The following is a 72089-nucleotide window of genomic DNA, read 5'->3' as shown; positions in this document are numbered from 1 at the left end:
AACGTGACACGTTACGTTACGTTTATGTAGGTGTCACGTTACGTTACTTTTATGTAAGTGTCACGTCACGTCACGTTACGTTACGTTACTGTTGGCTACATATTTTGTACAAGCCAGTTACAATTCAACGCGTGGCAAAGTAAGGGTAATATGGGGAGACCATTCAAGTCTTCAATCCTGATCGTACACGTGGCAGTTAATATTAGTTGTTATGAGATCTGAGTAGTAGTGGATCAACAAAGAGATGCAATGTGATGTGGTTTCAACGGTTACTCACATTCAAATTCAAATATAGGAGGGAAGCCTAACTGTAAGTGATGGCGTAGTGGAACTACTTATAAGGCAGCATGATCAGCGACCATGGAGGAGCAGTTCGATGGTTTGAAGTGCAATTCGATGGTCATCTTTGAGGAGTATAAATAGCAGGGAAGACCCCAGAAAATGCCCCCAGACTCAGATCCAAGAAACCGGTCTTACTTTACATATTTCGTTCCAGTTTTTATATTTCCTGTTCTTTACATTCTTGTACTTTAAATTCCTGCACTGCACTTCATTCATAGGAGTAGTTTCAAGTAAATTGTCGCTGTAAACCTCTACGAGGCTGAGTTTGGATCATTGTAAGTTTTTCATACTAATGAAATGCTTCAATTGCTCTTTATTTAACTGTTCTTGTGCTTAAATTCTCCTAAATCAAGCCACCAGTAGAAATCCTCTTCATTGAGGCTGAAAGAACTACAACACAATCGTCTGATAATTGGTTGGCAATCAAAATTCTGTAAGGACTGATTGATCCTTGTTGGCACGCTCATAATTACAAAAATAACCTTCGAAAGCCAAAAGGCCAACATATATTTTTGGCACGCCCAGTGGGACACATTTAAAATGGCTAGACGTAGGAGACAATGAGAAAATGAACGCTTGGAAGAAGACGTGGAATGAGAGGTAGAGATCCCTAATCCAGAGGATAATGTGATAACATATCTTGTGGAGACTCCTATTTTATCGGAACCTATGGTCAAACAGACCAGTACTTCAGAGCAAATACCATTTGTTCGTAATATTGGACGAGACCAAGGAATTGGACCATCCACTGTCCCATCTACTTAGCCAGTGAATCCATGCGGTGGCCTAGTAGATGCCATAGGACAGCAATTAATAAACACAATGGAAAGGTAGGCAACATCCTTTTTGGATCGAATGAATAACCACCAACCAACAAATGCAAGACACATGGATGAAGTAAATGTCCCTCAGCAAAGATTGGCTAGAGATAAACAGCCTATGCAAGTTAATGGACATTCTAATGGTCAAACTAGTAATTAGAGTCATGAAAGACCACCACCTCAGTCTTGGTACGAACCCATTTTGAGGCCTATAGCAGGTCAAAACGCCTCAATGTTCAACAGTGAAGCCATGCAAGTTGGTGGATCTGGCCCAGTACAAGAAAACGGCATAAGAATGGTTCCAAATCCCACGTTCGAAGCCATACCTGGCACTAGGCGGTACAATAATCCCTTATTCGAATTTATACCGGGGGGGTTGGAAGGTTTTCCCACAAATGGAAGGGATACAACACCTGTTCTAGCACCTTTCGTAGGTTCCTTCGCAGGACAGGCTCAAAGAAGTTACCCACACCCCCAACAGCAACCTGTACCACAGGGGCAACCAGTCCCAAATGTACCACCCTATGGACCAAGAGGACCACAAGCACAAGTTTGTCCACCAAATTCTGTGTTTGTTCCCCCAGTAGTGGTTTAGCAGACACAAAATATGGTCCCTAGGGACCAAATTACTGATATAGTTAGGAAGATGTGTGGACCAATGGCTCGGGGGGTCCAAACTCCTGTGTACAGAAAACCATACCCAGAATAGGTCGACAGGGTACATAAGTACCCAAGGGGTTTCAGGATACCAGATTTTGTCATTTTTTATGGGAACGGAAACCAATCAACAGTAGAGTATATTGCTAGGTTTGCTGCGCAATATGGTGAATTTACCAATCATGACTATATGAAGTTGAGACTATTCCCAAACTCTCTAATTGGAGGAGCATTTGTATGGCACATTAACCTTCCACCTGGCTCTATCCAGACTTGGCAACAAATGAAAGAGGCATTTCATGCCCAATTCTTCCAATCAGAGCCAGAAGTTTCCATGACAGACTTGGCAAGATTGAGTCAAAGGCTTGAAGAGAAGGCTACGCAGTTTATTGCCAGATTTAGAAGGGCTCGAAATAAATGTAGAATAATCTTGCCAGAGCCAGAATTTGTAAGATTGGCCCAAAATGGCTTAGAGTTCAGGTTCGAAAGAAGTTTGACTTAACAGAGTTCAGGGACTTAGTGGAACTGACTTACAAAGTATCTAGATATGAAGCATTACTAGAAGAGGAGCAAGATCGAAATAATGCATCATATAAGACATACTACAAAGATCCTAACTATGAGATTGATGCAGCAGAGATTGTAGGGAAAGAGCCTATGATCTGTGAAGCATTAATTCATAAGGATACAACAATTGACCAGCAGTTTAAAAAGAAAGATCTCCACAGGAAGTATTCTTTCGATTTAACTAAGGTAGATGACATTTTTGATCATTTGCTTGCGGCCAACTTCCTTAAGTTACCAAAAGGGGTTAAAATTCCATCTCTTGATGAACTTAAGGAAAAGTATATTGTAAATGGCATAATTCTTGGTCTCACTCGACTAAAAACTGTGTTGTTTTTCGAGACAGGATCCAAGAACAAATTCGGAAAAGAAGTTTAAAATTCCCAGCCAAAGCTGAAAAGGCCATGAGGATCGACAGTAATCCATTTCCAGAAATTGGAGAGGTGGCAGCCAATGTCATTATGCCAGATTTTTAGAACCTGTCTTTGAAAGAATTGGAAGAAGTCAATGTATAGATGCATGTGACCAACCAGACAGCAATCAAGAAAGACACTAGAAATCTACCAGCTATTGGACAAGATTTCTCGCACCAGAGGGAAGACTCTAATGAAGAAGCACTGGATGATGACTCCCTAGAGGCAGCCGTAATGCAGAGAATGTGTCCCAGGTGCAGACTGAGTCATAAGTGGTTGAAAGGCCTTCCAGTCGATGGGAAGCAATATTACAGGGATGTGCAGAGGCGTCCCAAACCAACCAATGCTTATAATAAAAGGTCGTATCCGGCTAAGGTTAGGCAGCAGCCATTAGTGGTTGAGCCTGCAGTTGATAGAATGCATGCTAAAAGCAAGAGGCCCTTATATGAGTCCAGGACACCTAGCTATTACAGAATGGAGAGTAGTCATTCTGAAAGAAGACTAGAGAAGAGTTCAAGTTTTAGGATCAAAGCCAGAGATTGGCCCCCTAGACCAGCCTCACGGAGGATAGAAAATGATCACCTTCATCGAAGGCCTGAATCAGGCTCAAAGCTTGGGGTCAGGGCCAAGCAATTGCCTTCACAGCCAACTTCGAAGGTGGCCTCGAAGGAAGAAAAGGGCAGCGCAACATCTGGGTCTGTAAATTCGTGGGTACCTGGAGTTCCAGATTGGTTTGTGATGCAGAACAAACCTAGGGAAGTGCCTACCCAAAGGAATGTTGGAAATCAAGATAGGATGGTTAAGCCTCCTTTGGTGGCCCCCAACAATTGGGTATTGCTGAAACACCCAAGAACGAAGGAACCAGATATGGTCCCCGTAATTTTCAGATCACAAAGGAGGAAAATTCAGCGTAGGTACACCCAGTACCAGCAAGACCTGAAAGAAAGTGGAGAGAGTTCTTCATTGATCCAGACCGAAGGAAAGAAGAATCCAAAGTTAGACCATACTCCAAAGCCAACTCTACAAAGCAAGGTGGGTTGTAGTAGAGAACAGTTGGCTAAGGTTCATTCTGAACTAAGAGTCAGAGAGAAGGCTAGCTTAGCAGGATTGGAGAAAGCTCTGATAGAGAGTGGTAGTGAGACAGAAGAAGAAATTGGCATGAGCCAAAAGAAAGAAATGGTGGAAGAAGAAATGTTCGAAGCACTCATGGCCGAGCAAACATTTTTGGTTGAAAAACCAATCGAGGAAAACCATTCGAAAGAACTTGTTAACAATGAAGTGCCAGAATGCAGCATACAGGATGCTTCTGAGGTAACTAACCAAGGTAGTCAAGAAGGGAAACAGGTACAGCCAGTCATCCAGTTTGGCTCGTTTCCTCCAGTATCAGTAAACATGGTACACATACTACCGCATGAATTCCAAGCTGGAGATGAGAATCAAGAGGGGCAAGAAATTGACCCAATTCCAATCTCTAGTGAAGACTCACAAGCGAGTATGGTACAAGATAATTTTGGAATGGTTACCCCAATGGAAACTGAGTATGAGAGTGAAGAAGTGGTAAGTATTAACCTCTCGTATCCTTTTGAATATCCCTCGAATTCTATGATACAGCATGTTAAGCCTTTGTATATTAAGGCTTTCTTCGATGGGATACAGTTAAACCGAGTCTTAGTGGATAATGGGGCAGCGGTGAACTTACTACCGAAATCTTCCTTGAAGAAATTAGGGAAAAAGAATCCCAGGTTGATCCCAACCAGTACAACCATTGCTGGTTTTGCTGGGGACAAACAGATGGGCCAGGGAATTCTACCCATCAACCTGAGTGTGGGAACCAGGGACTGCATGACGACGTTTTTCGTCATCGACAGCAATGCGAAGTACAATGCTTTACTTGGTAGAGATTGGATCCACACTAACAAATGTGTGCCTTCCTCTTTACATCAGAAAATGATAATGACTCTAGGCAATGGGGAGACGGAGGAAATTGATGCAGATCCTCAACCTTTCATAGCCTGCGCAGACTTCGCAGAAGCCAAACTGTATATTGAGGGAGTGACACCGCTCAGTATATTGATGAAATCTGATGGCTCGGCTGAAGTAACGGCTGATGAGGAAGTGATACACCTGAAGCACTTAGTCCAGGAGAGTGCTGATGAAGGGGTGGTCGTTAAAGATGACGATGATGCCTGGTTATAGGCAGCAAGATGAAGCATCAGAAGCCAGGTCTTTGGCTTTAATTAAGTTTTCAATATTAGATGTGAAGTCAATAGTCCAAAAAGTGCGGGAGCAAGAGAAAGAAGTCATGATAATTGGCTACAAGAAAGAGCAGCAACAAGCCAGAGTTTTGACCCTTGATAAATACTGTGCATTGGACATAGAAACAAAAGTCCAAGAAATACAGGAAGAAGAAGCCTTGTGGACAGACTTTGTCTATGAGGAGGAGGGTAAAGAGGTTGAATCAAAGAACCTGGGAATAGAACGCAGCAAGGAGATTGCTTCGAAGCCAGAGGTAATCAAAGAAAGAGTCCCAGTAAGTGCTCAAATACAAGATCCCTTAGAAGAAATAAATTTAGGGGAAGGTTCTATACAACAACCCATTTATATAAGTGTTTGGTTGAGTACTCTTGACAGGAACCAGTTGTTGGTTATTCTAAGGAAATATAAAGATTGTTTCGCATGGTCTTATAATGAACTACTAGGTTTGGATAGGTCATTAGTGGAACATAGGCTTCCTATGAAGCCTAACTTCAAGCCATACAAACAAAGACCAAGAAGAATGGGTCCAGAAGTGATCCAGAAAGTTAAGGAAGAAATTCTTAGACTACTCAAGGCAGGCTTCATCAGGACAACCAGGTATGTTGAATGGCTATCTAATATTATGCCTGTAGTTAAAAAGAATGGCAAAATGAGAGTATGCATCGATTTTAGAAACCTAAATCTAGCGACTCCAAAAGATGAATATCCCATGCGTATAGTAGATTTGCTGGTGGACAGTTCAGTAGGGCATCAAATTTTATCAATGATGGATGGGCACTCTGGTTACAACCAAATCTGTATTGCGGAAGAGGATGTTCACAAGACAGCATTCAGATGTCCTGGGAATATTGGGACCTTCGAATGGGTTAAAATGCCATTTGGCCTAAAGAATGCTGGGGCCACATATCAGAGGGCTATGAACACTATCTTTCATGACCTTATTGGAGGGTATTTAGAGTGTTATATTGATGACATTTTAGTTAAATCCCAATCCATGGAGGAGCATCTGTTTCACCTAGAAGCAGCCTTTGAAAGAATGAGAAAGTTCAAATTGAAGCTTAATCCTCTTAAGTGTGCTTTTGGCGTATCATCTGGAAACTTCTTGGACTATATAGTACACAAGAAAGTAATACAGATTGACCAGAATAAAGCCAAAGCCGTCATTGAAGCTAGACCTCCATCAAGTAAGAAAGAATTACAAAAGTTCCTTGGACAGGTTAATTTGCAGGGAAAACTAAAGTATTTTCTTCCTTATTAAGGCTGAAAGATGAAGAGGAATTTGTGTGAACAGCGGAGCATCAAATTGCTTTCGAAGGTATCAAAGCCTACTTGGCCAACCCTCCAGTGCTGATGCCACCAAAGGGTGATAAGCCCTTGAAGTTGTACATAGCTGCAGCAGATGATTCATTGGGAGCCTTTTTGGCCCAAGACAATGAAGAAGGCAAGGAGCAAGCTGTTTATTACCTTAGTAGGTTTTTAAATTCTAATGAATGTAAATATTCAGCTGTTGAAAAGCTGAGTCTTGCTTTGTATTTTGCTGCAATGAAATTAAGATATTATCTTTTGCCTACAACCGTCTTGGTAATTGCAACCACAGATTTGGTTAAGTACATGTTATCTAGACCCATGTTGAGGGGAAAAATTGGCAAGTGGATCCTAGCCTTATCAGAGTTTCATTTAGAATATGTCCCCAAAAAGCAGTAAAAGGCCAAGTTTTAGCCAATTTTTTGGCAGACTATCCATCTCAAACAAAAAGCCAAAAGATAATGGAACTCGGAACAGCTAGTGTGGAGCCATGGCAAATGTGGTTCGATGGATCAAAAGCCAATGGTTTAACTGGAATTGGTATTGGGATTAGGTCACCACAAGGGGTAGAAACCACACATGGTTTCAGAGTGGATGAAGCTACCTGTTCCAATAACCAAGCTGAGTATGAAGCCTTAATAGTGGGACTAGAAATTCTTATTGGATTACAAGTTCATGCAGTCGACATATTTGGAGACTCTCAATTGGTGGTTAATCAAGTGAAAGGGATTTTAAAGTGTCAAAGCATAAGCATTTTGTCATACTATGTTGTTGCATTTCATCTGCTTTCTCAATTTCAAATAGCAAATGTAACTCACGTCCCAAGGTTCTTGAATAATAGAGCTAATGATGTGGCTCAGAAAGCTTCGAATTTCAAGAGAATGGATAATGCCCAAAGGGACATAAGCCAAACAACATACCAGAAGTTAATACCACATTTGAATAAAAGGAATGTGCTCTTGGAAGTCAATAATAATGACTTACAAGAACAAGATTGGAGGGATCCAATTTTGCATTACTTGGCTGGTCCATCCTCGAAGGCCAACAGGAAAATTAAATTGCAGTCTATGCAATATATGATATATGGTAATGCCCTCTACAAGAGAGGGGGAGATGGTTTATTGTTGGAATGTTTAGGCCCAAAAGAAGCATTAACAGCTATGACTGAGGTTCATGAAGGCATCTGTGGTGCACATCAGCCTGGTGTGAAAATGAGATGGCTGCTTCGGAGATATTCCTATTATTGGCCAACTATCCTTAAAGACTGCATAGAATATGCAAAGGGTTGCCAGGCATGTCAAAAGCATGGCACAATAAGGCATGTGCCCATAACTGACCTGCATGTAGTAGTAAAGCCTTGGCCATTTAGAGGATGAGCCATGGATATGATGGGGAAAATACACCTACCCTCTTCGAAGCACTATTGTTTCATTCTAGTGGTTACCGATTATTTCACTAAGTGGGTCGAAGCTAAGCCATACAAAGTTGTAGACCAGATAGAGGTTATTGGGTTCATTAAGATTTGATCCATAGATTTGGCATCCCACAAACTATAACGGTTGATAATGGGACTGTTTTTGATGGGAAAATTGTGAAGGCTTTTGTGGCCGAGTTTGGAATTAGCCTTGTTAATTCCACTTCATATTATGCACAAGCCAATGGACAAGCTAAATCATCCAATAAGTCCTTGAAGAAAGGAATACAAAAGGTTATGGAAGATAATCCTAGGGATTGGCATAACTTATTGTTGGATGTATTGTGAGCTTACAGAACTTCCCCAAGGTCAAGCACAGGAGTCACTCCTTATGCCTTAGTTTATGAGCATGATGCAATATTACCTGTGGAGATCAATGTTAAGTCCCTGAGGGTAAGATGCCAAGACCAATTGGATCCTGAGCAGTACCATCAGAGTATGTGCTTGGAGTTAGAAAGCATAGATGAAGCTAGAATTCTGTCATTAAATAGCATTCTCTTGCAAAAAAAGAAAGCAGCAAAAATTATAATAAGAAAGTCAAATACATTGGCTTTGATGAAGGTGATTTGGTATGGAAGACAATACTTCCAATAGGAATTAAAAGCCATAAGTTTGGCAAATGGTCACCTAACTGGGAAGGACCATATCAAATTCATAGAGTTCTGCCTTTTGGAGCATACCATTTAAGAAATTTGAATAGTTATGTGCATCCCAAAAAGATTAATGGCAGATATTTGAAACCTTATTTTCCAACTATTTGGAAAACATAAGGAATAAAATAAACACTAAGTACAAGAACAGAAGATTACTCAGATGATAAACAAGAATTTATTTTTTCATAAAGAGTCAAGTACATCGTGCCACAAATTGACCCAAAAATCATTACAATGTTTTAATTATTTTTGTACAATAGATTTCCTATTGGTAAATGATGAAAATAGTTGAATAGCTGCAGCCATGTCTCCCTTTTGATCGGCCAGTCCTTGGTTGGTGATTTGCAGTTTGATGTCAGTTCGGACTAAGGCCTGGTTCACTACAGAAAGCTCATCTTCAAGTTGAGCTTTCCTCTCCAGTAGCTGAATTCGAAATTGAGAGGCAGATGAGTGTTGTTCCTTAAGCTTTGACACTTCAGTATGCACTTGGGAAACAAAACTCTGATCTCTAACCAATTTCTCATCCGCAGCCTTGGCAGCATGACAAATGTTGATGTAGAAGTCGATAGTAGCTGCTGCCTGGGATAGGTGACTTGAGACATTCATACCGGACTGCTCAGCAATTTTGCAGCGCTGAAGAAACCCATTTCTGATTATAGGCCTTTGTAGAGCCTCGAAGGGAGTCCTCGAAAAGGAATTTAACAGTTCCAGGCAGGTGTCTAAGTCTATCAAAGGTACAAAAGGCTTACTGCTGGAGGAAGAAAAGCTCTCAAAGATTTCCAGCAAAGAGTCAGCCAAAACTAATGGCTCAGCTTCCTCATCGAATGCTGGAGAAGTAGAGGGAATGTCGAAGAGACTAGCTAGTCTTGCTTCGAAGGCATCAACCTCATCATTAGACATAAGGGGCGTAGAAAGAGTTGTGGTGGAAGACACAGAAGACTGCATAGGGATAGGAGAAATGAGTGAGGCATCTTTAGCAGTCTCCATGGTCCTAGCCACCAATGAATCAAGTGAAGAAGGGCTGGAGCTAGGTAAAGGTGATAAACCACGGGTTGGAGAGCTGCCAGCACCCTCAATAGGGGAATCAACTGCCATCAGAGATGGGGTAGCAGTTGGAATTTCCTTGGAAGGAGGAGGAGGAGCAAGGCTCGATAGAGAAGTAAATTGAGGAAAGTCGAGGGTCAAGTAGGAAAGATGTGGAGTCAAACCAAGAGAAAGAAGTGCAGGAATGCTTGGCCTCAGGGAAAGTGCAGGAAGTGTAGACCTTGGAAGTGGAAGTATGATCTGAATAGCCCTTACATCTTGCATCTGATCAACCTCAAGTGAAACTGAGGGAGGCCTCACTGGAAAGATGAACTCAGTAGTTGCTGCTGCAAGAGGAAGAAATGTAAAGCAATGTTAAACTCCAATACCAAAGGTTGACAAGGGAAAAATAGCAGAAGTATGAAAGAAATTACCCACTCCAGAAGTGTCGGCAATGATGGGAGAACTACGAAGGGAGTAATGTCTGGCAGTTTGTTGCCTTCTTGTAATTTCCCTTTGTAATGCATCAGCAGCAGCAGCTTCATCTCTCAGAAATTGTTGCTGCCGTCTCTTCTCAGCTCTCTCAAAGACAATTATGGCCTTGGAATGCTCTTGTTCCACTGCCTTAGAAACTGTCTTATATATAGGGTCTCCAACAAAATCAGAAGAAGAGACGGTCATCTTCCTTCTCCTTTTTCTTTGTGCAGGCATTGAATGTTCTTCCTTAACTCCTTTCTCTCCAGTTTGGGATTCAGATTCTTCAGAAGTAAGTTCCTCCACTCTGACCATTGTCTCATGCATGGGATCTTGAACCAAACCAGAAGAAGGGACGGCCACTCTTTTCCTTCTTTTCAAGGGAGACTCTTGCTCTTGGGTTAACTCTTCTTCTTCTTCTTCTGCTTGCACCTCAAAAACTTCCTTCTCAAGCTCAAGTAAAAGTCTCCTTTCTTTTGTTGCTATTTGCTTTTGAGGAGATTTAGAGCTTGAAACTTCTGAGGAGAATCTCCCTGTGAGGTACCTACACCACCTTCACAAAAAGAAGAACTAAAGATAAGACTGAAAGCATTATAAAGAAGGTAAAAGAGAAGAGATGAGAGTATATACCTTTCTTCGAGGTGGCCCGAGTAACTCTAGGAATAGAGGCAGACACAGGAACTGGAGTGGTCAGAACAGTGGAAGAAGTAGCAACTCCAGGTCCTTTGGGCTTGGGTACGTCTAACACCATCAGCAGGTCTTGAGGGGGAATGGCCAGGTGCACTTCCATATTGGTCACCCACCAATTTTGGTATCTCTTCAAAATGTTACCTTAGGGAAGGAAGGGGATATACTCAAAATCGATCAAGTCCTGCATAAATTTGGAAGTTGCCTCTTCTAGTCTGGACCTTCGAACTTTCACATCTCTTGTGGTAAGACTTAGATTGGTGTTACTACAGAGAAATATTGGGACCCCCTGAGTGAAGCCAAATTGTCTAGCAAATTGTGCAGGGCAATAGGGCTCAGCAATGCATTTGTAAGCTCTGGGTTCATGGTCCCGATGAATAATTCTCTGGGAATTAAAATGGAGGCTCATATATCCTTGTGAACAGGTGAAGCACAGAGCCTATCACTTAGCAAATTCTTCAACCAAAGTGGGCCGATAGTAGTGGGTTCGAAGGGACGAAAGCAGTAGAAAAGAGGAGAGACTGAAAGTTGATGAAAGAAAGAGAAGTAAAAAGCAAAAGTAGAAGGATAAAGAGAAGCACTGGCTAGCCTCATGCCATGAGTAGAAGGGTCTGGTTCAAAAAATTTAAGGCATTTGGATTGTAACTCGGGGAAATAAGCAAAAAGCCAAAGTTGAAGAATCCAAATCGGTCCCCCTTGATTAACATCCAAGGGTTTCTCACAAAAAAGAGAGCAGACTCTGTATACGTGACCTAAAACGTATGGGGCTAAAGCCACCCTCTTCTGTAAAACAAGGGCTTTGGCAAGAGGGGCAAATTCAGGCATAATTCTTTGAGAAGAGGTACAGAAAAGGAACTTGCAAAGCCAATATAGTAAAAAAGAAAAGAATTCCCTATCGGTCACAAGACCCTCCCTTCTATTCTCAGCCTTGACAAAGTCACTATAGGATGAGTTAAGAGAGGGGAGCGAAAAATGGACTGCTAGGTCAGGATAATCTGGTCCAATAGGGGTTCCAATGGGAGATAATCCTAAAAGATGGCAAATGTCAAGCACAGTAGGGGCCATCATCCCACATCTGAATTGGAAGAAATTAAAAATAGAATTCCAAAAGCATAGAGCAGCAGGAACTAAAAAAGGGTCCTCTGAAATGGTTAACCTGGATAGCCGAAGGGCGTCGAGAAGACAAAGTTCTTGAAGGTCCAGGGTCCTACTAGGGACAACTCGATCATACCATTCTTCCCACTCCGGTCTCACAATGGGCCAGCATCAGTGGGGGCGATTCGTCTTCCAGTTACTCCAGTCGAGGCCACCTTCGTAAAGGAAACAATGGTCTTCCAGACGAGGGTATAGAGCTGGAAGCTCAATAGGAATCTCCTTGAATATGGGACCAAGCACATAGTCTTGTTGCACATGACGACGATGAATGAAGATGCGTCCGTCAATGGCACTTTTCTCCCAAACTTTGTACTTTTCACATTCTGCATCAATGAGCCTTTTTAGGGCTACAGATGGGCTCGCACGCTCTACAACTGGCACTTTCAATGAAGAGGAAGCCATTAATAAAACGCTTTCTCAAAGGACGAAGCTGGAAAAGGAAGTAGAAAGAAGTGGGAGACGAATAGAGGTGAAGGGTTTTGTATGTTGAGCGAGCAAGTGATTTCAGAATATGGAATAAAAGGATTTCAAAAGCCTTTATATCTGAAAAATACATCGTGTAAATTCGTTAAGTGCTAAAAGTACGAATACGAAGAATTTCCTTCAATATTGATACTCTTGGAGGGAAAAACATATCCCAGATGTTGATACCAGCTTCGAAGTAGAATGTTTGGTTTCGAAGCCAGATTTTGGTGCCAAAAGTCAAATAACAACGGCTTCAAAACTAAGAAGCCTGCTTCGAAGCACATTCCATGCTTAAGAATGTAAGAATACTTAAGTATTCATTCACTTAGAAGGGGATTAAAGACCTGTTTTGGGCTTCTTAATGAAAACAATGACCTTCGAAGTGAAACTTGTGACCCCGTGAGGATGGAAATTGGTGTTCAAAACATAACACACTAGATTTCGGCGCCAAAAGACCAATAACAACGGCTTCGAAACTAAGAAGCCGGCTTCGAAGCGCATTCCATACTCAATGGATACAAGAATGCTCAAGTATTCGTTTACTTCAAAAGGACTAAAGACCTGTTTTAGGTTTCTCAATGACAGTGATGTTCTTCGAAGTAAAGTTAGAAATTCTTTGGGAAGGGAAATTGGCATTCGAAACATCGAAACCCATAGTTGGTTTATATATATATTCAGAAAAGTTGACATTTTGAACTAAAACAATGCAGCCCTCAAAAGGAGCTTCCATATTTATGAAAATATGGACTGTTGTTCAAGACGAAAAGATCAATTTAGAACTAATTAATCTGCATTCCCTAAATTGGAAAAGTTTATGATCGTGTTGTTAGTATTCATTTTAAACGATCGAATCCAGGTTCGAAGGAAAAGATTGTTCAGTTCGAAGCTCTGTAATTGCTTTTAAAGACAAAATAGAGACAAGATCAAACCATATCAAACAAAAAGAAGTCTTGTATTAAAGCAAAAGCAGTTACATCGAATGGCCCTATTTGGGTACAAACTCAAGCTCATAAAAATAAGGAATGGAATAAATAACAAGATCATGAAATTTAGTCCAACAATGATCAATGAATTTTTGTTCTTTCTTTATTCTATCTTCTATGTCTTCTAACATTGGATGCATAAGTTGATGTGCTCTCACTTCGTAGTAAAGCTCTTCAGCCTTCATTTCGAAAGCCGCCTCTCTCAATACTTGTTCCAATTCGTCTATGTCCAAGTCATCCCAATACGCAGAATCTTTATTCTTGAAATCACCGAATTCTTCAATGAAGTTCTCTGCTTCGTACTGGGTGTGAACTCGAAGAGACGAAAGTTGGTCTAAAGATTGTGTAGTGGCCATAGAATTTCGATGCCAATAGAGGAGCAATGGAAGTTGGTCCAGGAACATATGAAGTTCTGCTTGGGCAAGGGGATTAAGGACATGGCCCCTAGTCAGAATATCACAAGCCCATCGAAGGTTTTTGAGAGGGATTTCGTCCTCAAGAACATTGAAGGGCAAGTGAGAGAAAGCTGCAAGCAGAAGTTGGACTTATTTCCGCTCAGCCGGAGTAGGGGAAGGTAGAGGTTTATAAGGTGGAAAGACGTTATCCATGGAAAGGGCAAGCTTCAGTCTCTCTGCCCAACAAAGAGTTGGTAGAGAAGTAGGTGTGAATGCTTCAATTTCAGGAGATGGAGAAGAAAGTGTGGATGCTTCTATTATGGGAGATGGCACGGGAGCAGAAGGAACAAAGGCATTAATATAATCGAGCCAGTCAGAAGAACAAATCTTCGCCTTCTGGGCTAAGAATGATGGGTTGTACCCTTGTGCTTCTTCTAGGCGTCGGGCAACATGCACTATCTTTGTAGGCATGGAGGACGTATACCATGCTACAAGCAGATTCTCCTTCAGACTACGTCGATGGTCAATGGGCACGTAGGGGTAAACCACTGAACTTCGAGCATAGGAAGGAAACTCTAAAGGGTCAGTGAACTCAACAAAATGATGGTTGATTCGCTCCCTCAAATCACAGGTCTCAGGTGTTGACCAGCTTGTCTAGTCAGAACCCCCAGAAGAGGGAGAAGTTGCAGCTTTGCCCCATACAGAGGATTGTGAAGAAGAATTTCCCATGTCCATATTTGCAACTCTCTGAATTAAAGGATTGAGAGCAATTTGTTTGTAGTCCAAGGGTGATACAGAAGAAGAACCTCCCATGTCCATATTTGTGAGTTTCTGGATCGAAGGATTAAGGGCAATATGTTCGAAGTCCAAGGGTTGATAATTGGCAAAGGCATCCATGACCTGAATATAGAAAGGTAGGTAAAAGTGGCTAATAAATGCATGGACATTCTTTCGAGGAGGAACAGCATCGACATATGACTCTTCGTGTGCTCGATCGCTGGAGGAAAAAAGTAATTCGGCCATGAAATGTATTAGTCTGTTCGAATGCTAAGACGGTGGAAGTATTCAAAGGATTAAACGAGAGTTTAATACAGATGGTGAGTGACAGTTGCTTTTTTGGGAAGATGAAAAACCCATGCACGTTCTGAGACGTGGGGAAAAGAACCCGATCCACTAATATCAACAAGTCTTGGGTATATTAGTGCGGGGGGTAATGTTGGCTACATATTTTGTGCAAGCCAGTTACAATTCAACGCGTGGCAAAGTAAGGGTAATATGTGGAGACCATTCAAGTCTTCGATCCTGATCGTACACGTGGCAGTTAGTATTGGTTATTATGAGATCTGAGTAGCAGTGGATCAACAAAGAGATGCAAGGTGACGTGGCTTCAATGGTTACTCACATTCAAATTCAAATATAGGAGGGAAGCCTAACTGCAAGTGATGGCGTAGTAGACTACTTATAAAGCAGCATGATCAGCGACCACGGAGGAGCAGTTCGATGGTTTGAAGTGCAATTCGATGGTCATCTTTGAGGAGTATAAATAGCAGGGAAGACCCCAGAAAATGCCTGTAACAACCCTCATACTGTTTACCGACTTATGACTGATTGATTACCGATAACCATCGATTACCGTTAAACTGAATTGATTATGACTGATAATTGAACTGATTAAAGTACTGAACTGACTGACTGAAATTGGAAACCGAATTGATTGAGTATATGTTAGTTAAATTGCATTTTATCTGTTTGACTGTATGATTATCTGTTCATGCTTATATGTTTAAACTGCTAATTGAAGGCCATATCGGCGGCCGAATTAGAAACCGATTGATGTTCCTTGACCCTCGTAATTAATGTGATTTTATGGTGTATTTACCTGAAAACTGATTAGGTATGATTAAATTAGATTAAATTAAGCTAATTAAAGAGTTGAACTTAATTACCGAACTGCCACCCTTAGTGGCCCACTCAATACACACACTTGAGCCTTATGTACACACTTGTAGAACATTTCATCAGCCATTTCTTCTTGTTCTAGCCGACCTTAGAGAGAGAGAGACTTGAGGAGTTGATTTCATCTCAATTTTGCTTGTGAATTGTTTGGAAATTGAAGAAATTGTTGAAGAGATTGCATGGTTGAGCTCCCTTCTTGAACTACAAGACTTAAGGTAGCTCCATTGTCTTCTTGTTCATGTTTTGAGTTGATTGTTGCATGGTCCATGTTAGATTGTAGAGCTAAGTCATGAATTGGGTCATTAATGGTGAATTGAAGCTCAATCTTTGCATGCATGTTAGTATTGATGAGTTTTGAGGTTGTAGTCCATGTTTCATCACATGCATGTCCATCTTTTGGTCATACTCCATGAGTTCATCTTATTTTTGAAGGTTTGAGCTCTTTTGAAACAGCATTAAAGCTTTGAAAATGATTTGAATCCATGCATGTTTGCATGTTCATATTGTTCTTGAAAAATGGTTTGAAATTGGGTTTGAATAAAACACCCTTGGGCTTTGATTTCTCAAATTGGGTTTTGAATCATGTCATTCTATATGTTTGCAAGAGTTTTCCAGAAAATGAGCCCAAGAGGATCGGTTTTGAGTTGTTAACAACTTGAGTTTGAGCTTGGAGGTGCAATCTGGGTTTTCCAGATTTCACACTTCCGCTCGAGCGGGGGAAGTTCCGCTCGAGCGTGGAATTCGAGCATCCAGCATCTCTCTGCACTGTTTTACAGTCCGCTCGAGCGGAGGATTGGGCGCTCGAGCGGAGTCTTGTCTCAAGCTCGAGCGGGCGTCGAGCAGAGATTTCACCCATCCAGTACTTTTACAGTACGCTCGAGCGGGTAAGTTTACGCTCGAGCGTGTACCTTTGTTGCATGACCGCTCGAGCGGGGAAACTTGCGCTCGAGCGAGACTCTGTTTTTCTGAAAATGCTTTTAATGTACATCTTTGCATCCTCATCCCATTCTAGGCATTCTTAGGCCTAGTTTAAGGCATCTTGTTGAGGATATAGATGTAGAACACACCGAGGCATTAGGAATTAAGTTATTACCGTTCCCAATTGGGTAGCTTAGTGTGTGTTCAATTTGTTAACTGTGTAGGGTTGGCGACTGGGGAGACACGCTCTAGCTTACTGTAGCCCGAACTCTGTGAGTAACAATTGTGTAAAGATATGTTCAACTGATATCTTTTGAATACTGACCTGAACTGTTTACTGAACTGGTATTACTGAATGAATGTATGTCCTTTATTTCTGAACTGTACTGTGGCATCCTTAGTACCTACTGTTTACTGTTACTGTTACTGTTACAGAGATCTCTGTCGGTTCCCTCGTGGAGCCACTACTGTTTACTGACTGATGGCCATCATTACTGTTCGGTCTTTCAAGACCTACTGTTACTGTTATGCTAATGGATGTACCACATATGACTGTTTACTGTACTGAACAACTGAAATACTGATTGAATTGAACTGTTTTCATTACTGTAAGGACATTCATTCTAAACCCCTTTACGCTTTATGTTATTCACTGGGCTTTAGCTCACTGCTCATATATATATGTAGGTGTACAGGCACCAGATCGGAGCTAGGAGCGTCAGGGTAACTCCAGTTTTGTCAAGCCAGCCTTTGTGCCTCACTGCGAGGTTCCGAGTTGCCATACTATGGCTTGGGGGTGTTTTGTTTGTTTTCCCCCGCCTGCCTTCATACTGTCTAACTGTTCTGTATAGACTGAATGTTTACCGTACTGTTATCAAGGGATTAGGTCCCTGTACTGTGTGATTGTAAATTCTGTATAGACTGTACTGTTTGTGTATGTATGATTGCATGAAAAATCTTTTTGGCATACAGACTGTCACAGCTCATTGGACATTGTTTAATTACTGTATTGGCTTCCGCCAGGCCCTGTACTCTGTTTTACTGTATTACTGTTAAGCAGGCCTTCGGTAATCTCGGATTACTGGCCGGTTACGGTGCTAAACCCATAGGGCTGGGTTTGGGTCGTGACAATGCCCCCAGACTCAGACCCAAGAAACCAGTCTTACTTTACATATTTCGTTCCAGTTTTTATATTTCCTGTTCTTTACATTCCTGTATTTTAAATTCCTGCATTGCACTTTATTCATAGGAGTAGTTTCAAGTAGATTGTCGCTGTAAACCTCTACAAGGCTGAGTTTGGATCATTGTAAGTTTTTCATACTAATGAAATGCTTCAATTACTCTTTATTTAACTGTTCTTGTGCTTAAATTCTCCTAAATCAAGCCACCAGTAGAAGTCCTCTTCATTGAGGCTGAAAGAACTACAACACAATCGTCTGATAATTTGTTGGCAATCAAAATTTTGTAAGGACTGATTGATCCTTGCTGGCACGTTCATAATTACAAAAATAACTTTCGAAAGCCAAAAAACCAACAGTTACATTACGTTACATTTATGTAGGTGTCATGTTACTTTCGCAAAGGAAATTGAATGTTACCATAGATCATATCTATGTGAATGTGAATTTCAAAATACACGAACAAGTAACATTTTCACATTCAAACGTTTCGCAAACTTAATCTATGGTAATGCATAGATCATATCTATGTGAATGTGAATTTCAAAATACACGAACAAGTAACATTTTCACATTCAATTTAAAAAATCAAAAACCTAGTAAGTTTGCGAAACGTAACGTGACACGTTACGTTACGTTTATGTAGGCGTCACGTTATGGTGTCACATTACGTTTATGTAATGTCCCATCTGATATGGCCACGTTACGTTACGTTTATGTAGGTGTCACATTACGTTTCGCAAACTTAATCTATGATAACATTCAATTTCCTATATATGATTTTACCATTATTTATGATATTAACAACTAATATTGAGGATAAATGTGTCAACAAACTTCACACAGGACTTATGGGAACATAAGATTTTTAGTAGGACCATATGTAGCATAAGTTTCCCTAATAAGACTTATAAATAATTTTCCCAAAGAAATAAGTTTTAAAACACTGAGGGGTCTATTACCAAATCCCTCATTTATGTATACCTACATTGAATTTAATAACTAAGGTATTATTTTTTTGTCGATTTCACTAAACAAAAATAGACAGATGGTATTGAAAATAAATCAAAAGATTAAAATTAAAATTAATAAAATTAAAAACTTATATAATTTATTTTATCATAAGAGTCAAACTCTCAATTTTTTTTCATAATTATAATTTTTAATTTTTTTAATGGTTTAAGACAAGAAATTAAAAAAAAAAAAAATTAAGATAAGGATCATTGCCAAGGACTGTTCTTGCTGCTGCGGTTAGCTCTCGTGCGGCTCGTCTCAAATTTTTTTAATAATTCAAATGGTTTATATTATAATTATTTTTAATAAATTATTAATATAAAAAATTAAGTTAATTGAGCACTTTTATTCTAATAACAAAAGTATATTTATTTTATAAAAAAAATTACATAATTTTAATAAATTTTAAGGAAAAATTATTTATAAGTCCTATTAGGGAGACTTATGCTACATATGGTCCTACGAAAAAACTTATGTTCGCATAAGTTCTGTGTAAAGTTTATTGACACATTTACCCTTAATATTAGTTGTTAATATCATAAATAATGGTAAAACCATATATATAGGAAATTGAATGTTACAATAGATTAAGTTTGCGAAACGTAATGTAATACCCCTGTTCCGTAATATGTTAATTAGTCCTTAACATGATGTGATTATGTATTTTGATATGATTTTGTGTTTCATTATGTGAAAATATGTGGTTTTGAAGTTCTATCTGTTCACCGTAGGAATATCTGTTGAATAATCTGCTTTGAGAATTAAATTGAGGGCCCTATCGGCCACAGAACCCAAAATTGACTACGCCTTGGTGATTGGCATAATTTTTAGAGCCTACGGTGGAATTTAATTGAAAATTGATTCGAGTCAGATTAAATTGATTTAATTAATGGTTTAGTGCCCAATTATTTGATATTTATATTTTTGGCTAGGGGGACTTATTTTAAATGGGCATTCTACACTCAATTCCCTTTTTATATTCATTTGGGCTGATTTCAACTCTAAGATAAGAGAGGGGAGGGTCGGCTATAGAAGGAAAAAGGGGAGAGTTGTACAATTTTGGTTCAAGACTTGAATCTCTTGAAGATCTAGCTCAAGATTTGGCTAGAGCTTGAGTGTTGAAGCTCTTAGATAAGTGAATTCATGGACTCTTGTTTGTAAATTGTAAGTTCAAAATTGAAAAATGTTAAAGAACATGAATTGAGTTGGTTTTGTTAAATTTGAAGTCTTAGAACACATGCATGTAGGAAATTGTTATGAATTTCCATATTTGAACACAATGTGTGTGTAATTGCTTTGAATGTTGCATGTTTGAGCTCAAAGGGGTATGGTCCATGTAAATTTGTAATTGAAGCTTATGTATAATCACCATTGGTATCATCTAAGTTGAGAATGTGAGCTAGACATCACATGCATGTACAATCTATGAAGATGAGAGCTTTGAATGCATGAAGGTGTATGCTAGAATTGAGTTTGGTGTCAATTTGAGCCATGCATGTGTTAAATCCTTGAAATTGAGCTCCATGAAGATGTGTTTTGGTGTTTATACCATGTTAGTACAAGTATATGTGAAATTGGAGCCATTAAAAAGCATGAAATGATGGTGTGAATGTTGAAGGGAGCTCAAGAACTCAATCTGGAAAACCCAGATTTTTTATGTCCGCTCGAGCGGGGTGATTGCCGCTCGAGCGGGAAAATTGTGCTCCCAGCACTTTTTGCAGAATTGGATTTCCGCTCGAGCGAGATATCTCACGCTCGAGCGGGGAGTTTTGTAGACAGGCCTTCCGCTCGAGCTCTCTACTCCACGCTCGAGCGTATTTTTCATGCAACCAGTACTTTTGCAGGCCTTAAGGGTCCGCTCGAGCGGGCAAGTTGACGCTCGAGCGGGGACCCTGTTCTTTGAAATTTTGTATGCTCGTTCTGTGTTTTGTTTTCCGTTCTCTTTCACTTGTAAGCACTCTTAGGCATATGTTAAGCATTGTAAATGAGTTAATGAGATAAGAATAAAGCCTAAAGAGGAATATGTGAATCAAAGAACGGATTGAACTGTTAATGACCCTTTTGTGTTTATGAAATGTGTAGGGTCAAGCTCCAGGGCAAATCCACAAGCCGATCACTGTGAGTAATATCGATATTTGAATGATTGTGAATGTCCAATTATTATTCCCTTATAAGCTTTATGAGTTGTTAATTGGGATTGTGGACAAAAGTCTGACAGGAATAAACATAAATGGACCAAAGGTCGTTTTGATAAACATAAATGGACCAAAGGTTGTTTCGATAAACATAAATGGACCAAAGGTCGTTTTGATAAACATAAATGGACCAAAGGTCGTTTCGATAAAAATGAACGGACCGAAGGTCATTTTGACCTATATGAATGGACCGAAGGTCGTTTTGACATATATGAACGGATCGAAGGTCGTTTTGACCTATACGAATGGACCGAAGGTCGTTTTGACATATATGAACGAACCGAAGGTCGTTTTAACAGAAATGAATGGACCGAAGGTCGTTTTGACATATATGAACGAACCGAAGGTCGTTTTAACAGAAATGAATGGACCGAAGGTCGTTTTGACAGAAATGAGTGGACCGAAGGTCGTTTTGACATATATGAATGGACCTAAAGTCGTTTTGGCGTGAATGAGTGGGCCGAAGGCCATTTTGACACGAATGTATGGGCCGAAGGCCGTTTTGACAGAAAGGAATGGGCCGAAGGCCGTTTTGGCAGAAATGAATGGGCCGAAGGCCGTTTTGACATGAATGGAAGTCTGAATGGGCCAAAGGCCAGAATGTTTGGTACTACAGTCACTTGATTTGAATTTTGTATAGTTATATATATATATCTGTTAAATAGAAATATGAATTGGGCCCAAGGCCGTTTGGAACATGTTGTTCTACATTGTTATGTAACTTCTGTATTTGATTTGGTATTATTCACTGGGCTTTCGCTTACGCTCATTCATGTGTTTGTAGGTGAGCCAAGAGAAGTCCAGACCTAGTCTCAGTGAAGTCTGTATGGAACAACCAAGGTTTTGTGAGAGTCAGCCCTTGTGTCTCACGCACGAGACCCGTCTTCGCCCTTTTGTTATGTATTTACATTTTGTCAGGTTGGCGAAGTTTTGAATACGTCTGTATGTAGTTTTGCTTGGCTGACTTAGATTTGAATGATCCTGTCTGTACAGTACTTATGTTACTATACTTTTTGGTTGTGAGTTATTAACACATGTATGTCTGGAATGTTATGATGTGCATATAAGTACGGCTCTATAGACAAAGTTTTAAAATTGCTTCTGTTTGGCCCCTTTTACTCTGATGAGTTTTGTCTTATTTGGTTTAAGGCCGTAGGTAATCTCGTGATTACTAGCCGGTTATGGCCTTAACCTAGAGGGGCGGGTTCGGGTTGTGACACGTAACGTGACACCTACATAAACGTAACGTAACGTGACCATATCAGGTGGGACATTACATAAACGTAACGTGACACCTGCATAAACGTAACGTAACGTTTCACGTTCCGTTTCGCAAACTTACTAGGTTTTTGATTTTTTAAATTGAATGTGAAAATGTTATTTGTTCGTGTATTTTGAAATTCACATTCACATAGATATGATCTATGGTAACATTCAATTTTCTATATAGGAAATTGAATGTTACCATAAATTAAGTTTGCGAAACGTAACGTGACACCTATATAAATGTAACATAATGTGACCATATCAGATGGGACATTACATAAACGAAACGTAACGTGACGTGACACCTACATAAACGTAACGTAACGTGTCACGTTACGTTTCGCAAATAGAATCTTGTGGAATACATTCTTATCAAAATAAGACTTGAGATTCTATAAGAAATTACACAAGACTTAACATAGTATAAGGCCAAGTTTGGCATGATTGAAAAAAGATAAAAAGTCAAAAAGTCACTATCCTATTTAAGTCACATCATCTTATTTAAGTCACATCACCTTTCTAACACATCACTTCAAACCCAACCCAAACTCAACCCATATTTCATAAAAAGTCAAAAAGTACACTTATTTAGTCTTCCCAAACTAGGCCTAAGTATCCGAAATAGGACTTATAAATAAGTCTCTCAAATTTTAAATTGATGTGTTTTGAAAAATAGGTTAAAAGTTAATTTTTTTTAATTTTTATAAAAAAATATTTAAAAAATAAAAAAATAATGTAACCTACAAAAAATTTAAAAACAACTTTTAATCCAAATATCAGAATAGACCTTAATTATAAACTTACGAATATTTAATTAACTCGACTATTTTACATATAGATTATATGTTACAAAACGATTTAAATTATTAAACCAAGTCGGATATAAAACCTTCATCAAAGGTCAGCATCTCCAAGCCCATCCGACCAACCCCATAGCTGTCCCAAAAACCACTATGTGGTTGGTGAAAACCACTCTCTCTCTCTCTTAAAAAAACCACTCCTAAACCCACCCACCCACTACCAAATCCTCAAAAAAAACTTTAAAACCCCATCATCCCATCACCCCTCTCCTCCGCTCTACCCTCCCGGATCCCCAAATCACCACCTAACCATGTCGACCGAACCGCCGCCGCAGACGGAGGCGCCACCGCCCAACTTCTGGGGAGACATGCCGGAAGGAGAATACTACACATCCCAAGGCGTCACCAACACCCAATCCTATTTCGAAACCCCCAACGGCAAAATCTTCAACCAATCGTTCCTACCCTTGGATCGACCCGTAAAAGGCACCGTATTCATGACCCACGGGTACGGATCTGATACGGGTTGGCTCTTCCAGAAGATCTGCATCAATTACGCCACGTGGGGCTACGCTGTCTTCGCCGCCGACCTCCTCGGACACGGCCGATCCGACGGAATCCGATGCTACCTCGGCGATCTCGAAAAGATCGCCGCCACGTCGCTGTCGTTTTTTGTGAGTGTTCGACGCAGCGAAGAGTATAAGGATCTGCCCGCGTTCTTGTTCGGCGAATCTATGGGCGGCGCCGCCACCATGTTGATGTACTTCCAATCGGAGCCTGACACGTGGACTGGCTTGATTTTTTCTGCTCCACTGTTCGTCATTCCCGAGAACATGAAACCATCCAAGGTACCATCCATGTTTTTTATTCTTGTTTTTCTAATTTGGGATGGGTCAAAATGGTAATCAAAACATATTTGGGGCAAATTACAAAAATAGAATTATCTTGAGAAAAATTTAAAAAAAGTCAACCAACCAAAATGATGTTGAAGTCACAATGATGAAATTATAAATCATAAATAAAATTCGGATAAAAGAGTATGAAAATTTTATATAGAGTATAATTTTTTATTTATATATCATTATCCTAAAATTAATATAGTTGACATAATTATATTGGTTTCTTGCTAAAGCTATTAGAATTAGGTCTCTTCTAGCAATCAGCTTATAAGCCAATTTAGGCCTCTCTTGAAAAATTAGTTAAAAGTCATCTTCTACTTTTTTTTAACTTATTTTTAATTATATTATCTCTCTATTTTTTTACATATTTTTTTAAAAAAAATCAAAGAAAAGTCAAAATTCTAAAAAATTTGCTTAGAAATAAATAAATGTCAAATATACCATGTAAATGATAGGTCAACATTATTTTTTTATTTGTATTATTAACAAATTACTGATAAAAATGAACAAAGTGTTAAATAAATTAAAATCTTAAACAAGCTTGGGGGATGTTTGGCAAGAGCTGTTTTTGGTTAAAATTGTCAATAAAGATAAAAAAATGTTAAAATAGTCAATAAGATAAAATGTCACATTTTACACATCAATCAATCAATTTTTCTTTTACAACCATATATTCAACTAAAAAAAAATTTGCAAATCATTCAAATCACAACCTTTTTTCATTTACTAAAATAATAAAAAAGTCAACTAAAATAATCAAGTTTCCAAAGAGGCTTTAGCATAATTATATCAAACTTGTGACTGAATGTATTTTGTAACAAAAAATGCTATGGTCTATATGTCTTGTGGAGATTGAATCAATAAGTGTCTGAACCATTAATGTAAAATTCTGGGTAATTTTTGAAGTTTTATATCTGAATCCGTGGGATTACTAATTTTGTAATTTATAGGACAACTTGAGAAATAATAATGCCTTTTAATTTTAATTTTAATGCATTAATTACTTTTGTTCTGTTAGGATTTTCAAAAAGGCAAGATTATTATGTGACAAAGAGAACGTATTTGTCTTACATGTTAAAAGTGAAACCGTTACATTTGTTCATCTAAAAGCTTAAATAGTTTAAATTAAATACCATTTAAAATGAATTGATTAATTTTTAATACACAGGTTCATCTGTTCATGTATGGACTACTATTCGGGCTGGCAGACTCATGGGCTTTAATGCCGGACAACAAGATGGTGGGAAAGGCAATCAAGGACCCAGAGAAACTAAAGATCATAGCAGGAAACCCTAGGCGATATACTGGGAAGCCGAGGGTTGGGACGATGAGGGAAATAGCCAGGGTGTGCGAGTACATACAGAGCAACTTCCACAAGGTGACGACTCCGTTCCTAACAGTGCACGGGACAGCTGACGGCGTAACGTGCCCGACAAGCTCCCAATTGTTGTATGAGAAGGCGGCGAGTGAAGACAAGACATTGAAGATGTATGAGGGAATGTACCACTCCTTGATACAAGGGGAGCCAGATGAGAATGCTAACATTGTGTTGGGGGATATGAGGGAGTGGATTGATGAGAGAGTGGAGAGGTATGGGTCCAAAATGTAATAATGGTAAAATATATAATAGATATGGTAATTAAGAGGATAAGATGGGTTGTTTGGTTCTGAATGAAGAATTTGGGTCAGATTTTGATGTCAATGTACTTTGTGTCAGATTCTGGTCAGTCTGGTATATTGGGGAAGATGAGCCCATGAATTGGTACCGATGACTGTTGTGTTGTGAAGTGCTAATTGATACTTGATTCTTCATTTGTAATAAGTTGGTAACTATAAGGGATCACTTTCCCACTTTTAATTTCTGTTTATTTATTTGTGTTATGCTATAAATTGCTCATTTGACTTCCCATTAATAATGTCAAAGTAAATAAAATTTTAAATTTATTTTTCATATAATTTTTATACATTTTTACATATTTTTGTATAAGGAATATTACACGGAAAATTACCTAAATCACGCCTAACCTCACTATTATGAAAAAATAACACCGACTAGTCGCTGACATTTGAGTCGTATTTAATTAAACTCATCTTTGTTAGGTGTTTGTTAAAAAATTAGACAAATTATATAATGCAAGTAATTTTTGCATTAAATTTCTTATTTTGTCCCTAATGTATTGGATAAAAAAGAATGAGTTAACTCGGTAAAATGTGACCTTTACATTTCCCTTATCTCCTTTCCCTTTATGTGTGTTTGATTGAGGGATTTAAGAAAAAATTTGAAAAGGTAAATGAAAAGGTAGGTAAAATATAAATAAAATATATCTACATTTTACCTAATTTCACACAAATTTTTCTTTTTTCATTTCCAAATCTTTCTAAATCCCCTAACCAAACACAACGTTAATCCTAAGTTATTTCCCCCTCTTAGACTTCTCTTCCCTAATCCCCGCCCCTCTCACCACCTTTTCTCCTATGCCGATATTGTTGCCCTTCCCCTTACGTTGTCGCCACATCCTCCACTGCCCTTCCTTCGTGCAGTTGCCGATGCCCCTCAAAAGATGTGACATTTCCATGGGAGGTCGGGATTGGAGATGAAAAGTCTATTTTATCCTCAATTTACAAAAATAACAATGCTCCCTATTATGTAATGAGAACTTTTATATAATTTCATAAACTTAATCCCAACCAACTGATACTTTCACAATATATAAATAATAACACTCCAACTTTATATCACCAAACTAATAATCGTATTACTCACTGTACTCATAATTATAGTCAACCTAATCCCAAAAAAAAAAAACCATGGCCAGCTGGCCATGGTGCTTGAGCTGACATGATAATCCCAACAATGACTCCAAACAGTCCAAGTGCATTGCTAAAAATCTCAATCACAAGGATCTTAAGTGAAGAGTTTTGTGCATCCTATAATGCACAGCTGTTTCCAATTATTTCTTTCTACACATTGACTGTTTCCAAAAAACAGGGGAAAGTAAGAGAAATGAAATCAAAGGGCAATTTATTAGCACTAATAATTCAAGCTCATTCTGATAGAAGAATGTGAATGAAGAATGTGATATTTTGAGAAGTTGGTAAAAAATTGACTTTTTAACTTTTTTTGGTGGCTTTTTTAGTAAAAAACTAGATTATTTTGGATAAAAAAACTGACTTTTTTAACTAAAAAAGCTAACAAATCAAAAAATTGACTTTTTAACATGGTTCCCAAAATGGCCCTCACCCACATACAAGGTTTGCAAAGCCCATGATTTGGTAAGGCAAAGATTGCATATCCAGCTCTAACGGCCTGTCATGTCATAAATCTTTGATGCAGGAACACTCTCAAGCTCTGTTTGATGTATGATGTCCACGACATCTGCATTATATAGCAACAGCCTCACAGAAAATAACACTTAAAAATAGAAACGTTCAGAAGTTAGAACCCACAGCTCTAATTGTACAGCAGGCTCCAACTCTTATTTGTAATAAAAAATAATAACTACGCTTCGTTTATTTTGGTAGAAAATATTTTTTATGGATTTTTTTTTGAAAAAATATTTTTCTATGTTTTGTAGTGGTGGTGGTGGCACGAAGGTAGACGTGGCGGGCAAGGATAGATCTAGGGGGTTGCGGATGGGGGTGACGGCACTCCAAAAAATTCAAAAAATATCATATATTATACTAAAAAACTTTAAATAATTAAAAATTATAAGAATTTGCACTTCCAAATATACTTTCGTATTTCTATAGTGATAATCCTAGATCCATCCCTGGTGATGGGGTGACGGTAGCAGTGACGGCATTGGTGATGGTGGCGGTGACCGGTGGTGATGATGGTGTGGTGATATTAATAAAATTTTAGTTCAAAAAACGTTTTTTGCCTTTTGAAAGGTAGAAAACATTTTCTGCCTAAATAGACTTATTTTTCATTGATCATGAAAAATATTTTCTGTTGACCTTCGTTTTTCATTGTACCAAATATTAGAAAATAGGGAACACATTTTTCAAAAAATATTTTCCGCCCAAGCAAACAAAGCGCAACTCTCCAAGATCTTTGACCTCCTCTGTTTTGTTTGTTTGTTTTTTTGTTTTGTTTTGTTTTTGTTTTTTTTTTCTCTCTAAATAACAAAGATCTTTAACCTCCTGGGACATGACATATTAACAAATTAAAGCAGACAGAGGTATCCAATGCTTCAAATCACTCACAAGAATCAAACATTGATATATCCTTTTATTAATAAAAGGAAGAGGAAGAGGGAGCTGCAGCAAACAGCTAAATGTTGCAAACTACCAATAAGATGAATTACAAAATGCTTCACAGTCCAGATAGTATAACATCAATTTATAGTTTATGTGATCCTATTGAATAATATGCAAAGTTTATAATTGTACAAGATAAATCAGATTACAAACACAAAATGAGGAAAATTCAACTTCATTCAAGATCTTGCAAGAATTTGGAATGACATAGACCCATAATCTGCATGGATTGAGGGCTTTTTTGTGATATACGTGTGAGTACTAGTGCTGGACAAACACAACATGACTTGAGGGCTTTTTTGTGATACGTGGAGAAGAAGGATTTATGTAACTGATCCTATTTGATGGGACTAAAAGCTTAGTTTGGTTTGGTGCCTGAAAAAACTGGAAGGAAAAAACTCATATTGGAGACCTTAGGCAAGCATATACTTTTACACACAAGTTTATTAGAAACTATGAAATTCAACCATGTAGTTCTATCACAAGAATCTGAGGGCTTGATGAATTTGGCATCCTGCATCTGCCTGGGTGCATCTGATCAGCCAATGAGGAATCGTTGAGAGACTCTTTGAACAAATTGCTAAAAAAAGCAACGAAGTCTTTCCGACATAGTTATAGTATTTGATTTTGAAGCCTCTAAAGATAAAAGTCAATAAATTAAGTCTTAGGAATCGCAGGAAAGTGAAAATACAGTTTTTAACTAAGAACGGTGAAATTTTTATTTTCTTAAGCTTGACGTAAGATAAAGTTTCTTAACATCAACCACCACCCTAGACACGGAAAAGAAAATCCAAGCAACAAAAAACTTAATTCAAAGAGTAATGATATACAAACAGAAAATTCATACATAATGACGTGGCTCAATAAGGACTTTTTATTTTAAAACAAAACATCCATGCAGATAACTTATATTTACGAAATTGACATTGTCACAACATTCTTGTGATTTTTTTGTATGACTTTAATGTAGAGTTTTCCTAATCCAAATATATGTGGCAATGACAAAACCAAGATGGTCCTTCCAAGTCTAAGGGTCTGTTGCTGATTTAGGATTTGACGGATGACTTTTATCAGTTGAACAAGGGTCATTGTGTAAAGATTGGTGGATGGTTGTAATTACACTCCACTTGGGAACTGATGTTATTCCTATGGTGTCTGTAGCTTAAGAGAGGCGTGTAATTGGCACCGGTGATGATCCTGGTTGAGGGATCAGATATTTCTCATCTTGTGGTCTAGGTTATAGCACTTTGAATTCAAATTGTAGTTGACAATTCTTTGATGTTAGGAAGTTAAAATGCAAACCAAAACCTTAAATTTCACTATTACTTGTCCAAAAGGACAGTATAATGCTCTGTGCACATAAAAAAATATCACAGAAATGTTTATTAAAAAATCTATTTGTCGCATAGATTCATTGTTGAGTGTGTTAACACACTAAATTTTCTCTGCACATTTCCTTGCTTTGGAACACATTAATTTTTCTCTGCACATTTCCTTGCTTTTTCCGTGCACGTAACATTATTGCTAAGAAGAAGCCAAAAAAAAAAAGAAGGTAAACTTGATTTTGCTTCAAACTTGCCATGTGAGGCCAAGTGCACTCTCTACGAAGGGAAATTCGAAGTGAATACAACTTTAAGAAAGCACTCCATCCGAACTGATACCTGAGCATATTCTATCACATTATTGATTTTAAATTGCCGCAGTTACGATCATGTCTTATGGATCGAATTTATTTATCAAAAAGTTCTATTTCAACGTTTAATGATAAATTTATCGCTGTAAATTTTTTTAAAAAAATGCAATTCAACTACTAACAGATATCATTTCTTTTTTGTTACACACTTCCCATACAATTATGGATGTACTTCCTTCTCCGGCAACCGCGGCAGTGAAGTTGGGCAGCAGTGATGGGAACGATATCGACGGGGACAGTGGATTTTCAAGCAGATTTGGCTTTCCAGACTACATCTTTGAGCAGATTGGTGATTTTCTCGGGATCATAGTTGTTTTTTTTGGCAGATTTGTTTTTTATTATTTGTTTTGTTGTTTAGTTAGAATGGCCCTTTGAGGTCTTGTTAATGTACTGTTGTTATTTTTTTAATATAATATTTCCTATGTTCTTAAAAAAAAAAAAAAAAGGGGGCATATAAGTAAAAAATAATTCATTCAAGCCTAAAGGTTGGCTTGGTGGTCGGGGATTGGGGCCGGGTGTGCTTAGTAAACCTATTAGGTGCAAACAAATTATTGAGGCCCAATTCATATGGGTTCTGCCCTGATTTCAATTGAGTCCCTTTAGTGGACAATAGAATTGATCCTCAATTAGTCAGTCTAGTGTGTCGGATACAGAGTTATCAAAATCTACGAGTAATTATTCATTCTAAAAATTTTCCAGCAAGTAATATATATAAATATACCAACTGGGAATACAAATCACAATAGTTACCTTCCCTAATGAGATTTGTAGAAGTAATGCAAATCAAACTGCTTCGAGTTAAGAAAAATTTCCCTGCAAAAGTTTGTAACACCACTCAAATTTCGAAGAATCAAAATTAATGACGACTGAGATTGGAAACCCTAGAAATGTAAATGCTTGAAACTAATAACAGTAAGGGAAGATGATGTCAAGCAGTGCCCAAGAAAGAAATAAACGCCAATTGCTTCGTAGGAAAGGTGTACAGAGCTGCTGTTTGGCAAGCGGGTTAGGTTTGGATTAGAACTATAAAATAAAAAAGCACAGAAAGATATAATTGATTAAATAAGTTAATAAAATAAAAGGTGACATCTATACCATAATTATTTCACTTTTTTTTTCATAAAAAATATAAAAAAAGTTCTTTCTTAACAGAGCTAATTTAGTAAGGTAGCGATTTCGTTTAGCAACTCAATATTTCAGCTTAAAAGTTAAAAAATCACTAAAAATTTCAAAAAATCAATAACTTATACAAAAAAAGTCAAAAATTATATTTTTTTCTCTATTTTTTGTAAAAAATCATTTCAAATATTTTTTATTTCATATTTTAATAAAAAAATTATTAAAATAACATATTCTTAAATAAAACGAACCACAGAGAAAGAATGTGGGTTGGGTACCTACCTGACCCACCCGGTTTCCTTTTTTTTGTCACCCGGTTTCATACGTTAGTACACCTACGTGGGCCTCACTGTGACGAATTGCTAAATGGGTTTGGCCTGGCCGTTGGATTAGATATTCAGCAATTGCCCCATATTTTTGAAGTCATCAAAAGTGAAGTTTAATCTCACACCAGAGACAACATACTCAAAAAAAAACAAAATAATAATAACAATAATAATAATAAGACAAATAACACTGACCTCGAGATCTAAAGATAACACATAATTTTTTACTATTTTGCTATAATTATATTCAAATTTATTGGTTATATGAATGAAAAGAATGATATCGTCATCTCTTTTATATAAAAATACATATATTATATTATTTTTATTTTTATATTTTTACATTATCTACACTAATTTTGGTCAATTTAATTTTATTAAAAAGAAACTCAATGTAATTATATTAAAATTGTAAAACTTATTATATTTTCTCTAAATATCATAAAAATTAATATAACGTACCCGTAATAACAATGACACCATAGTCAACTACATCAAGAAAATCAATAAATAAATGGACACTTGGGTTATAATTCTAATTTTGTGATATTTTTGGGTAATAGCTCAAAGTTGTAATCTTTGGAGGTTATAAGGATAATAATAATATGAAAGATAATATTATTCCGGATAAATTATAATTTACTTTTTTTATGTTTGGCCACTTTGTATTTTGGTTTTTAAAATTTATTTTTTTTCACTTTGACTTTTTATATTTCAAGATTTTCTCAATTTATTCATAAAACTAACTTATGTTCAATATTAGACCGAAAATACTACGATAATTGTCACGTAATACAAAAATATATTACGACATTAGGATTCGAGTTTGTGTCAAATGTATAAGTTATATAAAATAAAATATTTTTAGACTAGGTGACCATTAATGTATCATTTTTTGACAATTTTTAACACAAGTCAACTTTAGGAATAAACTAAAAAAAAAAACTTAAAATATAAAAAATCAAAGTGAGAAAAAAATAAATTTTAAAGGGGGTGTCATTTGGGAAAACCTCATTTGGGCTCTTTTGGCTCTTTGAGCCATAAAAGACAGAATAGGCAATTTGAGCCACAACAGACAAAACATCACATCCAACCCATAATCATTACACTCTTCTATCACAAAAAAAGTCAAAAAAGCCAAAAAGTCAAAAAGTCGTTCCCAAACCAGCCCAGGCTCAAATAGCCAAAAAATCAAAAAACCAACCCACTTCTTAAACGGAGGCTAAAATGTTTGAGGGCCCTAATTTTTGTGGCTCAAATGGCTCGAATTTGCCAAAACGACGTCGTTTTGGCAATTTTGATGTTGTTTTGTACTCAAAACGACGTCGTTTTGACAAATTCGAGCCATTTGAGCCACAAAAATTAGGGCCCTCTATCATTGTTGTAAAAATAAAAGGAACAACGTATCCAATTTTTATTTTTTATCTGCTCATTTGTCACTATTCAATCTATTTATTCAGTATCATTTATTTATCTGTCGGAGCTGCTGCAGAGCTCTAATTAGAGCTTCTGCAATATAGCTCTAATGAGCTGTCCAGTAATAAATAAATAAAAAAACAATAAAGTAAAAGACAAAAAAGAGAAAAAAAAAAACAAATTAAAACTCTATTACAATTTTTTTTTTAAAAGTCTAAATCATTTTTCATTTATCTGCTCACTTATGTCAGGTATGTATTTATGTCACCAACAATGATTCATCCCACTAAAAATATCACCACTAATAGCACTAATGCATTAAAAAAGTAAAAAAAAAATATATATATATATATATATATAACTCCAAGACCAAAACATCACATCATTAATGATAGGACCCACTGCCACCTAATTAGTGGGAGCACTAATTAGTGCTCCCAAGCATTTTTCTTATGTCACCGTGTCACGATTGCCACCAGCCGCCGACCATCTCGGACACTAGTAACTTTTTGAACAACCGGCGATCCAACCGCAATGGATAACAATGGAAATAATTATTCTTCACTAAAATAATTTATTTGTCATTAAATAATTTTATTAGTCATGACTTTACAACAAAAATTTAAAAATATTTGGACATAATGCCATTACATTCTCAAAAATGGATTTGCCAATAATTTTTTAACTTAGGCCTAGTTTGGGAAGACTAAATAAGTGTACTTTTTGATTTTTTATGAAATATGGATTGGGTTTGGGTTGGGTTTGAAGTGATGTGTTAGAGAGGTGATGTGACTTAAATAAGATAATGTGACTTAAATAGGATAGTGATTTTTTGACTTTTTGTCTTTTTTCAATCATGCCAAACTTGGCCTTAATACTCCTTTCATCTAAAAATATTAGTTTATTTCAAAAATTAATGACTAAATAACTAGCACTAAGTAAGGAATTCGTAAAATCCGTAATCCGATTCGATCCAATCTAATTCGATAGGTTTGGATTATTTTTTAAATCCATGGTTCGATTTCGGATTGAAAAATTAAAAATCTGCTGTCCACGAATCGGTTCTGGATTGAACTCCACAGTTTTGGATTGAAACAGATCCAAACCGCATACAAATAAATTTTATTTATATTATATACCCCCCACATAGTATATTTTCTTATTTCATATAAAACCTAAACCAAATAAACCTGCAAAGTATCTTCTTTTATTATTTTTTTTTGTTGACTTTTAGTTTTAATTTGTAATTGTCTAAACATTTATGGTGGAACCAAATTTTTTTTGATTGTTTAAATTCTAGAACAGTATGTCGCTATTATGTAAAGATATGTTGCTATCGTGGAAGTAATATGATGCTATATTTATATTTTTATGAAATTAAAATATTTTTTATTTTTTTTGTCATTTAATTATGTGAATTCGTAATCCTAAACCGATCCAATCCGTGTCTAAATAGATTAGTTCGGATTGGTTCCAATTTTTTAAGAACCGTAGATAACGAATTGGTCTTGATTTTACCCCAATCCGGACCATACTTACCTCTAAAAATAACATTAATTTCTTATTTCGTCATTCTTTTAAATTTATTAACATTATATTTTTAAAGTGTAATAATTATACTATAAAAGCATAGTTTTCAAAAATTAATATTTTTAAAGTATAATAATTATACTATCAAAAAAATCCTTGTTTGGTTTGCTATTGAGAGAGTAATTTTGGAAAAAAAAAATTAAAAGTTTGTTTGGTTTAGTGATTTTGGAAAAAAAATTAAAAAATCACTTTCTCTCTCTTACACATCAATCAATCACTTTTCTTCCTCTCCTCTTTTCTTTTTTAATCACCTTTTCTCTTATACACATCTACTCAATTACAACAAAATATTAAATCATCACAAACTCCCGTACTCCAAAACTATTTTTAAAATATACAACCAAACAAACCAAAAAAAATTTATAAATTCTCTTCTCAAATATATATTTTTTAAATTTATCTCTCTTTTTTTTAGGTACATCGGAAATTAAAAGAAACGGAAGGAGGCTAGGACCTCTCCCTCGAAACACCTAGCATATCAGCTATCAAAAGGCCCTGTATCTCCATCGGGGGTTCATTTACAACAAGTAGATCTTCCGGTTGCTCCGCTCTAAATTTCACAAGAGCATCTGCACATGTGTTTCTCTCTCTCAAGATGTGTTTGATTTCGCATGCACAACCTTGCATGATGATTTTTGCATCTTTTACTAATCCCCGGAATTGGAAATTGTCGCCCGAACTCTCTGTCAGAAGCTGGACCACTTGTTTCGCGTCCATTTCAACAACGACATGAGTAAGGCCCCTTTGGAGGATGATAGTGAGGCCTTTGTAAACAGCCCACAATTCCGCTTCTAGGCTTGTGCAGGTTTCCAAACACCCATAATAGCCACTGATCCATGTGCCTTGTTCATCCCGAAACAGTCACCAAAGCCCCCATGTCCAGTTCCATTTCCAGTGCAGCCGTCGGCATTAAGCTTGATGACACCTGAAGGGGGAGGAATCCATTTAATTAGTCTAGAAGCTAGTTTTGGAGCTGTTATGGATCTAGCAAAAGCATGATAATTTTCTAAAGAAGCTTCCAAAATGTATTTCACACTCTCAAACACAGTGGTAGATTTGTTTTCAAATATCTTTTTGTTTCTATTTTTCCAAATATGCCAAAGAGAGGTTATAAAAAATGTTGCCCAAGGAATTCCATTAGTAAAGCGATTTTTGTTGGTTGAGTTAGTGGTAATCCAGTTCTGGACAGTATTGCCCATGCCATCTACATACCACCTTCGACTAAAAATGGCAATCTACACTTCCATTGCTACGGGACAAACCCTTAGCACATGGTTTAAATCTTCCATGCCCCCACAGGAAGGGCAACTCGAATCCACAGCTAGGCCACGCTTAAGTCGCATGCAGTTAGTGAGGAGTTTTCCATGCAACACAATCCATAAGAACCCTTTTAATTTTTGAGGGATCTTAAGCTTCCACACCCACTTCCAATGAGTCGTATTATGGGAGTGAACTTGCAGGAGATCATAAGCAGCTGCGGAGGAAAATCCTCCGTCAGTGGAGCCCTGCCATCTAGGTTTATCTGTGAGAGTTACCCAACGAGGGAGGTGTATTCTGAGAACATCATGTACCAACTCTGGAGGAACAAGAGAATTGACAACATATGTATCCCATTGGCCCTCCGCATCCAATAATGTGTCCACGGTGTCTGAATTTGCAAGGCTGTGGTTGGGAACAGCTTCTACCCAAGGCCTATCTCCACACCACCAGTCATGCCAAATCCGTACTTTAGCACCATTACCAATAGTCCATTTCACACCTATGGGTGTGTTTGGTTTGGTTTGGTTTTGAGTGATAAATTTAAAAATTTTAAAAATCAATTTTTAAATTTATCTCTCAAAACCAAACCAAATACACCCATAAATTTTCTAAAAAGACTAATATATTGAAACGAAAACTAAATACTTTTTAAAATGAATTTTTCATCAATTTTTATCGAGTAAAAGCCCATTTGAGATGAAACTTTTTAGTTAAAATAATTAAAAATTTAAAACATTAAATCACATTACTTTTTGAAATTTTTATATATTTTTTTATAAAAAATTAAAACAATAGTGTTTGGTTTGAGTTTTCTGAATTAAGTTTTTTGAAAACTGAGTTTTTTGGTTTTCGTATTCTTTTGTTTTTAGTGAATATTTTTTAAATTTTAAATTTTAATTTTTTTTTTACTTTTTTAGATGCACCTTAGTTAGATGTATCTAAAAAGTAAAAAATTTGTGAAAAAATATTTTAAAAAATTAATAAATACATAAAATATAAAAAATGTACTGAATTCTTATATTTTTTTTTTTATATTTTTGGTATTTAGTAAATTTTTAAAAGATTTTTTTTACAATTTTTTTACTTTTTAGGTGTATTTATGTTAGGTGTGTCTAAAAAGTAAAAAAATTGCTTAAAATATTAAAAAAATTCAGTAAAACAAAAAAATACGGAAAATAAGAAAGTATAATTTTATGAAAAGTGTTTTCTGAAAAATAAAAACAAGCAAGCTGAAAATACTAAAAAATACTAAAAAATACTTTTCAAAAAATTATACTTTCTTATTTTTCATTTTTCAGAAAACACTTTTCAAAAATACGAAAAATAAGAAAGTATAATTTTTTGAAAAGTGTTTTCTGAAAAATGAAAAATAAGAAAGTATAATTTTCAGAAAATTATACTTTCTTAATTTCCTTATTTTTTTATTTTTACTAAATTTTTTTAATATTTTAAGCAATTTTTTACTTTTTAGAAACACCTAACATAAATATACCTAAAAAGTAAAAAAAATTGTAAAAAAAATCTTTTCAAAATTCACTAAATACCAAAAATATAAAAAAAAATACAAGAATTCAGTACATTTTTTTTTATATTTTTATGTATTTATTAATTTTTTAAAATATTTTTTCACAAATTTTTTACTTTTTAGATACATCTAACTAAGGTACATCTAAAAAAGTAAAAAAAATATTTAAAAATTAAAAAATATTTACTAAAAATAAAAGAATACAAAAACTGAAAAATTCAATTTTCAAAAAATTTAATTCAAAAAACTCAAATAAAACACACTGATTAATTTTCAAAAAAAGTTCAAATATGAAAAAAAAATAATATTGATTTATTTTGGTCCAAAACAAAATCTCAATGACGTGGCTTACGGGGGCTCGCGATTTTGCGACTTCCGAGATCGCGTGACGTGTTGCCACTCCTGCCTTTTTCTTTTGGTGCAAGTGGGATCAACCTCAACCTCAATCGTTCAATTTGTGGGGACCACTTCCCTTTCCTAAAAGAGAAATTATACATTATTCCAGAACAAATCTACACGGTAATGATTGAAATAATAAGTGCCCCTTTGTTTTCATTGTGGGTTAAAAAATCATAAAAGAATAAAAAAAAAATTAAAAGAGTTTAAAAGTCAAAAATTACAAAAGAATAAAAAAAAATTTGCCATTTAAAGCCAAAAAATCAAAAAAAATTTAAATAAATAAAAAAATTTCAGATTAAAAAAGTCAAAAAATATCTAAAAAAATCAATTAAAAAAGTCATTATCAAACGACTCTAAATGTCATTATTTATTTATTTCTCTTGAAAAGACAATTAGATATTTATTCAAATATAAATAATATAAAATAATATTTGTGAAACAATGATTAATTTCTCGTCCTAGGCGAATATTGTGCAAATTCACAAATTTTTGAACCCGCTCTCTTTCAGCTAGTGCACTTTTCTTATAGCACATGAGTATTTTTTTTTTTAGAGTAATTATGGTGATTTCAATATTTCTATAGTTATTTTATTAAGGGTTGGTTTGAGATGTAAGTTAATTTTTTAGTTTTTAAAATTTTTTAACTATTTTAGTTTAAGGCTAAAAAGTTTTATTTAAGATGAATTTTTTGATTTTTATACGAGAAAAAATAAAATAATTATATTTTAGATATAATATTTTATTTTATTAATTTTTTAATATATTTATTTCTCTTGAAAAGACAATTAGATATTTGTGAAACAATGATTAATTTCTCGTCCTAAGCGAATATTGTGTTAGAATATCAAGCATTCACAAATTTTTGGACCCACTCTCTTTCAGCTAGTGCACTTTTCTTATAGCACATGAGTATTTTTGTTTTATTAGGGTAATGAGCCTCCGTTTGGGAAGTGGGTTGGCTTTTTGACTTTTTGACTTTTTTGGCTATTTTAGCCTGGGCTAAAAAGCTTGGTTTGTGAAGAACTTTTTGGCTTTTGGGCTTTTTTGACTTTTTTTGTGAGAGAAGAGTGTAATGATTATGGGTTGGATGTGATGTTTTGTTTGTTGTGGCTAAAATAGCCTATTTTGTCTTTTGTGGCTATTTTAGCCCAATCTTGCTTGCCAAACGAACCCTGATACGGATTTCAACATTTCTATAGTTATTTTATTAAATGTTTTATTTGATGGGTCCTATATAAATATGAATATGAATATGAATATGAAATTTATATTTATGTGAGATATTTAATAAAATATTAGATAAAATATTAGAGTTTTTAATATTTTTTTTTCTTTTTAAGGATGGTGAATAAAAATTATTAGTACTTTATCTCTTTCAATTATTGTTTCATATCACTTTACCTTATCAACTAAAAATTATAAGGTAGTGTTTGTTTTAAGGGATTGAGGGGTGGGATTAGACTATTAGTCTTGTTTGGTTCAAAATTTTTACATCGGACTATTAATTCCAAATCTATTGGATTATTGTGTCCTATGGAGGGATGAGACACAGATGAAGGGATAAAGGGTTATGAAATTAGGTAATGAAATGACTATTTTGACCCTCTACTATTTAATTATGTATTATATTTAGTAAAATTTAATAAAATTTAAATGTCTCAATTTAAAAATAAAATAATTTTATTTAATTTTTATTTATGTTTTATTTATTTAAATTTTTAAAATAATTTTTTATAGATATTTTATTGATGTTTTATTTTAAAATTTTCTTTATATTTTATTTAATTTCATTATTTAAATTTTAATAGATGTTTTATTAATTTCATTATTTAATTATTATTATTTTTTAATATAAATTTATTTAAAATTTTAATTGAAAAACATATATTTTTATTGATATTTAATTTATTTAATTTTAAAAAAAATAAATTTATTTAATTTGGTAAAGAATAAAATAAAATAAATTTTTATTTAATCTAGAATTACAATATTAAAGATATGTTTAATATTGCTATTACTCAGTAAATAATTGAAAAAGGTAAAATAATTTGAACATTTATCCTTCTCCATAATATCCCAAACAAACATAGGATTCATATCTTATCCAACCAAAGAGTCCTTTTCTGACATCTAATCTTATGACTAAACAAACATGAGATACAAATCTAGTGCAACTAAATAGTTCAGGGACAATATATCTCAGGACTAATAGTCCGGTGGATTCCAATCCCCCATTATCTAATTCGTCCAAACAAGCACACCCTAAAGGTTAGGCTTGTATCTAGTCCATAAAGTGGATTGGATGGTGTTGTTGGGTTGTCACGCCCCCAAAATTTGGACAATTAAATATTAAATTAAGACTAAACCCCAATTAATATTCCATCATCCAAATCTTAGGGGTGAAACAAAATATAAGCATCTCGTCTCCATAAAGTTAAATAAATTTCTATGTTCAAAAGATTACAAGAGATTAAAAAAAAAAAAAAAAAAAATTCAACCAAATCATCCCCCATAATTTCATAACTATCCAATACCTCCAACATGAAAGTAACAACAACTAGTCAAAACAACTTAAATAATATAAAGTTAAAAAATAACCCACAATGTCAAATTTTCAAAATACTAAGGTCATAAAAAAAATAATAAATACAATAAACTAATATCAACCCTAAACTCAAGAAAACAAAAGAAATTCAAGAGACATGTTTAATACATATAGTTATTTCTCGTCGCTATCATAGCCCCAACTAATCCTGCGAAAGAAGTTTGGCTGCGCTCAAATAGAACGCACCCGAGATGCCAAGAGACAACAAGGAATAGTAAACAAGTATATTGATATGAGTACAAGATCTGACACCCATGTGTCCATCAGACACAAACAAAAGTACATTTAATTCTTGTTACGGAATAAGACAAGCAGTTCCACTTGTACCGAGACGATGGGGTAGTTTCCCAAGATACGGTGGCATTTAGTTTCTTGCCCGTACACAACTAAATATAAATTGAGTATAAAATAACAAAATAAACATAAAAAAAAAAATATGGTGGGTCAGCCCTACATAAAAAGTTAGTAAGACTGACCATTCTGTAAAAAAAAAAATAAATTTATAAACACGCACTATTTCATATTTAAATCATTCGAATTGACCAAAACTCAAAGAACAAAAGTTGTACAGAATCAAATTTCCTAAAAGGAAATACAAACAAATTTGATAAAAACTGAACAGGTTGAGAGAAAAACTTAATAGAAGAACCTAGACGAAATTCGATTAAAAAATCTGGAACTGAAAACGAAAAGAAACTGCCCTAAGATGATTTTTTTCCGAAAAAGTTCAAAACACGAAAAGTGTTCAGAATAATGTTTTACTTTAGTTTACATGAAATCAATAAAAATGAGCTCATTTCATGGGTTAAAACAGTATCTAAAATCTGCAACGTTAAAATGAATAAAAACTATTATAACCAAGATCATTCGATAACAAGTTATAATCGATCTTTTTAGTACAAAGTTAAAATACAAAAATTATCTAGAATTACATATACATACCTCTGTCCAAATTTCATAATTTAACGATGTCGTTTACTAATTTGCAATATGTACAAATCAATACAATTTAAACTATATCAATAAGTTCATATTTAATTGTTTGTACTTTAACTCTACCACTTCGGCCATTCACTTCTAACCTACACATATATCCTATGCGCCTCCCGTATACCTAACACTGCTCTGAAGCCAAACTTGCACGGGGATATTGTCCCGAGTTTGACCCACTCTTCCGAGATGGTTAGCATATACTTACGCGCATAAATCAAAGCACTCGTCTACTCTTGAGAACGAGACAACAATATATATACACAATCTCTCATCTACTCATGAGAACAAACATAATTAAATATCACATTAAATTCTCATGTATCCACACAATTAATAAATCCAAAAATAAAATAAAGTAATAATAATAATAATAATAATAATAATAATAATAATAAAATAATGGCTTAAGAAAAATTAGGGTCGCTATATGGGCCCGTGGGGCCCATCACAAGTTATGTTTCGATAATTCGAACCGTGCAATGTGTAGAGCTCGTCAAATATTTTTTTATTTAAAAAATTACATTGATCGAATATCGATAGCTACTTGATCGGATCAGATTTTTGTCAATAATTTATTTTGAAAAATTATATTTATCGTTGATAGAAATTATAATAACTAACGAGGGCTACTATTTACCCCTACCTTTTTTTTTGGACCCCCAACTTCTTTGAACCTGCCATTTCTTTGAACCCCCACGCAACAAAATCTGAAACCCTTTCCACCGCCTCTACCCACCAACGCCACCATCTCGCCATTGCAATCCACATCTCACATTCTTCCTCTTACCAAATCCACAACCACCGCCACCATTGTAAGCCCCTTTTTTCCTTTTATAATCTCGATCTTGATTTCGTCATCAACGCCTAACCATCATCTTCAGTTGTCGTGCCATCACCGTCCAATCGCCATCGCCGCAAGACCCTTCTCTCTTGATTCCACTTCGCCACTGCAAACCCTAGATCGCGCAAGCAGACCTTAGATTTATAGTTATTGACGTTTCTCCATCACAAGAATAAAGAAGAATAAGAAGAAGAAAAATGGGAAGGGGAAGAAGAAGAGAAAAATGAATTGTGGGGGTGGAAACGCAGAAGAAACGGTTGTAGAGGAGAGTTGGAGAGAAGCAGCAGTGATGGGTGGTTAAAGATGGGTTACGAAGGCAGCATATGGTTGAGAGATGGGTTGCAATGATGGAGTAGAGATTGGGGGTTCTTGTCGGTGGAGATAGTAGATGGTAGTTGCTTGCAACGGAAGGAGTAGTGGTTACGACAATAAGGGGTGGTCAAAGATGGTGGTGACTGCCGGAGGTGATTAGGGTTAGGGTTTGGAAAATTAGATTTAGAAGATTAGGGATGAGAGTAAAAGTGAAATTTTAGATTGGGACAAAATTAGAATTAAGAAAATGGAGGATATGGGGGTTCTAAGAAGAATGGTAGAGGTTAATAGCAATGCTCATAACTAACCCCCTTCATTTACTAATATATATATATATTTTTTAATTTAGACTTTTATGACTAAAATACCATTTTATCAATTGGATAAATTATAGTTTACTTCATTGACCTATCACCTCATATCATTTTATTATCTTGAACTATCCTCTATTATCATTTTCATTTTGGAATTTTTTTTGTTATTTATTTAAATTTTAACACTAAATTAACTTTTAATTTGTTAGAAAAAAGAATTTAAAAAGTGAAGACTAAATAACAAAAATATTTATGAACTATTCTCTAATATCATTTTTATGGGGGCATAATTTTTGGATTGTTCATATGGCCTAGGTTGTTGGCCAAGGTGCCACGTGGGTGGTCAAGGGTTGCCGAGGTATGATGCGATCATACCGGAATTCAAGATAATCGGATAAGGGACAAGAGTCGTAGATGACGATATGCTCTCTATTTGGATAAATGTAAGACTCTTAAGTTCATCCTAATCAGAATAAGAGGAATCCAAGATAACTGGTCCCATAAAGTAAGACTTCTAGGGAAAGTAGGGCACCGTTCATTATACAGGGAAGACACCCCATGGGTCTAAGGTATGTTCTCAACCCGTGGGTTATTTTGAGCAGATATCTTTGAAGGATAAGTTGACTAATTTGATTGTCGGAGTGTCCCCGGGTGAACGAGTCACTAGTCTTGTTATCTTCATGTATGTAGGTGTTGGGTTGCTCTATTTCTGCATATACTCTACGGCTTAGTTCCCAGAATCTCAGCAAAGCGATTCAATTTGGTTATGAGGTCAAAATCCAACATCCACAATTTTCAATTTGGACTTTCTTTTTATTTTTTTCATTTTAACACAAATTAATTTCTAATTTGTTAGAAAAAAAAATTAAAAATTGAAAACCAAATAACGAAAATATTTATGAAAAAACTAAAAAACAATTCACAACAGACAATAAATATAAAAATATACCAGTTTTTTTATTTTTTAATTTTCCATCTTTAGTGATTTTTTTGTTTATAAAAAATTCTTCACAAATATTTGAATTTTAGGTGCATCTAAAATTTTTTGATTGAAATATGAAAAAAATTACTAAACATAAAAAATATGAAAAATTATTTTAAAAACTTAAAAATTGTATCTTAAATTAAAATTAAACTTTTTTTTTTTTTGTGGGGATAGAGTAATATTGAGTGATAGTCTAAGGGGATAAAATATAATTTACTCCTATAGTTAAAAGGATATTTTCGTCATTAAAATCTGAATTTAAAAAAAATAATAAATGAGAGAGTTAAGTGTTACAATTTTTAATTTAAGTGAATATAAAATGATATGAGAAAATAGTTTAAGGGGATAAAATGTAACTTGTCCAAATTATTTTTTATACATATTTTTAAGAGGCATTTATTCATAAATCCTTATTCACCTACTTATATTCTACTTAATTCAAATTATTTTCTTATATTCTAATAAGTTATATGGTTGACATAGTTACCATAGGGTGAAGCGCTGATTAATGTTCACATTGACAGTGTGAAAATATTTATACTGTCAACATGAATATTTACACTGTTAAATTTATTTAATGTGAATGTTCATATCACCACAAAGGGTTTAAAAAATATTTGTAAAAATAAAATTATTCATAAAATATCTGAAATATGATAATTATGATTTAGATCAAATATCCAAAATAATAAAATTTTCTAATACATTTCCCCGTTTTTAATATTAACAGAAGTTTTAAGAGTAGGTTTTTTAACATTTCTTCAAAGCAACCATGGTGGTTTATATTAATAAGCGAATCCACAGTTGGTTGGCTATTATAATTTTAGGACAAAATTTGCTTAGCAAGGTGCACAATCACTCCTCCATCAGCCTAGCAAAATCAAAATTAAATTTGACATTGCTATAGTACATCGCTACATGTACTACCCTATATATATATATATATATATATTTTTAGAATGTGAAATACGGATTGCCGGATGATTGGCTGCTACATTATCATTATTATTATTATTTATTATTTATTTCTTTGAATATGAAATTGCAACAATAGATATAATAAGCTTTGGATGTTGGGCCGAACAACTTGGGTGCGCGTGCGTGCACACATATGTATATATATTTTTAGAGAATACTTTTAAATTGCATATGTATATATTAACAATACAAAATGAGCAATTTCTAACTATTTTTTTATAATACAAAATGAATATTTTATAAAATTAAATTTTAGAATAGAGAGTTTGATGAAGTGTGTGTATATATAAAAATGCTATTTAAAATAACAAAAGTAACTTTTTAGTTATAATTTGATTCAAAATTTATTAGACTAATATAGATGCTCTAGGAGCCAGTGAGTTTCGCATACATTAAAAAAGTCATATTTTTATTATTATTATTATTTATTTATAGTGATCTTTTTTTTTTTTTAAGTTATGCAAATTATTTTATTTTACTCTTATTTTTTAAGTGTCTAGTATAGATAGATCTAAAAAATTAAACAAAAGGAGAAAATCTTTTAAAAAATGTTTACTAAAGTAAAAAAAGTCAACTATTATGCTTCTTTTTTTTTTTTTGTTTTATTTTGTTTTGTTTTGTTTTTTTTTTTTGTTTTGGGGTTCCTTTCTAGACTGTTTTTCCAACTTTTTAATTTTTCAACCTGTTTAGTTGAGTGGAACCTAAACTGATGCCTCATTTTCGAACATGTTTTTTTAGTATTTGTTTTTATTTTTTAGTTAAAATATGATTATTAAAAAAAAAAAAAAAAGTATGTTTGGGATGATTTTTTAATTTTTATGAAAAGATATGCAAAAAGTAGATAGAAAATGAAATTTTTGACTTTTTGATATATGTTATTGGCTTTTTAATTTTTTTAATGACTTTTTGACTAAAAAAATCACTTGTCAAATGAGGCTTGAGTTTTTTAAAAAAAAATTAATACTAAGGGGTTGTTTGAGGTGTTTTAAATAAGTGCACTTTTTGATTTTTTGGATTAAAAAGTTGAGGAAAAAAAGATGGTTGTTTGTGATAACTTTTTGACTTTTTATAAAAAATGTGTATTAAAAAATTATATAAATTAGCGTATAGGAGAAGATTGAGATAAAATAGGCTGTACGGTGGGATGAATTAAGGGACAAGAACAGCGTGTGCAGAGTATAGGCTAAGAGACGGTTCCCTGCTTTTCGGGCATTGAATTGGACGGTGTTATTCGGCCGTGAGGACCCACCACGGGTCCCGTTTTGCTAATCAAAACCGTCAATGTGTAGAACTCGTCGAGTATTATATGCTTGTAAAAAGTCACGTTGATTGGATATCGATAGCTATCTGATTGAGTTAGTTTTTTTTTCAACCGTTAACTATTGCACCATCCATTTTTTATACAAAACTGATTTGATCATGTAGTTAGTGATATCTGATCAACATGATTTTTTACAACATATAGTACTCGACAAGTTCTACACATTGACAGTTTAGATTATCAAAACGGGACCCATGATGGGCCCCCACGAGCTGAACAACACCGTATTGTTTGTGCACCCCGCCTATGTAATTTTTTCAAAAAAGTTAGCTCCGTCTGTGGAGATGTCAGAGTTGTTTGTAATAATTTTGTATAAAATTAATTTTTTAATATTTTTTTTTGATAAATAGTAATAATTTTTAAAAAAAATAATAACTTTTTAACTTTTTGAATTTTTTTTGAATTTCTCAAACGAGGCCCGATGAAAAAAAGTCATTACCACGCCCCCCTAAACAAAAAAAAGTCAACTATTAATTTTTTTTAATATAAATAAGTCTACAAATAAATAAATGAGTTAAAATTAAAACAAATTATATTACCTATAAAACTTAAATTTCTTAATTTTGTGTATTGGTTAAAATAAATTATATTATTTGATAACCTTGATTTATTTGTATTGGTTAAAATGAATTTATTTATTTATTTGTTTAAAAAAATAATTTTTCTTATATAAATTATTTGATTCGTAATAACAATAAAATGACCTTTTAGATTATTAGATTTAAAAAGTCAAATAAATTCACTTATAAATGAGTGTGAGTAGTTTTTCGCATTGTGGTTCCTATGATTTCATGATCCTATTTTTTTGATCATTTTTGCAAATTTAGTTTTATAATCCAATTTTGGTAGTTTATTAGAATTGATGAAAACAAAAGAGTTGGAGGAAAAAGTTTGAATTTTTATGGCTTGGGTTAGTTTTTTATTCTAAAATTATGTAGAGTTAATTATGATATAAGAAACCCCTCCATGTGTTGTCAAACACATTTTGTTATTTTTGTTTTTAAAACCAATTTATTTACCAACAAATTTTCTAGTTTTATATGTTACCTAATTTCTATCAGCATTCTATTATCAAACACAACCTAAGTTAACATAATTTACTTTAGCACTATGACATGCTGGTAAAATAATTGTGACACTGGAAAGAAACATTTTACAAAAAAATTAAAATTTTATATGACTTGATGATTGTAGAAAATTTATTTTGAAATTGGATGATGCTTTGTAATACACCAAATTGTTGGTTTAGAGATAATTTTTTTTTAATGGAGTAACATTAGACATTGTTTATGTGGTGTACCAAATCAATCTATAGTTAAAAATTTTACCGACTAATTCCTTTGTTAGATATTTAGGACATAAAGGAAAACTCATTTAGTATATTGTAGGAAAATTAATATGCAGTAAAAATAATGGATTGATGCATATTTTTTTCATTTAAATCGAATCTAAGGATCATACAGGTGACTCATGTGTCTCTAATGATAAATCTTTCCCAGCAATGGAGATACTAAAATATGAGTATCACCTACTGGAATCATAGTACAAAAAACTTCTTATTTGTTCTTTAATGGAAGAAAATAGAGAGAAAGTATAGAAATACTCTGGCTAACCACATAAAACATATTTATGTGTTATTATATTACAGAAACTTAATCACCAACATCCCTATCTACTTATAAGAAGAAATAGTGAGCTTATTTCAAATAAAAGTGATTCAAAATTCAAATTAACTGTATTTCTAAATGAGTTTTGGTTCATGCCATCATGGATGTCTAAATCTAAGTTCGAAATTCAACCCAAATTTTCGACATATGTGTTTAATAGTTTTTTTTATTAATTAACAAAATCATATAAATAATATTACATAATATTTAATATTTTTTTTTCTCAGTGCGGTTGTCTAAATGTTTTGGGATGTCCAACGATTAGATGAGTAGGTGGGTGGGTAAATGGAAAGTTCAAAATTGAGAAGTAACTATCATAGGTTGTCATGAAAACTCCCACAAATGCTAGAATCTAGAGTTGGGCATCAGTATTTTGCTAACAAACATATCTGAGGGTAGCTAGGTCATTTAGCAATCAGGGCCATTGGGGATGGTGTTACTAGGAATGGCAACGGGTCGGGTCGGGCCGGGGCCGGAGATCGCACTTCCCGTTCCCGATCTTCGAAGGTGAAAAAATCCCCGTCCCCGCCCCCGATCCCCGGCGGGGAACCCATCACTCCCCCAGCTCCCGTCCCCGTCCCCGAAATATCCCCGACCATTTTTTTTTTTGGTTCAACACACAACACAAGAACAACAATTTAATCTGTTTTGCAACAACAATCATCAACAGTTTAATCTGTTTTCAACAACAATCATCATCAACAACTCTAAAAAAAAAAAAAAAAAAAATCAGAAATTGAAGAGGAGAACGCAGATCTGAAATTGCAGAGTAGAGGGCTGAAAACAAATCTGCAAAAAAAAAATAATAATAAAAACAAAATCACTTCATCATTCCATAAACTCAGATATGTAAATTTAGAGGGGAAAAAGAAAAAAAAAAGAAGAGAGAGGTTGAAACAGATATATATATACATATATATACACTAAGATATATATATATATATATATACATATACATATATGTATGTCAACCCTAGATCGAAATCCCTAGATCGATTAGTTTAATGTGAGAAAGAGAGAGAGATAGCCTTGAAATCCCTAGATCGAAATCCCTAGATCGATTAGCGGCAGTGAGGGAGGATCGACGGTGAGAGATGAGCGGCGGTGAGGGAGGATCAGCAGTGGTGAGGGATGAGCGGTGGCCGTCGTTGTGTGAGAGTGAGAGTGAGGGACAAGCAGTGGTCGTCGCTGTGTGAAAGAGAGAGAGAGAGAGCAGCGTTGTGTTGTGTGAGAGTGAGAGAGAGGGAGCAGTGTATATCAACCAAACCCTACACACACATATATATATAGGAGGGCATAAGAGTAATCTTACCTTGGGGCTAAACGGGGCGGGGGTCAGGAGCGGGGCGGGGCCGGGTCCGGGTTTGGGACATGTATCCCCGTCCCCGGCCCGAACATCATCGGGGATTTTTTTTTGAATACCATCACCGGCCCGTGGGGAATATTTTTCAGGGAATAACCGTTCAATTCGAGGTCGGGGGGTCGGGTCACCGTCAGCCCGGGTTCAGATTGCCATCCCTAGGTGTTACCTACTCATCGCATGATTCTCCGTTGTTTCTTTTTTTAATTTTTTTTAAGAGTGTCACTAAATAGCAGTTTTTTTATTTATTTATTCAGATTCACTTACTCAACACTTTTTGCTTTATTTTTAGGGAAAACTACAATACAATGGGATTAAAAAATTATAAAAATATATGAAGTACAAGTAATTTTGTAATGAGGTGCGACTGAAATATTGTAGGGATGCAATGTGATTTGCACCCCTGCACGTTTGTGTAAAAAAAAAAAATTTGTTCCACTAAGATATAATTCTTCCTTTTTTTTAAAAAAAAATATTTTTTTAACTTCACCTTAATTCCAATTATACCTTCCACTTCTTGGGACCCCACCTTTAACAACCCCCTCCAAGCTTCTCCATAAGTTCAGCATCCAACTGAACTTTTTAATTTTGATAGTTGAGAAATTGATATAGACCATATGCTATGGTTTAATTTTATTGATTTTGTCCATTTGATGTAAAAGAGAGATTTAGATAAGCTTTTAAAGAGTTTTATAAAAGGAATTTTTATTGATAAATCCATTTTGGAGTTGTTATAACCCGTTAGGTCCATAAAAAAATATTATAACTTGATTAGTCCCATAAACTTTTCTTTTTATTCCATAAGGTCCATTTTACTAATTTTATATTTATACCTGGACTATTATGCCCTTATATATATATATATATATATTGTGTTAATACACATAACACATTGCCTCTTTTTTCGTTGATTTAGTTTTGGTAGTTTCTATCTTCATCACCATTCTAATTCATATGGATACGTTTCTATTTTGCATGCTCGTTCGAAGGCTTTGATGTGCTAAGGTTTCATTGTTGTTGTTGTAGTATGGTTTGGTGATTTTCAAGTGAAGACGACGAATTGGACGGTGTTCTATTTTCACATTTTCTGGAGTATAACTAGTTCAAATCAGTTGTTTTTGAGTTACAGGACGATTGTAGGATTGCATGATTAAGGTTAGTATATTTTTGATTATGAATACATGTTCATTTTATGTTTTGATTTGTATGATGGATCAGATGCTCTGTTTTTTGATTGATATGGATCGAATGCTTTGTTATTTGATTGATATGGATCGGATGCTCTGTTTGTTCAATTATATGCATTTTACGTGGTCCTGTGGAGGGGAGGTCATTCAGATTATGTGAAGAATGTGGATGTTGTCATTTTACTTTGATGTTTGCGTAATGATACTCTGTATGGGTGATATAATTCAGAGTATATGTATCAATGTGAATGTGCACATCTTGTTAATATTATGTGAAGAATATGGATGTTCTCATTTTACTTTGATGTTTGCGTAATGAGGCTCTGTGTGGGTGATATAATTTAGAGTATATGCATCAATGTGAATGTGTACATCTTGTTAATATTATGTGAAGAATGTGGATGTTCTTATTTTACTTTGATGTTTGCTCAATGAGGCTCTGTGTGGGTGATATAATTCAGAGTATATGTATCAATGTGAATTTTCACATCTTGTTAATGTGAAGTTATGGAGGGTTGCTTGCATGTTGTGTACTGTCACCTTAATGTGGTGGTGTCATTTTCATATTGTTAAATGTTTTATGTTGTGTAAAGATGGTGGTGATAGTTTTCATTATGGATTTAACGCTTGCACTATACACATAGGCATCTAACTTTGCACAATGTGAATTTTCATATCGTTTTGGATTACTGTTGATTGTTGTATTGTTGTGGTTTTACAGGAGATGGATACATTTATGATGTTGGTGTGTACATATGGTAGCAGTACAACTGTAATAAATGTTGCCCGCGCATTGTGTTATTCGCGTTTGGTGGAGTGTTTGTGTGAAAAATGGGGTGAGTTGTTTGCTGGTTCTATTTCATTGTTCTGTCGGCTATCTGGGATTTGTGATTTAGACAATGAGGAAGAATTTCAGAACATGTTATTGCTTGCTAAATCAATGGGGTTACAACATGTAGAAGTGGGGTTACAATATGTAGAAGTTGTCGTTGAGTTGAAAAATGATATCGGTCTGTCGAGTAGCTCTAGGTCGCTGCGTATGGGGGTGAGGAAGAAATTGATGCACTACGGAGATTTTGCCACCATAAGGAGAATGTGTTGTTGTCAGCCCCTTGGGCAAATGGTATTACGCATGTGGGACAACGGTTTGTTGGAGGTGCACAAGAATTTCGTGATGTTTTATGTAAGTATGCCATCCAATGTGGGTTTCAGTTTACGTATGTCAAGAACGAGACAACAAGGGTTATTACTGTGTGTGCGATGCGTGAGGAGAGAGGCTGCTTGTGGGCTATACATTGTAGAGCACAACGAGCAAATGGTTTTTTCTACATCAAGAGTTTTAGTGATGTGCATAGTTATGGTATTGATGTCTGAACACCAAAGAATGCGCGAGTTAGTTCCGATTTGGTGCCGAGTACCATATCTGAAATTGTGAGGGACAAGCCGTTGGCTCGGCCGTGTGAGATGGTGACTATTTTGAAGAGAGATTATGGGCTAGATGTGAGTTACCACGTGGTATGGTTAGGCGTGGAGAAAGCAAAGGCTATTATTCATGGAGATCACCCATTATCCTTTGACCAGTTGTGGTGGCATTCGGATGCTGTGATGCGTTACAATCCGGGGAGTTATGTCAATATTGACTATGATGTGAGTAGTCAACAGTTTTGTCGTTTGTTTGTATCATTCGCTGCGTGTATGTCTGGGTTCAATTCTTGTCTGCCTTTATTAGTCCTAGATGGAACATTCCTCAAAGAAAAGTACAAAGGTTATCTACTTGCGGCAACGACGAAAGATGGAAACAATGGTTAGTATTTTTTTTAGCTGTCTATTCATGTAAATATTCACATTGAGCGGCATAGTGTGGACATATGATATACGGTTACACAATGTGTTCCACATTTACACTGGTGTCAATGTTTACATCAATATAAATTGATGTGAACAACAACATAATATGAGTGATTGAGAAATTAATAGTATTGTGAGCATTCACATTAGTATACACTGATGTGAATGTTCACATCAGTGTCTACTAATGTGAGTTTATCCATTAATGGACATTAATGTGAAACGTTCACATCATTAATGTTTACGAACCCAAATTCAAAAACAATAATAGTAACAGGGCAATGTAGATATAAACATCCACATGACCTGTTTCCTTTATATTGTTTTCTATTCACTTTGGAATATTGTGAACAGTTGTTTAATGGTGTTGTGTTTGTAGGTCTATTTCTTGTTGTATTTGCGATTGTTGATTCAGAGACCACGACCAATTGGTCGTGGTTCTTGCATGAACTTAGGAAGATTGTTGATGGTAAGCTCCAGATTACTTTTATTTTGGATTGTAGTCTTGGTCTGTTAGAAGCTATGCCAAAGGTGTTCCCATCGCCTCACTACGGTTATTGCTGACGACACTTGAAGAGCAATTTAAGAGACCGGATGAAAGGAATTGATAATGGATTTAGCGATCACCTAGTTAGTAGTTTGGGTGACTGTACTTACGAGCCAACTGTGGTAGAGTTCCATGAAAAACTTGCGAAATTAAAAGAGGAGGGTAAGCAACGAGCACATAATTTTTTCAAGGACTTGGCATCTGAGCACTGGGCAAATTCATACTTTAGGTAATAGTAGTTTCCTAATGTATTCCATTTGTCAAGTTTAGAATGGTAGCGATGTGAATTTTCAGTTATGTTTTGTAGCAATGTGAAATTTCATATTCAATTTCAAAGAAATTAAATTTCGTATTGTACAATATTTGTGATGTTGTGCAAGGGCATGGGGAGATGACATCCAATGCGGCGGAGTCATTTAATAATTGGATTAAAGAAGCACGCAATCTTCTTATTACTCAAATGGTGGACACAATTCGTACATAGTTGATGCGGCAAATATCTGCACGGCGTGACCAAGCAAACAAATGGAATGAGCTTATTTGTCCTACATTCGAAACAATGCTTATGGATTTGTTCAACGACAGCAGGTCTTGGCAAGTTGGCAAATCCAATGAGGATGTGTTTGAAGTTCATTCGATACCATTTGTTACAGTTAATATTACAAGGCGTACATGTTCTTGCTTTAAATGGCAAATCAATGGATTTCCATGTGACCATGCTGTGATTGCTATTCAGAAGAGCCGCTACAATCTCAATGATTGTGTGGAACATTACTTTCATGTAGAGACATATCGTGCAACCTATTCGGGTGCCATATTCCCTATACCATTAGTGGAAAAGCCGTATTTTGATCCCACGGACTTCACTATATACCCGCCAACTGTGAAAAGACCACCTGGAAGGCCGAAAAAGACTAGAATCCCATCAAGGGGTGAGAAACTGAAGCAAATAAGGTGCGGGAGATGTGATAAGTTGGGAAGCCATAATCGAAAATCATGCAAGGAGCCGATATAGGATGTACATTTTTCATTTCAACATTCTGTTTTACATTGGATTCTTATATTGATTTTTCAAATAAGATTGTGTTGTGTTGGCAAACATTGTATTGCGATAAGATTACGTTGTGTTGGCAAGCAGAATAATGGTTTGGCAAACTTAGTATTTGATTTGTGTTTTTTCTTTTTCTTTTTGGGCACGAAACTGATATTTCGTTAAAGTTTTAATGATGAATACATGATGTGGACATTCACACTTTCGTAAAAGAATCATATTATATAGCGATCCCGGATTTACCCTTGTTGTATAGTGATCCGGACATGTGTCCGTGGATGTTGGTAGTTGTTCATTATCTTGTTTACATCCTTTCTTACGTTGTATTTGAGTTATAGGATGTGTTGAGCGGGTTTGTTACAGGTTGGTTGAGTTTAGAAACCAAAACTAGTTGCCCAGATTTTTGGCCTGTACGCTCGAGCGGAGGTGTTGGCGCTCGAGCGTAGATTACGTCCATCCAGTATCTTGTTGTGCAGTGTTGTGAGCTCGAGCGTAGGGTTGGGAGCTCGAGCGGAGTCCTGGTTCTGCAAAAGTGCTGGGCGAGTGCATTCTGCGCTCGAGCGGGAGGTTGGCCGCTCGAGCGGACGTCTGTGAGTGGACGCTCGAGCGGGGTGTTTTACGCTCGAGCGGAAGACTGGGTTTAAGTCCCGAAATTGTGACTTTTCAAATCACTTTTTGCTTTCTCTTCTCTCTCTTACTTTTCCAAAATCACCATTGTTGAGCCTCTCACTCTAGATACTACCTTCTCTCTAGGTTTTGATCTAGTAGGAGTGATTTACTCACCTTTGGCCTTTACAAAAAGGTTGTTGATCGTCGAGGGCTTCTTTTTAATCTGAAAATCTCGGGTTTTGGAGCACGTTGGGTTTTGTCGTCTTCTCCTTTGGGACTCCGAATTTGAGGTAGGGATATCCTACTCCTCTCTATGGGTTTTGTCTTTAAATTTTGGTATTTTGAGATGTTGGGCTTGGTGTGGTAATTTTGTGAAAGTTTGGGGCTTTTGTGCAATTATCCAAAAGTTGGGGTTTCATTCATAATAAACCTAGATGCATGTTTGGCATAGAAAAATGGAATGATTGTTGAATCATTGATGAAAATGGGACCTAAGGGTTGAAATAGTAATTATGGAAAATGGCCTAATTACATTGTTTAATTAATTGGGATAATTAATTGGTGAGAAATGAGGAAATGAAATGTTGATTGAATATCCATTTGTGCATTTATTTTCTGTTTTAGAAATAACTGCTTTGGGCTATCGGTGGAGGATAGTCGTGATTGTTGTAGACAATGTATGTTGATTAGGCAAACTGAAACTAATCAATGGAATGTGTTATGGAACTTGACAGTTGCTAGAATACATTAATTGTTTGTATTGTGTGATTGTATATAGAACCAATGTGTTTATATACGTTATGTGTAGAGGAGGAGATAGGGGATGTACTCCGCGGTTTAGGGGAAGATAGGGGATGTACCTCTAAACCGGATAGGTATTTGGAGGAGATAGGGGATGTACTCCGTAGACAGAGCTCATATGCTTGTCTAGAGAAGTGAAGATAGAGCTCATATGCTTATCTTTGTGAAGTGAAGTGTGGATACAGCTTGTATGCTTATCTGTGGATATTGTTGATATACATATCTGTTGTAGAGTGTGGATACAGCTTGTATGCTTATCTGTGGATATTGTTGATATACATATCTGTTGAGATTGTGGATATAGCTTTTATGCTTATCTGAATGTGAGATATAGTTTTTATACATATCTGTGGAAATGATGATAGAGCTAGCATGCTTATCTGTTGAAAAAGGGAAAATGAAGAGTAATTGGGACTTGTAAGTCGTTGACATAAATATGTAATTTATGTGATTGTATCAGTGTTGACCAACTATCAATTGCTAATGTTTTAGTCATTGTCCATGGTTGGTTTAGTGTATTTCTACTGGGCTGTGGCTCACCCTATATGGGAATATCATTTTCAGGTACAGGAAGCATGCCACCTCCAAGGACATAGCTGGGAGGCTAGTGGCGGGCATAGTTTTGTCGTTTTACTTTTGATGTATTATATGTAATTTCAAGCCAAGGGCTTAATGTGTAACGAGTTAGAACTCTTTGTTGTAACCAAGTGTTAACTTGGAAAGCTGTAAGCCCGTAGGGCATTTTGTTATGATGTTAACATGTAATACTTATGTCTTGGAATTCTAATGAATGAAAGGAATGAGGTTAGTTTATATGAAGATGCGTGTCTTATCTGATGGGTTTAATGTTATTATTTTGAGGGCGTTACAACTTGGTATCAGAGCGTACCGGGTTCGAATACTTTGGGTACGTGGGAAGTGATTTAGTATCACAATGGGTTTGTCTCGCTTGGTAGAGACTTAGATGTAATATCATATGCTATGTGCTTAAATGCTAACATGCTTATGTGACTATGTGGGTATGGGATTTAATTTCTGGGATATTGATTGGATCCTTGAGTTTCTGGGAGTCTTGTTGGAAAAGCACTTGATCAACGCTGTTTCTAACCGGAACTCTAGTAACGTCTCGGGACTATTATTATCCGGAAATGAAGTTCGTAAGTGCTTATGTGTTTATGTGCTTATGTGGAGTGAATTACACTTGTCCATGCATTAGGACGTGAGTGTTTAGTTTCGGCACATTTATGAATGTGCTAACGTTCTGTGTTGCCTTTATTAGGATGTCAGGACGAGGAAGAGGTGCTAGGCGTGGTAGACCTGCGAGGCAGGAAGTACCGTTACAGGGTGAGATTCCGGCAGTGCAGGAGGGAGTTGGGCAGGCCAATGTGGCTGAGCCAGTAGGTCAGCAGGCTATGGGTGCCTTGGCCAGAGAGATAGCAGGAGCTTTAGGTATTCTTAGAGCTGGGAATCAGGCAGCTGAGACAGGGCCTTCCTTCTTGAAGAGGGAGTTCTTCCGGTGTAATCCGGACGAGTTTATCGGGGATCCTAAAGAGCCGCTTAAGGCAGATGAATGGCTCGAACAGACAACGAAGACGTTTGAGATGCTTGGCATCGAGGACGGAGCACTGAAAGTGACCTTGGCATCTTTCCAACTGAAGGGAGATGCGGGTCAATGGTGGAAATACGAGAAAGCTCGTGTTGGTGGTACTTGGGAGGCGTTTGTGAATGCTTTTCAGGAGAGGTTTTTATCAGCAGCAGCTAGGGAGAAGCTGAGGGATCAGTTTAGCCGGCTTAATCAGCAGGGCTTGTCAGTGGCCGAGTTTGAGGCTACTTTTACCAGTCTGTCCAGGTTTGCACCTGAACTGGTGGCGTCTGAGGAACGCCGTTGTTATGAGTTTGAGCGGAAGTTGAGGCGGGGCCTCAAGTTGAGAATTGGTGGGTCTTACATTCGAGAGTATAGACACCTAGTGGATGCTGCAGCTCATATGGAGCTTATGATGCAGGAGGAGGATGAGGGTCAGAGAGGCTCCAAGAGGAGCCAGGATAGTCAGAGTGATGGCAGGAGGCAGAGGGGTTATAACCCTCAGCAGTCTCAGGGTGCAGTCTCTAGATCGACCTTTCCAGTGCCTAGTGTAGGCTCGGGGAGAGGCAGTCAGGGAGAATTCACTTGTTACAAGTGTGGCCAGCTGGGTCACAAGGTTTCGGTTTGCCCGCAGAAGGGTGGGAGTCAGAAAGCTGCTTCTTCTTCAGCTAGACCGCCGAGTCAGAGTTTGGGCAGGGGGCAGCTCTTGACTTGTTATCAGTGTGGACAACCTGGGCACATGAAGAGGTTTTGCCCACAGTTGAGTGCCACTTCGGGAGCGTCTGGTTCTAGGCAGACGCAGGGTTTTCAGCCAGCTCAGTCTGTGCAGGCCTCGAGGGCCAATCCGGGAGCTTCGTCATCCCAGTCTGTGCAGCAGTCTTTTGCTCCGAGAGGTGAGCAGGTAGACCAGGGGCCTACGGGGCGCGTGTATGCTGTTACCGCGCAGGATTTAGTACCGGCTCCATCAGTAGTGAGAGGTACTTTTCTGTTTTGCAACTCAGTTGCTAATGTGTTGATAGACACGGGTGCATCTCATTCTTTTGTATCTGCTGCATTTGCATCTGTTTTGGAATTGGAGTTAGCACAGTTAGCATCTCCTATTTGTGTGGTATCACCTTTGGGTGGTGAGTTGATTCTGAAACAGGGTGTTAGAGGATGTGATATAGAGGTCGCCGACTATAGGCTTCCTTTTCCGTTTGTTGTCATGCCCATGAAGGGTTTTGATGTTATTTTGGGTATGGACTGGTTATCGTCATACCGGGCTGTTATTGATTGCTACCGCCAGAGGGTTACATTGTGTACCTTGAGCGGGGAGTGGTTCCATTTCTTGGGAGACCGGGTTGGTAGTGTTTTGCCACCGGGGTATGATTCGCGAGGGCGAAGTGAGCTTAGTAGTCTACTTGCTAGCTTTGAGAGTGGTGAGAGTGGTGAGACCCAGCATGTATTGCCGAGGGTGGTTTGTGAGTATTCGGATGTCTTTCCCGAAGATCTTGTTAGTTTGCCACCTCACCGAGAGATAGAGTTCTCTATTGATTTAGTGCCTGGTACGGCGCCGATTTCTATGGCACCTTACCGTTTTGCTCCAGCAGAGTTGGTTGAGTTGAAAGTTCAGCTCCAGGAATTGCTAGATAAGGGCTTTGTTCGCCCTAGTGTTTCACCGTGGGGAGCACCGGCCCTCTTTGTTAAAAAGAAAGATGGTGCCTTGAGATTGTGTATTGACTACCGGAAGTTGAATCGGGCTACGGTTAAGAATAAGTATCCTATGCCCCGTATAGATGATTTGTTTGACCAGTTGAAGGGTTCCCGTTGTTTCTCTAAGATAGACTTGAGATCGGGTTACCATCAGTTGAGGGTCAGGGAGGAAGATATTCTGAAGACGGCATTCCGTACGCGGTATGGCCATTATGAGTTTCTGGTGATGCCATTTGGGCTTACCAATGCACCGGCAGTCTTTATGGACTTGATGAACCGGATTTTCCGGGAGTTCTTAGACCGCTTTGTGGTTGTTTTTGTGGACGATATCCTTATCTATTCGTCATCTAAGGAGGAGCACGAGGAACACTTGAGAGTGGTGCTTGAGTTACTTAGAGCCCATAGGCTGTATGCCAAGTTTGGGAAGTGTGAGTTCTGGCTGGGGGAAGTCAAGTTCTTAGGCCATGTGGTATCCGGGGAAGGGGTGTCTGTTGATACATCCAAGGTTGAGGCAGTGCAAGATTGGGCACAGCCTAAGAGTGTGTTTGAGATCCGCAGTTTTCTGGGATTAGCTGGGTATTACCGTCGGTTTGTGAAGGATTTCTCCAGGTTAGCGTCACCGTTGACTAGGCTGACTCAGAAGGGAGTCAAGTTTGTGTGGAGTAAGACTTGTGAAAAGTCGTTCCAAGAGTTGAAAGTTAGATTGACCACCGCTCCGGTGTTGATTATTCCGGAGAGAGGGTTGGGTTATGCGGTTTATTGTGATGCCTCACGAGAGGGTTTGGGTTGTGTGTTGATGCAAGAGGGGAAAGTGGTAGCTTATGGCTCACGTCAGTTGAAAATACACGAGAAGAATTACCCCACACATGACCTAGAGTTAGCAGCTGTAATCTTTGCCTTGAAAATCTGGAGGCACTACCTTTATGGTGAGAGGTTCGAGGTATTCTCGGATCATAAGAGTTTGAAGTATCTGTTTACACAGAGAGACTTGAATCTGAGGCAGAGGAGGTGGATGAAGTTCATCGAGGATTATGATTTTGAGTTGCATTATCATCCGGGAAAGGCCAATGTTGTGGCCGATGCCCTTAGTAGGAAGACCATTAGTGATGTAGCTTGTATAGCCATCCGGGAATGGGTGATGTTGGGAGCACTTGGCGAGTTTGATTTGCTACTGGGCGAATCTGTCGAGGCTGCGGCCTTGTTTTCTGTTGTTGCGCAGCCTACACTTATGATTAGAGTGTTAGAGGCACAGAGAGGTGACCTTGAGGTAGAATCCCTCCGAGAGAAGATCTCCAGTGGGAAAGTTGAGAAGGGTCTGACGGTGTATCCCGACCTGAGTGTGAGATACCGAGACCGTTTGTTTGTACCGGAGGCTTGCCGTGAGGAAGTACTCCGAGAGTTTCACCATTCGCGCCTTGCGGTGCATCCGGGAGGTACTAAGATGTATCAGGATTTGGGTCGCCAGTTTTGGTGGCGGGGTATGAAAAGAGATGTGGCTGTTTTCGTATCGAAGTGCCTTACTTGCCAGCAAGTGAAGGCCGAGCATCAGAGGCCAGCGGGTTTGTTGCAACCCTTGCCTATTGCCGAGTGGAAGTGGGAGCATGTCACTATGGACTTCGTTGTAGATCTTCCGAGGACTCAGCGGGGTAGTGATGCTATTTGGGTGGTTGTAGACCGGTTGACTAAGTCGGCGCACTTTATTCCTATGCGCGTGAGAGATTCGGTAGATCATCTTGCTGATTTGTATATTCGGGACGTAGTGAGATTGCACGGGGTCCCAGTGACGATTGTCTCAGATAGAGATCCTCGTTTTACTGCTAGGTTGTGGCAGAGTTTGCAGAGTGCCTTGGGCACTAAGTTGACCTTTAGTACGGCTTATCATCCTCAGACTGACGGGCAGTCCGAGCGTACTATTCAGATCCTCGAGGATATGCTTCGGGGTTGTGTCCTGGACTTCAGTGGGACGTGGGAGAGGCACTTACCCTTGGTAGAGTTTGCCTACAACAACAGTTTTCAGTCTAGCATCGGTTTGGCACCGTTTGAGGCCTTGTATGGCCGACCGTGTAGGTCTCCAGTTTGTTGGGCCGAGGTGGGTGATGCACCTTTGTGGGGTCCGGAGTTGGTTAGGGAGACGACGGAGAAAGTTGAGCTTATCCGTAGGAGACTTGTTACAGCCCAGAGTCGACAAAAGAGTTATGCCGACCGTAGGAGGAGGCCTTTGGCGTTTGAGGTAGGTGATCATGTCTTTCTGAAGATATCACCTAGGCGAGGCCTGATGAGGTTTGGGAAGAGTGGGAAGTTGTCCCCTCGGTTTATTGGTCCTTTTGAGATCCTTGAGAGGATAGGTGAGGTTGCTTATCGGTTAGCCTTACCGCCGCAGTTGTCCGGGGTGCATGACGTGTTTCATGTGAGTATGCTTCGGAAGTATGAGCCAGATCCATCACATGTGCTGGATTGGAGCGATTTAGAGGTAGATGAGGATGCCTCGTATGAGGAGAGACCGGTTCGGGTCTTGGATAGGCGGGATCAGGTCCTGCGTGGCAAGACCATTCCTTTGGTGAAAGTCTTGTGGAAACATCACGGAGTGGAGGAAGCCACTTGGGAACGTGAGTTGGAAGTCCGTGAGAAATATCCGGACTTGTTTATTGATATGTAATCTTGTATTTGAATTTTACATTTTGTTGAACTTAAGAGCTTTTATATATGTCTTAAGTTGTGAAACATTGAGAATGTTTGGTTTATTGAAAGTATGTTTTGGAACTTGCCTCATATGGAAGTTGAATGTAACATTATATCTGTTGAATATATTGTTGAAATTGGAAGGATAGTGCATAATGTTGATGCATGTTGAAAGTACATATGTTGTTTACATATTGTGATATGTCTCTTGTTAAAGGGATGGGATGACCGGTAATGGGTCGAATTGTTGAATGTTAAAATATAACATTGCTTAAAATGGAGGAAAACTTGTTTTTGAAAACTTGTGTTTAATTTCGGGGACGAAATTCTTTAAGGGGGGGAGGTTATAGCGATCCCGGATTTACCCTTGTTGTATAGTGATCCGGACATGTGTCCGTGGATGTTGGTAGTTGTTCATTATCTTGTTTACATCCTTTCTTACGTTGTATTTGAGTTATAGGATGTGTTGAGCGGGTTTGTTACAGGTTGGTTGAGTTTAGAAACCAAAACTAGTTGCCCAGATTTTTGGCCTGTACGCTCGAGCGGAGGTGTTGGCGCTCGAGCGTAGATTACGTCCATCCAGTATCTTGTTGTGCAGTGTTGTGAGCTCGAGCGTAGGGTTGGGAGCTCGAGCGGAGTCCTGGTTCTGCAAAAGTGCTGGGCGAGTGCATTCTGCGCTCGAGCGGGAGGTTGGCCGCTCGAGCGGACGTCTGTGAGTGGACGCTCGAGCGGGGTGTTTTACGCTCGAGCGGAAGACTGGGTTTAAGTCCCGAAATTGTGACTTTTCAAATCACTTTTTGCTTTCTCTTCTCTCTCTTACTTTTCCAAAATCACCATTGTTGAGCCTCTCACTCTAGATACTACCTTCTCTCTAGGTTTTGATCTAGTAGGAGTGATTTACTCACCTTTGGCCTTTACAAAAAGGTTGTTGATCGTCGAGGGCTTCTTTTTAATCTGAAAATCTCGGGTTTTGGAGCACGTTGGGTTTTGTCGTCTTCTCCTTTGGGACTCCGAATTTGAGGTAGGGATATCCTACTCCTCTCTATGGGTTTTGTCTTTAAATTTTGGTATTTTGAGATGTTGGGCTTGGTGTGGTAATTTTGTGAAAGTTTGGGGCTTTTGTGCAATTATCCAAAAGTTGGGGTTTCATTCATAATAAACCTAGATGCATGTTTGGCATAGAAAAATGGAATGATTGTTGAATCATTGATGAAAATGGGACCTAAGGGTTGAAATAGTAATTATGGAAAATGGCCTAATTACATTGTTTAATTAATTGGGATAATTAATTGGTGAGAAATGAGGAAATGAAATGTTGATTGAATATCCATTTGTGCATTTATTTTCTGTTTTAGAAATAACTGCTTTGGGCTATCGGTGGAGGATAGTCGTGATTGTTGTAGACAATGTATGTTGATTAGGCAAACTGAAACTAATCAATGGAATGTGTTATGGAACTTGACAGTTGCTAGAATACATTAATTGTTTGTATTGTGTGATTGTATATAGAACCAATGTGTTTATATACGTTATGTGTAGAGGAGGAGATAGGGGATGTACTCCGCGGTTTAGGGGAAGATAGGGGATGTACCTCTAAACCGGATAGGTATTTGGAGGAGATAGGGGATGTACTCCGTAGACAGAGCTCATATGCTTGTCTAGAGAAGTGAAGATAGAGCTCATATGCTTATCTTTGTGAAGTGAAGTGTGGATACAGCTTGTATGCTTATCTGTGGATATTGTTGATATACATATCTGTTGTAGAGTGTGGATACAGCTTGTATGCTTATCTGTGGATATTGTTGATATACATATCTGTTGAGATTGTGGATATAGCTTTTATGCTTATCTGAATGTGAGATATAGTTTTTATACATATCTGTGGAAATGATGATAGAGCTAGCATGCTTATCTGTTGAAAAAGGGAAAATGAAGAGTAATTGGGACTTGTAAGTCGTTGACATAAATATGTAATTTATGTGATTGTATCAGTGTTGACCAACTATCAATTGCTAATGTTTTAGTCATTGTCCATGGTTGGTTTAGTGTATTTCTACTGGGCTGTGGCTCACCCTATATGGGAATATCATTTTCAGGTACAGGAAGCATGCCACCTCCAAGGACATAGCTGGGAGGCTAGTGGCGGGCATAGTTTTGTCGTTTTACTTTTGATGTATTATATGTAATTTCAAGCCAAGGGCTTAATGTGTAACGAGTTAGAACTCTTTGTTGTAACCAAGTGTTAACTTGGAAAGCTGTAAGCCCGTAGGGCATTTTGTTATGATGTTAACATGTAATACTTATGTCTTGGAATTCTAATGAATGAAAGGAATGAGGTTAGTTTATATGAAGATGCGTGTCTTATCTGATGGGTTTAATGTTATTATTTTGAGGGCGTTACATATTATGTGAAAAGTCGCACATGGGCTGAACTTTTTTACATTAGTGTTGTCAATGTTGACATAAATATAAACTATGATGTGACTTTCATATGTATAGAGTTTGACATGATGTGAACATTCACAACTGTTATGAATAAGAACAAATGTGAATATTCACACGTGTATGTCATCTGTAATGATGTTTATGTAAACAATGTGTACATTCCTGCACAAAATGTGTATTACAGAAAAATCGGGTTCAAAAAATCGCATAAATTATGCTTATCACAACGCAGCAGTATGAATATCATAAGTGAATATGAACATTCACATCAGTGGTGCAACTGTGAACATTTATATCTGTAAAACAGTAGTGCATATGAATATTATAAGTGAATGGTCATATTTGGCAGAGAAGAATAATATTCATAATTGTTATGAATAAGAACAAATGTGAATATTCACACATGTGTATGTTATCCGTAATGATGTCATGTAGACATTCCTGTAGAAAATATGTGTACTATAGAACAATAGGGTTCAAACAATCGCACAAATTATGCTCATCACAACATAGCAATATGAATATTATAAGTGAATATGAACATTCACATCAGTGTTGCAATTGTGAACATTCACATCTGTAAAACATTAGTGCATATAAATATCATAAGTGAATGTTCACATTTGACAGAGAAGAATAACATTCACAACTGTTATAAATAAGAATAAATGTGAATATTCACACATGTGTATGTGATCCGTAATGATGTCATGTAGACAAAATGTACATTCATGCACAAAATATGTGTATTATAGGATAATCAGGCTCAAACAATCGCATAAATTACACTCATAACAACATAGCAGTATGAATATCATAAGTGAATATGAACATTTACATCAGTGGTATAACTGTGAACATTCCCATCCGTAAAACATAACAATACCAAAGGTAGATCAAAATTCACAGATGGCTTTTTTCCATTAATAGATGTTGTATCACTGTTTTACAATCAGTTGTTGTGTCAAAATGTCAAAGCAATTGATATTAACATTCATATTGAGTGTTGGTTAGTTTATAGGTGGACACCCCCCACCTATAGGTTTTAATGATGCTCTGATTTCTTATGATTCAAAAAACTATGTACTAACAAATCTCGTACTCCACACCATTCAGAACTAGTGAGGCTGCCCACAATTTCTTCATGGTATATGTGCGCCCACATGATGTAACATACTGCAGGTCCGCAGTCCACCCTGTAAATGCAAAATGGTTTTGATTAGCAGTTGATATGTATGTTTGCATAATGGTTATGGAGGATTTGTAAAAAATGTAGTGAGGCTTACGAGTCGTCGCTCTGCCGAGGACAGACATCAATTGATATGATTGGTTGTGACGGGTATTGGCCTGTTAACTTAGTGCATAGCGGTGATGACTCGCCAATAACGCGCACAACGTTCTCGATGTACTTCCTCTGTGTAGGGAATTTCAAATTAGGCACCAATAAACATATGTGTGTGTACATTCATTTAACGCACGACAACAAGTCATATTTGTGTACTACAAAAAGAGCCACTTATAATTTCCTGTGCTTGGTCGATATACGGGTCATGTATGCCTGTCCTTGGGCGCAATGAGTTGTAATGCCTCCACAAATTGTCTTTAGCATCATACATAATTATCGTCCAGTGGAAGTCATGGTGCAATGGGAATAGTAGTTATCTCTCTCCTTGGTAGTTTTCGACATGTGCATCAATGCGTTTACTTCTTTTGTGAGGATGGTACTCTCGTATCACTTTCTATACACATTGGACAAATAATTAATGGACTGTGAAGTTTCACATTTACATTAGAAAAAATAGAATGATAGATTTTACCAAACACGTGCTCGTGAAGATGAATAACGCTTTATCTGAAGTTAGGTTGACCACCTCTTGTTGTTCATGTAATAGTTCGGCATATGCATCTATGAGCTGCACAAACATAGGGTCATATTATATTATTGTGGTGGGTGAACAATGTGTGTCTGTGGTTGTGGATGTGTTTCTCTGTGCATATATGCATGAAGAGTGAATCATCTTCGTAATGGCATACATTGCTGTGTATTGATTCCTCCTTGATAAGGTTGACAATGTCATCAAAATATACATGTGTAGACTTTGAGTCTCCTTTCTACATAAGCAACCTGTGCATTTTAAACAAACCACTGTGAATATTAACATTGCACAGTTTTGAATAAATCAAATAAATAAGCACAGTGGTGAATATTGACAATTATGGAATGTGAATGTTGACATTAGGTGTTTGTACAGTCACTTACTCATCGCTTCCACTCTTTTGTAAAGCCTGGACCTTTTGCTTGCCTTGTTTGGACATCTTACTCCAGACTTTGTACTTGTTGGTCAAGGTTAATTTTTTTGGGTGCTTTGCTGGTGGGTGTTTGTCTACATCTTTAACCATTGCGACTGTATGGGGTTGTTTTTGGCCAGATAAGTCTGGGTACTGGAAGTTAGGCAAGTGATGTTCTTTTCGATCTTTTTCCTTTATACGCTTCACCCTAGAAGGTCGGTTGAGATTGTGTTGCATTGGGCTAAGGAGTTGCTTCTATGCCTCAGCCTGTGTGACAATGTGGACTGACTGGTCATCGTAAAAGTCCTGAAGAATTGTTTTCTCGCATTCTAAGTCAATGACCAGCTGCGTTAAGCGCTTAATTTCTTCATCTTTTTGTTCCATGCACTTTTTTATTTCGGTATTCATGTTGGGTGGGCTTGACTAGTTGAACAATTTATGTTCAAGATCAGCTATGACTCTTGCGCTTAACTCCTATGAGAATTGAAGGTGTTTATACTTTGCTTCCCATTGCCTTATGACGCCCCAAGTCTTCTGATTTTCTTTGATAAGCACATCAATGAAATCAGGTTGGTTTGCGTTTACTATGACAATAGCTCTTTCATCATGTGGGCTGGTAAACGGAATGTGAATGTCCTCATTACTGTCCTTTAGCTCAACTCCATCCCCAGAAAATTGGGAGTCGCTGCCATTGTGTTGTTCTTCCTTGATGTCAGATAGGTTGGGAGATGTTGTGGCTGGTTCATAAATTCCGGGCTCCATCTTCAATGTTGTACGCCTGAACTTTTGTAATTCTGTTGGTGTTGCAAAGAGTTCGCCGGCATTAACCTGAAATGAAAAAGTTATGTTACTTAATGTATATATTTGGGTGGTGTCATAATGTGAATGTTTTGAAGGCCCTATCTCATTAAAACCAATATCAGCCAGAGAGGTGGTTTTCATCTTCTTTTGTAAAGCAGTCAGATCCCACTTGACACAGCGAGGAAATGCATTGGGCTTGTGAGGTTGTAGGATGGTTGTGTGCTTACACAACCAATACTTCAATAAAACAACAAAGACATATATTATTTAGCATTTGCATAGTAATGTCAACATATGCGAACATTAATAACAGTGACACTGTTGTGAATATTCACAGTATTATATCATGAGTGAATATGAACATTCACATCAGTGGTACAGATGTGAACATTCATATTTGTGAAACATAAGTGCATATGGACATTTACATCAGTGGTACAGATGTGAATGTTCACAGTTGGCTTAGATGAATAACACTGAATGACATGTGAATGTTATTATTTGACAACATGGGTATTTACCATCAATAACATGACACAGCCGGTGACTTTTGCCGGCTTTTTGTCATTTTGGGAAATAGAGGATGTTAGCGTTGTTCTAATTTGCTTGGCCCAATCATATTCTTGCATGCTTTCCAATGGGACAATATGTGCGTAGTAGCCCCATCCTATTGTCTCACCGCTTGTTGAGAAAAAAAGTTTTTGGCAAGCATACATGCAGACTAGTCGGGCGACTTCTTCGTTGTCATCTTTCTTTTTTTCCTTTCAATGTCTCGGTCAAAAGGGTGCGTATCCATTTTGAAGTCAACCGGCTGACATTTTTGCACCTTTCGTTTATAATGTCAGTATTTGGTTTCGCACTATATGATATGTCCATTGGTTTGATGCCACAGTCCACACCAAAAATCAGCTTGATGTCGTTGTCGTGTATGTTCATCTTCTTCTCCCCAACGTAGAAAGCATCTTTTGAAGCTTTGTACATTTGTCGGACATGCACAACAACATCATCGTACTTCATGCATTTGTCAAGGTCGATCTCACTGTTTCTCAATGCATCTAACAAATACCAAAAAAGTGTTTGTTCTAGGCAGCCAAGCTGTGCTTGTGTGAATTTGGTGCTTTTCATTAATTTCACCAGTCTGGTCATGTTAGATCTATAGTTCACACGTCGCATGTCAACATTGCTGCTAGTATTTGCTTGTAGGCTTTCATCATTGACATGGTACTCATCTCTTTTTCTCTTTGAGGTTTTCTTCTGTGCAAGATCTGCAAAATGGAGCCTTTAAAAAAAAATTAAGTCAAGGCTCATGTGATTAGCATAGTAGAACAGATGTGAACATTTACAGAATTGCCACTGATATACATGTCCACAGTTGTGTGCATGGGTGTGAATGACCACAGTTTGTGTATGGATGTGAATATCCACATCTGTACATGGATGTGTATGTTGACTATGTCAGCATAAACACAATGTACATATTGTGTGAGTCTGTAAAAATCAATGTATTTTTATACAACCATGAACAACATTCAAGAACATGTGGATGTTAACACAAGCATATAAAAGGATGTTGTGAACATTTACAGTCCTAATTTGTATGGCAATGCACATTCTTACTACAATCATGCAATGCCAATCTTATAAAATAACCTCAAAATTGAAATACAATTTGAAACATGAGATAACAAAAGTGATATATTTCCTCTAAACACACTGGTTAATATTCACAAAGTGTCTAATTAATTTACACATGTAATGAATGTTCACAACATAATTATGTATCACAACAACATCTAATACAAGGAACTTTAAATGTGAATGTTCACTACAGTTAATAACAACAATTTGATAAGAGGGGGAAGGATAGTGTCAATATTTGCAAGGACTGTATTTCATGCCACTTTCATGTAAAATAATCAAGAATTGAAGGTTCAACTTATTGGATCACCATTAACAATCAACAATACCAACAAGCCAAACATTCACAAAAGGGGGAAAAAAATCTACAATATTACAAAATAATTATTGGCCAAACATTTTCAATCCATGTGAATGTTCACAGCATTGAACAACAACACCAACTATATTTGGAATAATTTGATTATCCAAACATTTTCAATCAATGTGAATGTTCACTGCTTTCAATAACAACAACAACAATAACAGAATTAGTCAAACATTTTCAATCCATGTGAACGTTCACAGCATTGAACAACAACACCAATAATATCTAGAATAATTTGATTATCCAAACATTTTCAATCAATGTGAATATTCATAGCTTTCAACAACAACAACAACAACAAAAACAATTTGGTTTGGCCAACATCTTTTCAAACCATTTGAATGTTCACAGTTGTGAGCACAACATAATGACAGCTATAATGTTTTTGACTGAAAAAATTAATATAATTAGGGATTACGATTGAGGGGTTCAGATTAAAGGTTAGGGTATGAACAATATGGACTCCTATATATTGTATGAATATAAACAAGGGATATTTGTGAAAGTTCACAATATTGTTTGTTGAAAAAGAGATTTAGGGTTTAAATACACGAATGAGTAGAATGCTTACATTTTTTGCCCGTTTCGACGCTTGCGTTGTCATAAATAGTCGTCGAAGGTGATTTTGACGAAGATAGACCTTACGGATGTTCAACAATGGTGATTCCACAATTTCGACGACCGACGGCGTAGGGACGACGAAGAAGATGATGCGACGATGCGACGATCGAACAAAGACAGTCTTCTGGGCGTTGAGGCGATATGGAATACGGATTTGGATTTTTGGAATGGTAGAGATACTGTGCGTGATTGCCTGTGCAAGAATAGAGGGGAAGAGAGACGGTTATTAGATTCAAAGATACATAGGCGCGTGTTTGCTTGAGGGTTTTTTTGGTCTTTTGGTATGAAATGGACCTAATGAAATATTATAAAACATTATGGGTCTTTTGGAATAATACTCTTAGATAATGGATTTACTGAAAAAGCACCCTCTATAAAAATTATTTTGACATTAAAAATAAAAAAAAAGAAAATATATGAAAGTTTCTCTATAAATATTTCTCTTCCTAATTTTTATTACAACAGTGCCTTGTATTAATTGCTTATCTTATAATATTCAAAAATTAAAATATAAAAATATTTAAATATAATATTCAATTAATTCAATTTGTATTAGTATGAAAATTTTTAAAATCAAAACAAATCATATATTATGAAAAATAAGTTGTAAATTAAAATTTCGATTAATTTTGATCGATTCAGTTTTTCTTACCCCTTTAACTGTTGGGAAGTAGTGTCTGAAAAGTGATGAGGGAGGGTGGGGACATGTGATGAAAGATAGGGAAGGACTATATGATAAAAATAATAATAAAAGGTAGGGAAGAACTAGGGGTGCTGGTGAAAGCCGGTGGCAGAGAAATAAGTTAAGGTTTTGAAAGGTTACAAATGAAATATAAAATTAGAATTTTAGGATAGGGTAAAATTGTAAAATATAAAAATAAAATGTAACGGGTAGAGAAGTTTATTTATTTTTTATTTTTTTTTTATTTTAAATATTCTAAAAAATTAAACTATTTATGTAAATAACTAACTTTTCAAATTGTTTATCAAATTAATTCACTTTTTAAAATCATAGATTCAAAATATTATTTTGTAGTGAAATCGTATCTTAAACTTGTAATTTCATATTGACATGACCCATATTTATATATCAGTAAGTTAAGTTAATATGAAATTACATTTTAAACTTACGTTTTTTAAAAAGTAAATTAATTTGATAAATAGTTTGAAGAGTGAATTATTTTGATAAATAATTTGATTTTTTTAAATATTTATAAAAAAAACTCAACAGGTAGAATATGAAGAAAGTGAGATACTCATTTTTTATTAAATTAGAAAAAGTATGTCGTGTCAAACTTAACCATCTAGAATTTTCAAAAATAGGAGTTTGTGCGGTGGTGATAATTAAATTTATGTAGTGTGAAATTTATGTATAGAATCCAAATTATAAGATGATAATTCTCAAAAAAATTTAGATAATTAAGTCTAGATTCGTAATATTATTGTTTTTATTATTATTATTTAGGATTCAATTTTAGAGGTTGAAGTGATGGGTTCATTTTGAGTTCATTTTAGCCTATTGTGGAGTTCATTTTAGCCTATTGTGGGTTCATTTTGAGTTCATTTTAATGAGTTAAATTGTTTATTTTTCCAGATTAATTGAGTGGATCATTAATAAAAAAAAAAAACAATGGATATCAATTTATTTTTTTTGTAAAAATAATTTATTTTATAAAATTCAACCACTTCTATTTTGAGGCTTGTCAATTTTATGCCCAAACCCTCCCATTTCTCAACCAAAATTATGCTGGGTGTAATGAGAAAATGTATGGGTGTAAATAAAGACTCTCATGATACGCTTACACTTCTAGGTCTAGAATGTAGATCCTTTTGACAAATATATGTATATTTTTTATAGGAAAATCTCCAGTCAAGTCTTATTTTGATAAATAATAATGGGTTAGATCCTACTCATAAAATTTTAAACCCTTAAGTCCGAGTGCATCTATTTACACACCACATTTGGTCTCAAGGCACATCACTATTCATTTCTGTAACAACCCTCATACTGTTTACTGATTAATGACTGATTAACCGCTAATTACTGTTAACCGAGACTGATTTTGACTGATAATTGAACTACCTAAGGTACTGAACTGACTGACTGAAAACTGGAATCGAATTGGCTAAGTATGTGTGTGTTAAATTGTGTTCTATCTGTTTGACTGTTTGACTATCTGTTCCTGTTTGTATGTTTAAATTGCAAATTGAAGGCCTTATCGGCGGCCGAATCCAAAAGTGATTAGTGTGTCATGGTCAACATAATTTATGTAAATTTATGGTGAAGTTATCTGAAAACTGATTAAGTATGATTAAATTAGATTAAAATGAGTTAATTGCAAAGTTTGCCGTAATTACCTAAATGCCACTTAAGTGGCCCACTACTTGGCTCATCTCATTACACTCATACATACACATTTCATCAGCTCATTCTTGAGCACAGCACCGACTAGAGAGAGAGAAATAGAGAGTGAGAGGGAATTGAGTTGAGTTTGAGTTCATTGGTGGAATTGCTTGGTAATTGAAGTGTAGATTGCTAATTTGAGCCTCTAGCCTTGCATTGGAGACCTAAGGTAGAGTAATTACTCTCTTGTTTGTGTATTTGAGCTTGATTCTTGCATGGTTTATGTCAAAATTGAAGTTGAGCCATGAATTAGTTCTAGCATGTTGAAATAGAGCATAATTCATGCATGCATGTTAGTTTTGTTGCATTTTGAGGTTGATTACACGGACATTAGTACATGCATGCTCATATTGTTGTTATAGACCATGTTTTCATCTGGTTTTGGAAAGAAATGAGCTCATTTGAGCAAGCTTTGGAGCTTCAATTTGGTTTAAAACTCATTCATGCATGTTTGAGGATTGTTCTTGGAAAATGGTTTGAAATTGGGTTTGAATAAAACACCCTTGGGCTTTGATTTCTCAAATTGAGCCTTGATTCATGTTATTCTGTGTGTTTATAAATGTTTTCCAGAAAATGGGCCCAAGAGGATTGGTTTGGATGCTTTTGAGCTTGGTTTTGAACCTGGAGCTCGAATCTGGGATTTCCAGATTTCAGTCGTCAGCTCGAGCGGG

General features: G+C 36.3%; 3 protein-coding genes across 3 annotated transcripts; all 3 read left to right on the top strand.

The window, feature by feature from the left end:
• Positions 1-22991: 22991 nt before the first annotated feature.
• On the top strand, positions 22992-25761 carry LYSOPL2 (lysophospholipase 2). The gene is made up of 2 exons (XM_028208377.2): positions 22992-23842; positions 25062-25761. The coding sequence occupies exons 1-2, from the start codon at positions 23306-23308 to the stop codon at positions 25500-25502; spliced, it is 978 nt and encodes a 325-aa protein (XP_028064178.2). The 5' UTR covers positions 22992-23305; the 3' UTR covers positions 25503-25761.
• A 25747-nt stretch (positions 25762-51508) lies between these two features.
• Positions 51509-52923, top strand: LOC145812870 (uncharacterized). The gene is made up of 3 exons (XM_082908096.1): positions 51509-51848; positions 52272-52361; positions 52820-52923. The coding sequence occupies exons 1-3, from the start codon at positions 51509-51511 to the stop codon at positions 52921-52923; spliced, it is 534 nt and encodes a 177-aa protein (XP_082764222.1).
• Positions 52924-52998: 75 nt separating this feature from the next.
• On the top strand, positions 52999-53454 carry LOC145812869 (uncharacterized). The gene has a single exon (XM_082908095.1). The coding sequence runs from the start codon at positions 52999-53001 to the stop codon at positions 53452-53454; it is 456 nt and encodes a 151-aa protein (XP_082764221.1).
• The last annotated feature ends 18635 nt before the right edge of the window (positions 53455-72089 follow it).

Source organism: Camellia sinensis, chromosome 15 (genome assembly GCF_055761805.1).
Source record: "Camellia sinensis isolate YWXY chromosome 15, ASM5576180v1, whole genome shotgun sequence".
In the NCBI taxonomy this organism is placed as follows: Eukaryota; Viridiplantae; Streptophyta; class Magnoliopsida; order Ericales; family Theaceae; genus Camellia; species Camellia sinensis.
The sequence above is the reverse complement of the archived record's forward strand: the minus strand, read 5'-3'. Positions and strand labels throughout refer to the sequence as shown.

Bases quoted from the DNA above. Each gene is read 5' to 3' on its own strand.
- LYSOPL2 (XM_028208377.2), top strand. From the start codon at position 23,306: ATGTCGACCGAACCGCCGCCGCAGACGGAGGCGCCACCGCCCAACTTC. The intron at 23,843-25,061 runs GTACCATCCATG...TTTAATACACAG, and splicing joins AGAACATGAAACCATCCAAG to GTTCATCTGTTCATGTATGG.
- LOC145812870 (XM_082908096.1), top strand. From the start codon at position 51,509: ATGGTGACTATTTTGAAGAGAGATTATGGGCTAGATGTGAGTTACCAC. The intron at 51,849-52,271 runs GTTAGTATTTTT...TTGTGTTTGTAG, and splicing joins GACGAAAGATGGAAACAATG to GTCTATTTCTTGTTGTATTT. The intron at 52,362-52,819 runs GTAAGCTCCAGA...ATGTTGTGCAAG, and splicing joins ACTTAGGAAGATTGTTGATG to GGCATGGGGAGATGACATCC.
- LOC145812869 (XM_082908095.1), top strand. From the start codon at position 52,999: ATGCTTATGGATTTGTTCAACGACAGCAGGTCTTGGCAAGTTGGCAAA.